The 72,089-nt window shown below is 43.0% G+C and overlaps 1 protein-coding gene and 1 long non-coding RNA gene across 2 annotated transcripts; both read right to left on the minus strand.

Moving 5' to 3' along the window:
* Positions 1-9,355: 9,355 nt before the first annotated feature.
* On the minus strand, positions 9,356-11,178 carry LOC124523658 (uncharacterized). Its single transcript, XR_006965067.1, has 3 exons — positions 11,071-11,178; positions 9,992-10,094; positions 9,356-9,497 (listed from the first exon to the last, which is right to left on the minus strand). It is a non-coding gene; the product is annotated as an uncharacterized LOC124523658 (long non-coding RNA).
* A 762-nt stretch (positions 11,179-11,940) lies between these two features.
* Positions 11,941-24,206, minus strand: LOC124523342 (transport and Golgi organization protein 1 homolog). Its single transcript, XM_047095193.1, has 12 exons — positions 24,124-24,206; positions 20,204-20,305; positions 19,458-19,518; positions 19,316-19,351; positions 19,166-19,233; positions 18,947-19,041; positions 17,865-17,941; positions 16,273-16,414; positions 15,305-15,381; positions 13,710-13,851; positions 12,757-12,833; positions 11,941-12,000 (listed from the first exon to the last, which is right to left on the minus strand). Exons 1-12 carry the CDS (start codon positions 24,204-24,206, stop codon positions 11,941-11,943), a joined length of 1,020 nt encoding a protein of 339 aa, XP_046951149.1.
* Between the last annotated feature and the right edge of the window lie 47,883 nt (positions 24,207-72,089).

Raw genomic sequence — 72,089 nt, forward strand, 5'->3', positions numbered from 1 at the left:
GTAGGGTGTCAGAATAGACAAAAGAAAAAAAAGCAAGTAAACAAACAAACACGCAACAAGACCTATCTAGATGCTGCCTACAAAGCCTTATTTGGACCTAAACTCACCTGCAGACTTAAAGGGAGGGAATGAAGAAATATTTCTCATGCCAATAATGTCAAAAGAAAGCCAGTGGCAATACTGATATCAAGGAAAATAAACTCTAAAACCAAGACTGTATTTTTGTACCCTTTGGGTAAATACCTAATAGCGAAATTGGGTAAATACCTAATAGTGAAATAGCGAAACATTCATACCAGCATTACCAACAATAGCCTGACTATGGAGAAAGCCCAAATGTCCATCAACCGATGAAGGTATAACGGAGGTGTGGGGTAGGTGTGTGTGTGTATATATATGTATACACATACATACATATATATGTATATACATACGTAAATATAATGCCTACATACATACAATGGAATATTACTCAGCCATCAAAAAGAATGAAATGTTGCCAATTGCAATGATGTGAATAGAGCCAGAATGTATTGTGCAAAGTGAAATATGTCAATCAGAGAAAGACAAATCTATGATGTTACTCGTGTGGAATTTAAGAAAAAAAACAGAGGACAACATGGGAAGAGGGCAGCAAAAGAGAAGAGTGGTAACAAACCATATGAGTCTCTTAATGATAGAGCAAAAACTGAGGGTTGATGGAGGGAGATGGGTGGGGGATGGGTATTAAGGACGGCACTTGTTGTGATGAGCACTGGGCATTGTATGTAACTGATGAATCACTAAATTCTACTCCCGAAACCAATCATGCACTGTACGTCAACTAAAGCTTAAATTAAAAACAATAAAGCTGTAACAAGAGATGAAGACGGACACTATCTCATAATAAAGGGGAAACCAAACAAGAAGATCCAACGATTGTAAATTTTTATGCACCCAACATACAATCACTGAATATATAAAACAATTAACAACAAATGTAAAGAAACTCATTTATAATAATTTAAGGATAGGAGAGGTCTTTAACACATCACTCACATCAACAGACAGAACCTCTGAGCAGAAAATCAACAAGGAAACAATGGCTTTGAATGACACACTGGACCAGATGGGTTTAACAAATATATTCAGAACACTCCATACTAAAATGGCAGAATACACATTTTTTTCAAGTGCACATGGGACATTCTCCAGAATCGATCACATTCTAGGTCACAAATCAGGCCTCAACAGGTACCCAAAGACAGAGATCAGACCAAGCATCTTTTCTACCACAAAACTAGGAAACTTGAAGTCATCCACAAAAAAAAAAAAAAAAAAAAAAAAAAAAACAGAAAAGAAAGAAAGAAAGAATGAATGAATAAAGGCCAAAACAACATGCTACTAAACGAATGGGTCACCCAGGAAATCAATGAGAAAATACACTGAAACAAATGAAAATGAAAATAAAGATGCACTGGTAAAAACCTTTGGAATGAGGCAAAAGCAGTCTAAGATGGAAGTATATATAGCAATACAAGCCTACCTGACAGAGCAAGAAAAATCTCAAACAATCGAAACTTAACACCCAAGGGAATGAGAAAAAGGACAATGCAAGCTTGAAGACGGCAGAAAGAAGGAAATAATAAAGATTAAGGCAGGAATAAGTGATAATAGAAACTAGAAAAACACTAGACCAAATCAGTGAAACCAGGGGCTGGTTCTTTAAAAACAGTAATCAACCTGAAAACCTCCTAGGCAGACTTTTCACAAAGAAGAGAGAAAGGACTCAAATAAATAAAATCACAAATAAGAGAGGAGAAATAACAGTCCACCACACAGAAATACAGTTAGAAGATAATATTAGGGAAAACGATAGGCAACAAATTGGACACTCTGAGAAATATGGATAAATTCCTTGAAACACATAAACTACCAAAACTGAAACAGGAAGATACATAAAATCTGACCAGGAAGAAACTGAATCAGTAATAAAAAAAATATCTCCCCCAACACAAGAAGAGTTCAGGGCCAGCTGGCTTCACTGATGAAGTCTACCAAACATTTAAAGAAGAGGGGATATCTATTCTTCTCGAATTATTACAAAAAATAAAAAAGGAAAACTTACCAATTCATGTCATCAGGCCATTATTACCCTGATACCAAAACCAGATAAAGACTCCCCTAAAGCAGAAAACTGCAGGGGACCCTGGGTGACTCCGTCGGTTGACTGTCCAACTCTTAACTTCGGATTAGGTCATTATCTTGCAGTTCCTGGGTTCGAGTCCCACATTGGACCCTGCGCTGACAGTGTGGAGCATGCTCAGGATTCTCTCTCTCTCCCATCCCTCTGCCCTCCCTCACTTTTATGTACTCTAAGTAAATGAATAAACATTTAAAAATATATTTACAATTTGTTTTAAATAAAACTGCAGACCAATAGCCTGATGAGTATGTATGCAGAAATTCTCATGAAAATACATTCAAACTAAAGTCAGCAATACATTAATAGAATCATTGACCATAATCAAGTGGGATATACTCCTGGACTGCAAGGGTGGCTCCACATTCACAGATCAATCAACATGATGCCCCACAGTAATAGAAGAAAGGATAAGAACAATTTGATGCTTTCCACAGATGCAGGAAAAGCAGTTGACAAAATGTCACATCCATTCATGACAAAAACCCTCAGCAAAGTAGATTGAGACTCAACCTACCTGCACATAGTAAAGCCCACCTGTGAAAAACCCACAGCTAATCTCATCCTCAATGCGGAAAAACTGAAAGCTTTTCCTCGAAGGTCAGGAACAAGGCAGGGATGACCCCTCACACCACTGTTACTCCACATAGTATTGGAAATCCTAGCCACAGCAATCAGGCAACAAAAAGAAATAAGAGGCACCAAATCGGCAAGGAAGAAGTGGAACGCTCGCTATTTGTAACTGACATGATGCTCTCTATAAAAAACAAGAAAGACCCCCATAAAAATTGCTGGAAGTGATACATGAGTTTCACAAGTCACAATATACAGAAATCAATGTACAGAAATCTATTGCGTTTCTAGAGATGAATCATGGATTAACAGAAAGAGAAAGTAAAGAATCAATCCCGTTGACAGGTGCACCAAGTACCACAACATACCAGGAATAAACCCAAGCAAAGAGGTGAAAGACCTATACTCTAAAGGCTATGAAACACTGATGAAAGAAATGGAAGAGGACACAAAGAAATGAGAATATATTTCATGTTCATGGATGAGAAGAACAAATACTGTTAAAATGTCTACACTCCTCAAAACAATCTACACATGTAATGCAATCCCTATCACCCTAACAAAACATTTGTCACAGAACTAGAACAAGTAATCCCCAAATTTGTATGGAACGACGAAAGACCCCAGACAGCCAAAACAAACTTGAAGAAAAGCAAAGCTGGAGACCTCACAATTCCAGACTTGAGGTTATATTACAAACCTGTGTGATGGGAACACTGTACTGGCAAAAAAAAAAAAAAAAAAGAAAAAAGAAAGAAAGATAGAAAGAAAGAAAAAGAAAAAGAACAAGACGCATAAATCAATAGAATGGAAACCCAGAGATGAATTCACATCTATATGGTCAATTAATCCTCAACAAAGCAGGAAAGAATATCCAATGAAAAAAGAGAATCTTGGGACACAGGGGTGGCTCAGTCATAGAAGCATCTAATTGTGGATTCAGCTCAGGTCATGATCTCAGCGTTCACCAGTTTGAAACCCGTGTCAGGCTCTGCACTGACAGTGTAGAGCCTTGCATGGGATTCTCTCTCTCCACTTCTCTCTGCCCCTCTTCTGCATGCTCTCTGTCTCTCTCTCAAAAATAAATACATTCACTTAAAAAAAGTCTCAAAATATGTTTTTAGAAAAACTAGACAGCATCTTGCAAAACAAAACAAAACAACAACAGACCACTTTCTTACAACATGCACAAATATAAATCCAACATGGATAAAGACTTACGTGTGAAACCCGAAACCATAAAAATCCCAGAGGATAACACAGGCAGTATCTTCTTTGACGATGGCTGTACACACGCCTTTGTTGATATATCTCCTGAGGTAAGGGAAACACAAGCAAAAAGAATGGGACTTCATAAAAATTAAAAGCTTCTGTCACCAAGGAAATAATCAGCAAAACTAAAACACAACCTACAGCATGATCATATTTGCAAACGACATCTGATGAAGGGTTAGTGTCCAAAATATATAGAGTTATACACACCCAAAAATTAAGAAATCCAACTGAAAATGGGCAGAGGGCACGAATAGGTATTTTCCCAAAGAAGACATACAGATAGCCAAGACACACATGAAAAGATGCTCAACAATACTGATCTTCAGAGAAATACAATTCAAAAGTACAATGAGGTAACTCATCACATCTGTCAGAATGACTAAAATCAATGAATGACGAAACCACATGTGTTGCCAAGGATGTGGGGAAAGAGGAAACCTCTTGCACTGTTGGTAGGAATGCAAACTGGTGCAGCCACTCTGGAAAACATCATGGAGATTCCTCAAAAGATTGAAAACAGAACTACCTTACAATCCAGCAATTTCACTATGTGATATTTACACAGAGAATACAAAAATAATACTTCAAAGGGACACAGCAGCATTTGCTACAACAGCCAAATTACGGGAACTGCCCAAGTTTCCATCAACTGACAAATAAATTGAGATGTAGTATATGGAATGGAATATTATTTAGCTGTAAAACATGAAATCTTGTCATTTGCCATTAGGTGGATGGAGCCAGAGAATGTTATCCTGGGTGAAATAAGCCTGTCAGACAAAGACAAATACCATAGGATTTCACTAACACATGTTAATGAAACAAAACAAAGGGGGCGGGGGTTGGGGGGATTGGGGGAAGGAGACTGTGACAAACAAACAGACTCTTAACTAGGCAACAAACTGAGGGTTTCCACAGTGGGATGGCGGGGGGGGGGGGGGGATGGATGAAACAGGTGATGGGGATTAAGACGTGCACCTGGGATGAGCACCCAGTGACTTGTGGAAGTGTTGCTCTATATTTACACCTGAAACTAATATTACACTCTACTTTACCACCTGGAATTTAAACTAAAATATAACCTAAGGTTAATGACACCTACCTACCAGATTTTCTGTAGTTTTCAATCATTTCACTAGGTTGGAAAAATAACCATGAAAATTTGTAAAAGCATGTAAGATGTGGGGGACAGTTTGTGCCCTTACCTCGGTCTTTGGTTCCAGCAGGACTCGCAAAGTGGGTCCCAGCTCATTCTTCTAGAAGGTCCTGAGACGAATATTTCATGTATTCACATCCTAACTGAATGCAGCTCCCGGTCTTCTGAATTTCTGTCAGGATTTCTCCCTGGAAACCAGCCTGAATCTGGAGCAAACTATCCATGGCATCCATGATGTGATGTCGTGAGACCCCTCGATCCACGGGTCTTTTAATAAAATACGTCTTGTTCAAATACTGTCCGGGAAAGTGAGGAATGAAACACGGGAACAGCCCACAAAATGCAAGGGCCTGTGCTGCTGACCGACTGGCCAGTGCCCAGGGAAGCCACCCAGGGCCCTCTCCTCAACACTCACTGCAACAAGGCAGCTTCTCTCTGGCGACTCAGGAGACACCAAGTTGCTGCAAGGCTCCCAAGGTCTCCCCTGGGGAGGGCGGCAGAACCTGCTGGAAACGCAGCTCTGGTCTCTGTCCTCAGGCAGTGGCAGAGGCCCTGAGAGCTCTGGGAGCAACAGAAGCCCTTCCTGCTCTGAGGTGCCCTGGGTCAGAAAAGCCGATGGGGCGCCCTCTGCCGGCCATCACCGTGCATGGAGAGGAGAACAAGAGGTAATTGTGTTTACCTCCAAAATACTTAGGTTAGATAAAGAATTGACACCTTTGAGAGATACCAGCTTCCAGCTCTGGAATGAGTAAGTCCTAGGGCTACAAGGTACAGCCAATGGAATAGAGTCAATCCTCTAATAATAATGTTGCATGCTTTCACATGATAGCTACACTTGTGGTTAAGTACAACATAATTTATAGACATATGGAATGACTACACTTTATGCCTAAAACTAATACAACAAATGTGTGAACAATATTTCAATAAATAATCGCCATCCTTTACACTATTTCTAATTTCTCCTTCTTTGCCATTAAAAAATCATTCCTGGGGCGCCTGGGTGGCTTAGTCAGTTAAGCGTCCAACCTCGACTCAGGTCATGATCTTGCAGTCCATGAGTTTGAGCCCCATGTCAGGCTCTGCCTGACAGCTCAGAGCCTGGAGCCTGCCTCAGATTTGGCGTCTCCCTCTCTCTCCGCCCTCCCCAGCTGGGGCTCTCTCAAAAAAAGAATAAAATAAACATTAAACATTTTTAAAAAATCATTCCTAATTTAGACTCTGTGAAATTCCATTTATCCCACATTCTCTAACATCACCATCTGGATGTTGAGAGCTTCTCTGAAAAGTCACTAATAATATCTTTGATGGACACATGTGACAAGGTCGCATGCAACTTACAGGGAGCTACACATCTGTTATGACTTTACCGTAAGCACCTTGGCTAATATTTCCAAATGATGAAAATGAGCTGGGTCCCAGCTCCTTCTTCTAGAAGGTCCTGAGAGTCAACATTTGGCGGCTTCACTTCCCAACTGAATGCGCCTCCTGTTCCCCTAATTTGTGTCAGGATTTCTCCCCCGAAACTAGCCTGACCAGGAACAAACCAACCCCAGCCTCTCTGACGTGGCCTCACGGGACCCCATGAAACCACGGATCCTCCAGGGAAATACCGGCAGGGGAAATGAGGAACAAACCAAGGAACAGCCCAGAAAAAGCGAGGGATTGTGCCGCCAACCGACCACCCGCGATTCCGGGGAAGCCGCCCAGGCCCTGCCTGCCCCGCCTCGGGACGCAGCCACACCACCTAGGAGACGCCAAGGGGCTGCGAACCCTCCAGGGTCTCCCCCAGGCCCCGGGGCGGAACCTGCTGGAAACGCAGCTCTGGCTCTTTGCCCACACTCAGAGGCACTGGGTCCTCTGAAGCAAGGAAGCCTTTCCAGCTCGGGGGGGCCCGGAATCAGAAAAGCCTAGTGGGCGCCTTCTCAGGCCAGCACTGCCCACGCAGAGGCCCGGCCCCTCCCTGGGCGTGGTGCGTGCGCGCCCTCTGCCGGCCGCCGTGGGAATTCCTGCAATGCTCAAGGCCATGGCTGCTCAGCTGGAAGTACTGAGAGTGCAGCTGGTCCAGTGAAGCCTGTTCTCCTGATCCGGAAGGGTCTTAGCGAAGGGCTTGCTTGGGACACAAAGAAACATTTTCCTTCTCCTTTTTACTGAGTGCAGAATGAAACCGAATTTATTGACGTAGTGATATCATGTGTAATGCTTTAAGCAGCATTCGCAGAAATACAGACTGCAAATTGACACCTGCTGACCTACAGGTCATGGTGTTTAGCACCAAAATACTTGGGTAAATAAAAAAGTTGACACCTCTGAGAAAGAGATACAGGATTCCAGCTATGGAGTGAGTAAGCCATTGGGATCCAAGGTACAGCCCATAGAATAGCGTCAATCCTGTAAGAAAGCGTTGCATTCTTTCCCAATATAGCTACCCTTGTATAGGTACCTGGAGAGCGTAATGTATACACACGGAATCACCATGATATATGCCTGAAACTAATACAACATGGTGAGTCTCCCATATTTCAATTAAAAATGACAATATTTTTAATTTCTCCTTCACCATTAAAAATTATTTCTAATTGAGAACATATGAAATTCCATTTATACCACATTCTCTATTGTCACCATCTTGATGTTGAGAGCTTATTTTTCAAGTTGTCAATAATGTCTTTGAGGACACAAATGGGACAAGGTCAGAATGCGCATCTAGAGGGAGCTACACATCTGGTATAAATTTCCTGCCTCTGTATGGGTCATTTCAATGAAAAGTGCTTTATGGATAAAGATGGATGAAATCATTTCCATCAGACTCATAGGTAGATAATTGTGCCTTCAAATAATAATTGCCATCTCTTCATATCAGAGGAAGGCTGGGTGAAGATATAGGTTTCTCTTTTGATGTAAGAGAAGGCTGGGGTGTTTTAAACTGCTCACCTACCATCCAGAATCCAGAGATTAGCAGCCCTCGGCCTTCTGCTCTGTGCAGCCCTGTCCAGGAAACGGCACCACATCTCCTGTGTGCCCCTCTCCCCTGTCATGTTTTAGCTCAGGCCCTGATCACAGTGGATGACAATCCTGTTTAGAGAAGCTGCTCATGCTGACCTTTACTGGAGCACGGCTGTTCCCAGCCACTGCAGGGAAGCATGTGGACAGCCAGATTTTGAGCCCTTGGTGGCCCAGCCATGACCCCAATGTTGCTGGAAGGCTGGTTGCCTCCATAACCTGGGAGGAAGGAGGGCCAAGCAGGAGTCAGGGGCTCTGGGGCAGAACGCATGGGCTTTGAGGACCTGGAAAGAGTCACATGCTTACACCCAACTCCTCCTTGGTGGTGCGGAAGGAATGGGTATCATGTCATTGACATCTGCCCTGCCCGGCCCTCAAAAAGGAAACAGTGGGGGGTGGGGCATCTTGGTGGCTCAGTCACTTAAGTGTCCCACTTTGGCTCAGGTCATGATCTCAGGATTTGTGAGTTTGAGCCCCACGTCGGGCTCTGTGCTGACAGCTCAGAGCCTGGAGCCTGCTTTGGATTCTGTGTCTCCCTCTCTCTCTGCCCCTCTCTCAATTGTGCTCTGTCTCTCTCTCACTCAAAAATAAACATTGCATCAAAATAAAAGATAAAAACAGAAAACACTGAGAGGAATATGGGCCATTATAAGACTCATACCCACAACTGCTACCTTGAGTCTACCTCAGCTCCCACCTGGATTGGTGCTACCGTGAGGTAGCTGGTACGTGGGGAAATCCACATCATGTGGATTAATGCAGGGTGTCCACACTGTTCTACCCAAGACACTGCTGACCCCTCATCCATGTCTTGCAATCACGAATCAGCCATGTCCTGGGGGCTGATAGCTGCCCTGCTGATCGCCACACACCACGGTGAGTAGGAAGTGCCACGTGCTTGCGAGGATCTATTGACGAATGAACACAACTGTCACCAGATCTGGAGGAAGGTTGTGGCCACCACCCCAGAAGGAACCAGCGGGACATGTGCAGTCAATACAATTCAAACAGTCACTTATCTTCTGCCCCTATTACTGTAGATTCTACCTGTTTGTGACTGTGTATACAGGGGTCACACTGTGTACATCAACACAGAATGACCGTAGGTCCTCCTGGAAGCAGATAATGACAGAGATACAGAACTGTGATGGGTTTATTAGGGGAAACGAGGAAAAACAAAATAGAGGGGACAGGAATGGTCAGGGAAAGAATTCAGTCAAATACGCATATCAGGCAACTTTTCTAAATATATCACATCACCACAGCCAGTGGTCACAATTCAGGGTCCTCTTCAAATTTCACATTCTCCTGTAAGGCAAAGAGATTTTGGGTTATTGCAATGGGATCTTGTGTTCTCCTCTATGTATTTTGTCTTCAACAATATATCTGTGGCCTTGGATGAACACTTAATTGTGTGGCTGCATCTGTGTGTCTAACTCTAACGGATTATGACTGTCTTCAAATCTTAGATATAGATCCCTGAATGTACACACTATCACAGTTACCTTTTTCTTTTTCATAAAGTAGGACCTGAATTTTAAAAGAAAAATCACAGGGGTCTTTGCCCTATTTTTTGAAACAGGGATTGCCAACCTCTCAGCCTCAGGCATTACACTCTTAGTTTCATGAAATTGAAAGAACATCTGTTGATGACCTTCTGTGTGGAGATACATTCATTTCCACCCTGAGAAGGGTGAGTGTCCACTCATCCCATACATTTTACAAGTTCCTTAAGTGCTTCTCACCTCTTCATCGTAGTGACCTCAGAAATCAACATTGTCCCTGTTTCTCAGATTACAAACCTGAGGCTCTGAGATGACCGCCGAGAGCTGGTGTTAGAGCTGACACAGCAGGAACACAGGCAAAACCTCAGGAGATTGCGAGGGAACTTTCGGAGACGCAAACCTGCAGGCAGGGTGGTGACAGCAGACGCAGGGGTGTGGTGACCAGAGTTCAGCAGGGGCGGCTCCTCCTCACCCCTGAGTTCCCCACCAAGAGTCTGACTCAGGCTGAAGGCCAAGGAAGCGGCACAGCTGATCTACAACCTGCCTTCACATTTAGTCTCACTGAGACACACAAACTTAGGCAGACAAGCGTTTCCTAAGACTAAGTTTAATTTCCCAAGTCTCCCAGAACATTCTTCATACATGTCCAGACCCTTCAGAAGACCAAGGGAAACAACAAACTTTATTTAGATTATCAACTAGGTGCACTGTGGTAACGCTGACATTTCAGAGATGATGACTGCATTCTACATTGTGGTTGAACCCGTGCAGCAGTTCTTTGCAGACTTCACACTGTCCTCATGCTCCCTTCCCAGATTGTGGGCCCTGCCAGAAATGGCCTCCAAGTCCATCCTACTGACCCCAACGCCCTCCCCTCTGCACCTCCTCAAACTCTGCTTACTGTGCTCAACTTCCCTTCTATTCCTGCGTGATTCAAGTTTCCCCCATTTTTGCACGGGATCCTTCAATGGTACTTCCACTATGGTGACCACAAGGTCTGTGTCATATAATGCATGTGCCCCCTTTCAGACGGGACACCTGAGGCACCTACACTTAGGGGTGCATCTCATCCTTCACGGAGCTCAAAACATTGTGTCTGTCAGACAGGCACGAGTGCTCCTGATACGTCTGCCTTTGTGTAAAAATCCTCTTTCTTTTTGACAAGAGACACCTACAGCTGACCTCATTACAGGGAAATGACACAGCCCATTATAAACTATGTCCTGAGAAACTTGAGATATGTGACACTGTCCTCAGGCAGGTTTGCAGTTGAATTGCCAAGCCCTCACAAGCATCCCTACATCATTCCCACCAAGTCTTTCACCAAGAAGACGAATACGCTTTATCAGTCACTCATCCAGTTCAGGTCATCTTACCAAATTTAGTACGTGGAGGAGCTGGTGGAGGAGGCGGAGGTGGCCCATAGCCCGTGACTGGTGGTGAAGGGTGGTCCATGGGGGACAGCCTGCAAGGCGATCCTGGGGAAGGACCAGGCCCTCTTGCATTCATAATGGCCTGCCGAACAGAAATGAAAGCTATGTTCATAGGACAGAGCAAAGCACCAACACCAGCAAAAAGTGGCAACCCAAAGAAGCAGTGCTCATCTCCTGCCAGCTTCCCCACCACCAGGTTCCAAGAGGGCAGCATCAGCGCCAAAATCTCTACCCATACTTTGGGTTCCACTTATAGCTTTGGGGGTGGGGAACGGATGCTATGGGGACAAACCAGTGTTCCCACATGTGTGCAAATGTAGAACAGCAAGCTCTTGTCCGAGAGGATTTACGGAATGAGTACCAAATTAATAAAACAGCATATTCCTGATAGGAAGGCATTTAAGTCCAGAATCGCCTTCCACCCCGTATCCGCCTCCACCACAGAGGCTGCTTATCTGTATGTGAAGAACTACAGATTGAGAAGGAATGACAATCCCAGGCTCCACACATGGAATCCTAGCCCTCGTGGCTCAAAGCTCTGCCTCTAAGCCCCCGCCTGTGCCCGATCTGCTTCTCTCCCGACAATGAGGTCTTCTCCTCTCTGCAAGTGCTATCCATGGGCACAGAGACATGTTGGGGGATGGGGATCCTGAGGTCATGCAGAGAACCTCGAAAAGCATGTTCTTAGAGAAACATGTTACCTACACATGTTAGGTAGGCTTAGCTAATTTATTTTCTTTCAGGGGTACTTCTCAGTTAAATACAGTACAACTCGCAGGGTACTTTTGTTCTCTGAAAAGATAAGCTGAAATTCTAAATAACAGAATTAACACGAATACACTTTCGTTTCTGCTGTACATCTCCATGTTTCACCTGTAACAGTGACACAGGACACAAGAGAACGTGCTCATGTGAACACAAAGGACACAGTGGAGAATCACAATGCAGGTAATTACGGATTGTCTCTCTTCACCACCCATGTAGCAATGCGTGTTTTCTAGGACAAATATGTCACCTCTCGTAGTTCAGAATATGTATACCCAGGGCACACCTGAAGAGATTCCAGACAGCACATTTACAAAAAAAAAAAAAAAAAAAAAAAAAAAAAGGCTGAATGTTGACGGGTATTAAATTTACTTTGTCTCAGACCACTCTAAATGACACATACAAAAATATAAGTTGGAGTGAAGGCAGTTTGCATTTTCAAAACATAAGGATAACTGCCGATTTTCTGAACACATTAATCCCCTAGAAAGAAACAGAACAGGAAGAAACAGCAAGAGCAATGATTCCACACTGAGGAGGTCCAGAAAAAATAAGTCATGCCAAAAGACTTCCAGGTAGAGTGTGGTCTCTTCCGCCCTGGGTTATTTCCAGGTACTTACCAGAAAAGCCCTTGGGTGCTCAGCCCTAGGCACGATTGGTTCTAAACCCTCCACAAGGAGTTGAGAGGCAGAAAATAGAGAACCCCACAGACACTTCGGTTTAGGTTGTGCATTTGGAAAATGAGAAAAACAAGCAGACATATCATACAATACACAAAACAGACACAAAGCCAGGAGAGAGCACCGAACAGAAAAAGGAGGGTTTTGCCAAAGAGTTACAACTGAAAATATCCACAGCATTTACCTTGTCCTCCGTGATCCTTTTGGTAGAGTCAGTGTTGTTGTTACTCACAGGAGCAACATGTGGATCTGAAAAAGGCCCTAAAAGAGATGGAGGTTTATTCTGCTTTGAGTAGACTGTGTAGAGATTAAAAAACAAACAAACAAAAACACAAAAACAAACCAAGAAAAACCCCAATAAACAAAAACCACTCTCCTCATTCCTCAAGCAACTTAAACTCTTTGGCCCAGTCAGATCCCAAATCACATGCACAGGGTATCCCACATGCTTCAGGTGATCCCAAGGTAAAGGGAGAGCCATTCTTTAAACTCTGATGAAGACCCATAAAAGCCCTGGTTCAGGTGTTTTCATAACTCCTCAAACAACTGTGGATGACTGGGGGCTCAACTGGATGGATATACGTTAGGCTGCGCCTCATGCCTCCCACCGCCCAGCACATGGACTGTGTATGGCACACATCGGCTGAAGCGCTATGCCTGCTTTCCTGCATACAGCCCCATTCCATCTCCACAAGAGACACGTGTACCAACACAAAGTGGGGGAAATGACCCAAGGATGATAAGTCAATCATGAGAAACTCAAGGAATGTGGTGATGATGGCAGGCATTTTCCTTGCGTTGCAATGGTCTGCGGTACCACCTCTGCACCTTGTACAAGACTCAACAACGGGGCGCCTGGGTGGCTCAGTCGGTTAAGCATCCGACTCCGGCTCAGGTCATGATCTCACAGTGCGTGACTTCCAGCCCCACGTCGGGCTCTGTGTTGACAGCTCAGAGCCTGGAACCTGCTTCAGATTCTGTGTCTCCCTCTCTCTGACCCTCCCCCATTCATGCTCTGTCTCTGTCTGTCTCAAAAATAAATACACATTAATAATTTTCTTTAAAAAACACTCAACAACAACAACAATTAGATGAAGGTTCTTAGCAAGCCAACTCATACTGCCCAGATCATCTTACCAAGTGGTGCAGGTGGAGGGGTTCGGGATGGTCCCGAACCTGGCACAGGAGGTGGATGTGCCCAGATCAAAGGGTGGCCTCTATAGTGGGGTGGGCAGAATCTTCCAGTTGATGGAGGAGGTCGCCACGGATCCACACTGCCCTGCAGAACAGAAGTGACAGCTATGTGCAGATGCCACACAAGAGAACCAATCCCCAAAGCAGCTGAAACCCATAGAAGTACGGGTCAGCACCTGCCCCCTTCTCTGCCACCAGGATCCAAGAGAGTAGCATCAGTACCTGAAAACTCTGTCCCTGCCACTGGGTACCACCTACAGCTTAGGCAACTAACCGCAGGCGGTTAAACTACTGTCACCACATGTCCCTGCCCAGGTCTGAGAATTTGGAACCAAATGATCCCATCTTACAGGATTAAATAAGTAATTCCAAACTAATGAAGCAGCATATTCCAGACAGGCGGACATCCATGTGCAGGATCACTTTGCATCCCTCCACTACAGTGACGGCAAAAGCTCTGTTTTTGGCTTATTCCGAACACAGAAAAATGGACTGCAAATACACAGCTCATTCTCTGCACGTGAAATCACAGCTACTCTTGGGGACAAGTTCTGCCTGCCGGCCCCACACTTGGCCCCCTCTGCTTCCCTCGCTGAGAAAGAGGTCTTCCTACTTTCTGCAAGTGCTGTCAAAGGCCAAGAAACCACTCGGGAGTTGGGGATGCCTGGAGTCTTGTAGGGGACCTTAGGAAATGTTTGCTGTGAGGAACATATTACACATCAATGAGTACTAGGCCCCCAAGTGTTTACCTGAATTCATAAGGAATTCTGGTTTGTGTACACTACAAACACAGAGTGATACATCCTATAGGAAAAAAAGAGGCAGACATTCAGGAAACAGAATTAATGCAAATGTGTTTTGACTTTGGTATACATTTCCAGGGATGTGACATGAGCGATGCTATCAGCTCTAACACTGACTGGAGACACAAGAGAACCTGCTCATATGAATAAAACTGAAGGACCTTGTGTTCAGAATACTTTTACCTAAGATACTGCTTGAAAGGATTCCAAACAGTTCATTTACCCATGAAGACGTGAAGGTGGTGAGTTATGACAACGACTTGGTCTAAAACCATCATAAATTGTACAAGGCACACAATATAAAGATGGAGGGAAGTCTTTTCACGTTTACAATTAACAGACAGTCTTCACACATGAATAGTGTGACCAGAAAGAGGAAAATAACAACAACACTGATCCCACAGAGAGGTAGTGTGTTAGGAGTCAACAAGCTTAGAGACTTTGCTATAGAGTGCAGTGTATCTTCCTGTTGTTGTTATTTTAAACACAAGGCAAAAGCCATAAGGTGGTCAACTTCTAAGTTCCCTCGGCTACTAAACTGACCAGAAAAAAGATGACAGGCTGAAAAGACAGAAGCCTGTAGACTCTTGGGTTAAGGCTGTGCATTTGGAAAATGAGAAAAACAAGCAGACATATCATACAACACACAAAGCAGACACAAAGCCAGGAAAGCGCTGAACAGAAAAAGGAGGGTTTTGCCGAAGAGTTACAACTGAAAATGTCCACAGCATTTACCTTGTCCTTCGTGGTCCCTTTGGTAGAGTCATTGTTGTTGTTACTCACAGAAGCAACATGTGGATCTGCAAAAGGCCCTAAAAGAGATGGAGGTTTATTCTGCTTTGAGTAGATTGTGTAGAGATTAAAAAACAAAACAAAAGAAAACAAAACAAAACAAAAACACAAAAACAAACCAAGAAAAACCCCAAAAAACAAAAACCACTCTCCTCATTCCTCAAGCTACTTAAACTCTTTGGCCCAGTCAGATCCCAAATCACATGCACAGGGTATCCCACATGCTTCAGGTGATCCCAAGGTAAAGGGAGAGCCATTCTTTAAACTCTGATGAAGACCCATAAAAGCCCTGGTTCAGGTGTTTTCATAACTCCTCAAACAACTGTGGATGACTGGGGGCTCAACTGGATGGATATACGTTAGGCTGCGCCTCATGCCTCCCACCGCCCAGCACATGGACTGTATGGCACACATCGGCTGAAGCGCTATGCCTGCTTTCCTGCATACAGCCCCATTCCATCTCCACAAGAGACACGTGTACCAACACAAAGTGGGGGAAATGACCCAAGGATGATAAGTCAATCATGAGAAACTCAAGGAATGTGGTGATGATGGCAGGCATTTTCCTTGCGTTGCAATGGTCTGCGGTACCACCTCTGCACCTTGTACAAGACTCAACAACGGGGCGCCTGGGTGGCTCAGTCGGTTAAGCATCCGACTCCGGCTCAGGTCATGATCTCACAGTGCGTGACTTCCAGCCCCACGTCGGGCTCTGTGTTGACAGCTCAGAGCCTGGAACCTGCTTCAGATTCTGTGTCTCCCTCTCTCTGACCCTCCCCCATTCATGCTCTGTCTCTGTCTGTCTCAAAAATAAATACACATTAATAATTTTCTTTAAAAAACACTCAACAACAACAACAATTAGATGAAGGTTCTTAGCAAGCCAACTCATACTGCCCAGATCATCTTACCAAGTGGTGCAGGTGGAGGGGTTCGGGATGGTCCCGAACCTGGCACAGGAGGTGGATGTGCCCAGATCAAAGGGTGGCCTCTATAGTGGGGTGGGCAGAATCTTCCAGTTGATGGAGGAGGTCGCCACGGATCCACACTGCCCTGCAGAACAGAAGTGACAGCTATGTGCAGATGCCACACAAGAGAACCAATCCCCAAAGCAGCTGAAACCCATAGAAGTACGGGTCAGCACCTGCCCCCTTCTCTGCCACCAGGATCCAAGAGAGTAGCATCAGTACCTGAAAACTCTGTCCCTGCCACTGGGTACCACCTACAGCTTAGGCAACTAACCGCAGGCGGTTAAACTACTGTCACCACATGTCCCTGCCCAGGTCTGAGAATTTGGAACCAAATGATCCCATCTTACAGGATTAAATAAGTAATTCCAAACTAATGAAGCAGCATATTCCAGACAGGCGGACATCCATGTGCAGGATCACTTTGCATCCCTCCACTACAGTGACGATAGAAGCTCTGTTTTTGGCTTATTCCGAACACAGAAAAATGGACTGCAAATACACAGCTCATTCTCTGCACGTGAAATCACAGCTACTCTTGGGGACAAGTTCTGCCTGCCGGCCCCACACTTGGCCCCCTCTGCTTCCCTCGCTGAGAAAGAGGTCTTCCTACTTTCTGCAAGTGCTGTCAAAGGCCAAGAAACCACTCGGGAGTTGGGGATGCCTGGAGTCTTGTAGGGGACCTTAGGAAATGTTTGCTGTGAGGAACATATTACACATCAATGAGTACTAGGCCCCCAAGTGTTTACCCGAATTCATAAGGAATTCTGGTTTTGTGTACACTACAAGACACAGAGTGATACATCCTATGGGAAAAAAGAGGCAGACATTCAGGAAACAGAATTAATGCAAATGTGTTTTGACTTTGGTATACATTTCCAGGGATGTGACATGAGCGATGCTATCAGCTCTAACACTGACTGGAGACACAAGAGAACCTGCTCATATGAATAAAACTGAAGGACCTTGTGTTCAGAATACTTTTACCTAAGATACTGCTTGAAAGGATTCCAAACAGTTCATTTACCCATGAAGACGTGAAGGTGGTGAGTTATGACAATGACTTGGTCTAAAACCATCATAAATTGTACAAGGCACACAATACAAAGTTGGAGGGAAGTCTTTTCACATTTAGAACTAACAGACAGTCTTCACCATGAATAGTGTGACCAGAAAGAGGAAAATAGCAACAACACTGATCCCACAGAGAGGTAGTGTGTTAGGAGTCAACAAGCTTAGAGACTTTGCTGTAGAGTGCAGTGTATCTTCCTGTTGCTGTTATTTTGAACACAAGGCAAAAGCCATAAGGCGGTCAACTTCTAAGTTCCTTTGGCTACTAAGCTGACCAGAAAAAAGATGACAGGCTGAAAAGACAGAAGCCTGTAGACTCTTGGGTTAAGGCTGTGCATTTGGAAAATATAAACAGGCAGACATATCACACAACACACAAAACAGGGATAAGGCCGCAGAGCATGCTGTTCCGCAAATGAGGGTTTCCTGACAGACTTACAACTGAAAATGGCCCCAGCATTTACCTTGTCCTTCTCGGCATTGTTGGTAGACTGCTTGTAGTGGTGACTCATGGGAGTGACATCAGCTTCGGCTAAAAGCTCTGAAAGGGATAGAGGTTTACTCTGATTTTAGTAGACTGTGCAGAATTCACACAAACACCACATTTTGTGACGTGTTAAACTCTTGCCCACACTCAGGACCAGGAGGAGAGGCAGAGTAACCCACAAGCCTCAGTTGACCCCAGTGATAAGGTGGAGACCATCCCATCATATCTTAATGAAGAAACCATAGGGTCCTGGCTCATGTTCTTCATAATTAGTCAAATAACTTTCAAGAGGGCAGGTCAAAGAGAAATCAGGAAATCGTCACCAAAACAGCCATTTCTCAATACACATGAGGGGTAATAACTCAGCATCTCATTTCAGATAAAAATTAAAATGAGAGCGTCAGTTGGTGGATAACATCAAAAAACCCTCCACAGAGGAGCATGGGTGTGTTTCTTCTGACGCCAGGCAAATTGTTCAGTCTTTCAGCTTATCTATAAGCTGCCTTCCACATGGGAGCCGGTATTATGTAACTATTTCTGAATGGAACTGAACTTGACTGATATTATATTAATGAGTAAAGGAAAACTATGGGTGTTTAGCAGTGAAGTCGCAGAGTTGCACTGATAACATCAGAGGACAAAGCTATTTGGAGCTTGGATTCAGGAATGTAGGTCTACAGTTCACAACAATAAAAATAAAGGAACATTAAAAATAGTCAATAAATGACCTTCTCCTCAAATAAACTAAAGTCTTCACATTGAGTCCGGGTGGGAAGAAGGATGAGGCCCCTGTCCTCTCATCCTTTCCAAGCTCTCCAGACAGGGGGATGCTAGAGGAGGTGGGAGGGTCACAGCCAGAGGAGGGGCATGAGCTCCACCAGTCCCAGGGACAAGTGCCTCACTGCTTGTAGTACCAGAGGAGAACACCCTTCTGTCACCCCTTCAGACCACCTGCTGTCCTTAGTGTTTGCTGTTCTGTCCAGGACACACGATGATCACCCACAGGAAAAGGCTTTGCCGCAGAAATTAGGCTGCTGCACATCACCACATGCCTTTTACCTCTCCTCGCAGGGTTCTGCATCTCTCGACTTCCAGGCATTGGTCTCCACCTCCTGTATCCCTCAAGCAGCCTCTTTCCTTCCATCACACCCAGTCTTCGATACAGAAAAAGAATGGACTTCTATCATAGTTGCAACGCCACGTCCTCTGACTAGACACTAAACAGCACAGCTGTCATCCCTCAAAACACCCATAAAAACTCATGTCACGCTCCCACACCTGTGTTTCAAGCGGGCGACCTCTCGGCTCTGCTCTGCCATTTTCCTCTCCTGGATCCGAGTCTTGATCTAGGGGAGAAAAACATATCCACCTTCAGTCGTGCCAGACTGAGAACCAACGAGAGAGAGGGGGAAAAAAGAAAACACTTACCCAGTTGTCCTGAGCATCACGCTCATAAACTGCGACCTGAAAAAGCAACAATGAAAAGTCCGTGTTTAGGAATTCCAAGGGCCACTACACTCAACCACATGAGGTACTAAGGGTTCAATATGTCAGGCAGAACTCACGTTACCTGGTGTGTGAAGGTGAGTTCTGCCTTCTGCAGCTGTTCTCGTGTTTGTTCAATTTGCTGTCTGTGAGATACAATTGTTTTCGTCAAATAAGGCCTAATATTAGGTAGGATTATAAATAATCTGCTCATGTTCCCGTCATCCTCATATCTTTCCCCAATACAATTTATCCTTTCACATGAAACACTTTTCACACAATTATAAATGTACAGAACCAAAGCTATTGTTCCATCCTCTCCTTACTCATTATTCCATGCCCGTAGGGTGCAGAGGTCATAGAATTCTTTTCCATTTGCAATCTTGCCCTAATTCATCATGTGACAAGTGACTTTCATCATAAAGCCAACATAAAGTTCTATTCTCCTTTAACTTGTGTACTCACCAGGTTTCCTAGGGTTGCAAAGACCAGGACCATCAGATGGTACTACCTTGTTGATGGATATGATTTCATCCTATGACACACTGCTTTCCTATAGATTGTGACAACTGACACCACCCCTCAGGAACGTTGGCATGGATGAAGTTTCTACAGGGGCAGGTCAATGCTGGAGACCCAGAAATGTTTAGTAGCTTAATTGTTTTGTTCTTTCTAATACTTATTTTTCCTATCTGTTAATTCTGTACGGATATGTCCTCTGAATTTGTGTTTGTATTACTATATTCATGGAGTCTACCCATTGTACAAAGGTTAGAACTAAGAAACGAACAGGGGTTTCATGAGCCGCTGCTAATTAGTATCTGAACTCACTTGCACTTGTGTATGTCCCTTGTAACTATTTTCAGATTTTCCTCTGCAGTTGCCATCTGATTCTTCATTGCCACTAGTTCACAGTCTGTCATATCCAGATTCCTAAGATGGGAAAGATATATACATAGTCCAGTAGCCAAGGTCCAGAAATTCTGCCTTTTTCCTTCTCGGCTCTCTTAAAGCCTAGATTCAAATATCCCTATCCCCTCCCCCAACGATGCACAGACTGACAACACAGTCAGAGAAATGAAGACCCCATTTAATGTTAAAGAAAATTCAACCTCCGTCTGCTGCCACGTCGCCTACAATCAGAGCCGCCTTTCTAGTTCTCTGCTTCTACTCCTTCATCGTCAAGTCATCAAATAACATTGCACCTTGTGCCTTCCCAGAGTTGGTCTTTTGTTTGAGATGGAGAAGGCCTGTTTCAGGTCAGTGTGAAAACCTGTGCCTGACCAACTGTACCCATTAGGATGAGGCAGGGGATCATCATTGCCTTACACCTCCATGGGGCAGTGCACTGAATCTCAGTCCAGAAGTTGTACCCTGACACAGACACTGAGTATGAAAGACAGCCTTCCAGGATATGGCTTCACCAGCATTGCAAATCACTCCCATACACCACTAAGGTTCAGGAGTGCAACCCCTGCCCACTCTTTCAAAGATCCTGGTGGAGGGAAAGGCCAATCTTAGAGTGGCAATATATGTTGAAATATAACATGGTGTGAACTGTCCCACAGTCAGGCTGTTATCTTCAGGAAACAGATTTCAGATGGAAAGCCATCAACTTCATGGAGTCAGTCTACTTTAACAAGACTCAGTTCATTGACAGTGAAGGCAGCAGAGGGAAATGCTTAGAAAGGCTGGTTTGCTGTGTTGCCCTCAGACTATTTTGTCCATGGTGTTGCTTTAAAGGGTTTCAACTTGGCACCGGATGTACTCAAGAATCACATGCGAAATTGAAAGACTGTTAGTAATGGACACAAAAGCACTAGACAGAGAAAAGTACATGCATTTCCCTCTGGTCTCACAGGTAGTCCTTCAGCAAATGCTTTCTGGGGTGGCTGTAATGTAGAGGCTCTGTTGTAAGGGGGTGAAGATAGAAAGGTGGTCAGGGTGCTCTACCTGCTCCCACAAAGAGCTTACAAATTAACAAAAACAACATGCCAGTGAGACAGAGCAGGCTCCACCCCGGGTGTGGAAAGGACTAACAGAAGCTGAGTCTCCAGGGAAGACAAGGAAGCATTTCCTTTTCAATGTGAATGAGGGGCTCTAAAGGCCCTCCTCCTGAGAACAAAAGGAAATACTGGACCAAAGAAAAAACATGCACCTGGTGCACCAAATTTCTAATGAACCCATGAAGACACACTTCATACGAGTCTCACTTGCAGACTGGATGAAGAGATGCAGTACTGATGCCATCCCAACCCACAGTCTAGAAAGAAACTCCCATGGTTTCTGCAGCAAGATAAGTCAATGTTTTCCCTAAATATTTTTGACCCAAGTCTGGTGCTGAACAAAGATCACCTAATTCCCGGCTGATAAGACAATGGGATGGGATTGAAACCTATAGGCCAATGTAAATGGATCCAGAGGGGATCCTGTTATCAGTGTGCTTCATGCCAGTATCTTCCCTCTTCTACCCCAAGTACATGACACAAGAATGTGTGACAAGCACTAAGGACAGAAAGGAAAATGCAGGTTATAGGAAGCAAGGTAGGAAGGGCAGGCACAATTCTCCTGAATGCATTTGGCAAAAATACTCTGGATCCAATTCTAGAAGAAATATATTTATCTATAGCGGCCACCACATTCATTCATACAACAGTACTCGGGACCATTATCACATGAACGTCTTACTTTGCTGTAGCCATTTTTCTTTCTTCATAGAATTTATCAAGGACGTCTCCTCTCTCCTTCAGCCTTTTGGCTGTTTCTTCCCTGATTGCTTTAATAGAACTCAAAGCATTAGAAACGTCTTCCACGGCCTTTTTCCATGCTGTAAAAAAAATGGTTATTTTGTGCAAGTGCATATGACCTGAGACTTGGTTTTGGGGTGACAGGAAAAGGGCAACTAGTGTGAAGGCAAGAAGGCATTCTTTCCCTTCCCAATGCAAAGTCATTGCCACCATATGGGGATTTCTCCCCAACAGACAACATACCTTCCAGTGCACATTTATGGGACCTCCAGGCTCTCAGTTCCTCCAATTGACCGTTTGCATCTTCTGACTTTAGGACAGATATGAGAAAATACATTCAAGAAATAATGATCGCACAACAATGTGAGTGCAACAGGACTGTGCATGGCAACAAAGAAAGGTCCTGGGGCATAAATACAACAAGGAGAAGGCAAAGAACATGGAAAATAGTTCCAGTCAAAGGGCTCACAAATGGCTTTCTTAGGAGAATATTCCTCTATGCACACTGAACATTGTTGAGCATTAAGAGAAGAAGGCAGTATACAATTTGCTATTGCCCTTCATCTCTCAACTATCTTGGGGGATTTTCTCCATATCTTGGAGGGCAGGTCTGAATGATGTGGTAATGACCTAGTTGTGAAGATAAAAGATACTTCCTAGTCCTTGAAATAGCAAACTCCTCATGGTGGTCCTAGTGAAATGCCAGCTGTGCAGATGGAGGTTTGTCTCCCAGAGGCCCACTCTCTACTATGGTAAACAGCAAGCGAATATGCTATGCTCACCTCACCCAATGCACAAAAAGCCTCCAAAGTCAAATTACAGTAAAAGCAGCCAACTCTTAGCACTTCCTGATTCTTGACATTCCTCTCTCTCTCTCTTTCTGATTGCAAGGTAACATGTGCACTTTGAAGGGTGTCATTTAAAATGTTATTGAAGTGCTCAACTTTTGTGATGTCCTCCTTCAACAGAACATGTTGAATGAGTCATAACAATTCCTTAATTTTACTTGTGTTTTTAGAACGCAATCCAGGCAAAGAAAGGATTCTTACTTTCAACTTAAGAGCTTCAGCAGAGTGAATGTTACTTTCTCTCTTAGCTTCTTGAAGATGTATCTTTAATTCATTGATGTATATACAAAACATATGAAAAAGGAATCAGAATTCAAAAATAGCATCGTGGTAGATAAGCCTTGTCTGATGTGTGACTCCTTTCACAAATAAAAAGGTAGTTTTTTATTACATTTGTGAAGCTTGTCTTGAATTGGAAGTATTTATAGAACCCATGAAATAGGTCAGTAGGATGAACTACAAGAGGTAAAACTAATCAAAATGAAGTCACAAGAAATATTTGAAAGGGCAATGCTACCTTCTGTTCCCACATGGATATTGCTTCAGCCAGCTCTGGGTTTTCTTTCTCCAACGTGTTGATCTTTGCAGTTTTTTGCTGTAAATTAACTAAAAGGGGATAAAACAATTTTTAAGGTTGTTACCAAACCAGTGACATCGAATAATCCCACTGTATTAGCAACACAGACACATGATCTGACACATGGGTGTAACTAACTTTTTAGCTTTCTCATTGCGCCTGAAGAAAGCAAGTTTCAGCAGCATTTTAAACCCAAGAAACCTCATTTCACTGACATTCCTATACGTGTAAGCTCTAGAACACCGACTCCTCTAACAGACACAAAGTGCAAACTCCTCTTACATTGGCCCAATGTGAGAGCTCTCATGCCCTGAGGTCACTCTTCTCATCACCACCACCGCTGCATTTACAGTGATGAACACCAACCAGTCTTTGAGGGTTTGTTAAGTGTCAGGTAGCCACCTTGCCTCTCAACAGACAGCACCACAGAATCACCACAGTCCATGGGGTCCGTGCAGAATAGACTGTCCCCCATTTGCATCAAGTTCACTTTTCCCCTGGCATGAATGGCTCCCTCCACCTCAGACTCAAAACCTTGGTTTAACCCTCTCCTGTGACACACACCCTGCCTGGCAATACCTGGCTTCTTCTCTAAGCTTAGGCTTCTTGACAGACTCAAAGAGGGTTTTCTCATCTTCACATTTCACCAAAAGCCAGGTCATGGCAAAGTACTCACTCCACACCTCAGGCTCATATCATCACTTCTGTCCTAATCATTTCTATGCAAAATTACACTCATTCTGTTCTCCTTCCTCCTGTGATGTTTTCCTCCCCTGGTCTCTTGTCTTAAGAGAGGCAAATCCCTCCACATTGTCACTTAGCCTCTAACAGGGAAGAGAAAGATTTTCAAGAGTTAACAAGTCAATTAGACATCAGAAGTCACCATATTTATCCCTAGTTAAAAAATTAAAACCCACACCAAACACGAGTAATGAAAAAAAATTACAAAGACTACTCAAACCTAAAATCTTACCTGGATATACAGGAGGCTCTGTCTGAGAGAGGAAGAAACAAAATTAAGTTTGAGGTCAAAACATAGTAATAGTAAAAACTTATTCTTCCTGATAAAATACTGAAATGTCATCCAATGAAATTACAATGATCATTTTGTTCAGCATAATGAATTCATAACATTAATATAATAAAAAAGTAGAATTTCATATTTAGTTCATGATTCTTTATAAACCATTTCTGATAAAAGCATAAAGATTCAGAGCTTATTTTGACCAAAAGATAGATTTACATTATATTAAATAAACATCAACATATTCAATTCTGTCAGTGCATAATGCAGACACTTTTAAAAATACATAAATAAAATATTTGTCTGATTTTTTTTCTCTTGTAGTCAAACCCAATATCCACACTGAAGTCCAGAGCCCAGGATCATTTGAAATGCCAAGAAAAGAAAAAAAGAAAGAGAGAGAGAGAGAAAGGGAGAGAGGAAGAAAGAGACAGACAGAGAGAGAGATAGAGAGAGAGAGAGATGGAGGGGGACGGTAGGGGGGCGAGAAGGAAAGGGAAGGGATGGGAAGGAGGAAGGAAGCGGCAAGGAAAGAAAAGGAAAACCTTTGTATGAAGACACGCTTCTTTCATTCTCTAGAAAGCTTTCTGAAATGTTACACAGGGTTGGCTGCTTTCCGAATCAATAAACAATTACAACATGTCAGGTGCTATGATTTTCCTAGATCACTAAAAACAGAGGGTCTTCCAAAAACACATCATCAAATGAGAAAGAGAGTGGAACATGGCTAGGGAAAAAGCACAGGCACCAAAAGAAATGATGGCTAACATTTCAAAAACAAAGCAAAAAGGGCTCCCGTTGAGAAGGTATAAGAAAAGCAAGAGGAACTTAATTCCTGTAAAGGCACTGGTCTAAGGCAAGGGTTAACAGTTTCCATACTGGAGACTTCTGGAAAAGTGAACCAAAGAGAGAACAGGTATTAGGGAGTAATGGTTGTCTGGGCAAAAGTAGAAATAACAATTTAAAGCCTGACTGCACTAGGATTTCTATTTTCTAGGAGCACTAAAAGCACGTCAACCATGGAAAAAGACATCCTGTGATTGTCTTGTGTCCACTGAAAAGTAACAACCATAAGATAATGACTGTGGGACTGAAGGATGCTTCCCCACTCCCAGCCCCTCGCCCTTTGGAAAAGTGCCTTTTATAAGCCTGGCACACCACCCTTTTGGGGAGCGATATTCCTCTTTCTCGGTGGCTCCGCTGTATACAACCTATCTCTAATAAACGCCACCTGCTTTGTTTCCCTTTCGATCAGTGTTCATTACTAAGACACTGAGACTGGAGAACCTGGTCTGGGTGGTCCAGTAACACCCAGACCCAAGTCATCCCCTGATGAATTACAGCTCAATAAAATCTAGGCAAGACTCTACTTTAACAAAAGGTAAAGACACATTTTCTTGATCTGTAGGACGTATATCCCTATTTGAAAGTTTTGAATGATGATGTGATGCTGAAGTGAGCCCCAACATCTTGCCAGGATATTGGAATATCATCATGGTATCAAAAAGTGAGTCACAAAAATGTTGTTATAGGAAAGTGTATCTACGGAGGACAAACAGGAAACCATGGATAGTCCTTTAATGTCACATGTTTCCTTTCCTAAGCAGGGGAAATGGAAAGAGAGATGGCCTTACAAATACATAATATGCATATTTTCTTTTTGAAGGGAAAGATTTCTAAATTGAAAGGCAAAGAGGAAAAACAGCCACTCATAAATAAACTCATGCTGTTCTGTTCTTGCTTAGAAGGCCTGCCCTCCAGAGAAACTATTTCTCCAAAGCCTAATGGGGTTTTTCTGAAGACAAGCAATACAGATGAAGGGAAATACTCAACTACAATGCTCCTCCTCCTTCCTGTCTCATAGGGGAGTAAACTCAGCCTAAAACCTAGGTAAAGACAAAACTTTACACTAAAAGCCTTCACCTCAGTTTTTTTAAACACGGACGTGACCCCAAGCTTCCCAAAAAACTTAACAAGGTACCCTAAAAGGAAAAACCACATATTTTGAACACAGAATGCAAGCATTAGAATCACACTTCCTATGGCAGAGATGGTGGGATAATCAGGCTGGGAATGTAAAACCGCTCTGATTAATAGGATAATGACTCTAATGGAAGAAGTAGTCAGTATGCAAGAAGAGGTGGTGAATGTGAGCACAGAAGCGATAACTCTAGGATCCAAAAGGACTTCTAGAAATCCAAAACATCATAACAGAAATAAGGAATGGCTTCGTTGGATTTATTAACACACACAACACAGCTGAGGAAAGACTCAACAAGCAGAAGGAAATGTCAAGTAGAAACACCCAAACCAGAAACGCACACAAAAAAATTAAAAATACAACAGAGAAAATCCAAGACCAGTGTGACAATGACAAAAGGTGTAACATACACAAAATGGGAATACCTACTTATACGTTTGAAGTGAAAATGACTGAGAATTTTCCAAAATTAATGATAGTCATAAACCAAAGATTCAGGAAACTCAAAGAATTTCAAGCAGGATAAATACCCCCCTCCAAAAACACCAAACCAAACCAAAACCAAACCAAAACAAAACAAAACAAAACAAAACAAAAAACAAAACAAAACAAAAAACACAAGACTATCCCTAGACATATACTATTCAATCAAGAGAAAATTGAAAACAAAGAATTTTGGAAGAAGCTAAGGGGGTAGTGTTGGGGGCTGGAGTTGCAGGGAGATGGAAGAAATAACACCTTACCCAAGAGGAACCAGGACAAAAAATACTCAGAATTCAGAAACCACGCAATCAAGAAGAATGAAATGTTCATATTGTTAAAAGAAAAGAACCCATCCACCTAGAATTCTGTGAACAATTAAATTGTCCTTCAAAACATGTACAAAGTAAGGGAAATTATTGGAGATACTGAGGTCAATAATAAAGGCTTAATTCTCCAAGAAAACATAATCCTTAATGTACATGCATTAACAACAGAGTGCCAAAATACATGAGGCAAAAACTGATACAACTGATAGGAGAAGTAGACATATACATTATTACAGCTGAAAGAATTCAACACCCTCTATCAGTCATTGATAGATTGAGCATAAAGATATTCAAATATAAGAACACAGTTGGACCGAACTGCATCACCAATCACCTAGATCCATGACCATCTGTAGAACACTTTCTACAATAGAAAAATACACATTCCTCTCAAGCTCATATAGAACATTCACTGACACAGACCATATTCAGGGTCATAAAATACACCTTAACTTGAAGTCAACAAAATCATAGAAAATACGTTCTCAGAACACATATGTAAGCTAGACATCAATAATAGAAAGACAACTGAAAAACTACAAAATATATGAGAGATATTCTAACAGAAGATAGAGAATAGAGATAGACTAGAGAAATTCTAAAAGAAGAGGGTCAAAGAGACATTCCACAGAATTTTAAAAATATGTCCATCTAAATGATAATGAATGTTGGAATTACTACAATTTGTGGGATGCAATGAATGCCGTGCTTAAAGGGAAATTTGAAGTACTGAGTGCATACAAATGGTCTAGTAACAAATTTGTGCTTACCAAAAAACTTCTGCTTACTTATGCTTAAAAGCCTATCTGTAAGTTATTGTAGTATACTCACAGCAAGGACAACTCTCCAGAGGTAAATAAGACATGCACAAATTGCAACGGTGGCAGTAATAACGGCAAGCTTCCACAGAGTTCCGAAGACACGAGAGCCAAGAGGGAAATGGTCAGCCAAAATAGGGACAAGCTGAAATAATATTTGAGATGATGAGGAATAGCAAAGACATTTATAATATCTGTCACAAAGAATCATTTTTATAAACCTTCAACCAGCCTCCAGGAGGTTATAAGCACACCTCTCAAATGCCTCCTCCTGAAGGGGAGGGAGGACAGAAGGCTTACAAAGGAGCAGGGGCAAACCTGTAGGAGTGATGATTGTGTTTACGATCTTACTGTGGTGATGGCTTCATTGTTCCTTACCCTTTTAGTAGACAAGAAGTAAATGACTTCTGTTGTACATTCATGAAGTACCTGGATAAAATCCTTTGGAACATTTCCAAAAATACACCAAAATTTACGGAAGGATGGGAGAAAGTAACAATAAAAATGTACTAGAGATTCAAATGAGACTGTTATAGAGACAGATGTTTACAGATATGGATATAACTGAGAGATGTGCAGCTGCTCTTATAATAATATGGGATTATTCCAGCAAAAATAAATTCTACATTATTGTTTAGTTTCTAAAAACACTGAGGTTTTCTTTTTTCTAATGTTGATTTATTTTTGAAAGTAGAGAGAGCGGGGGAGGAACGAGAGAGAGGGAGACAGAGAATCCAAAGCAGGCTCCACGCTGTTAGCACACAGCCTGATGCTGGGCTCAAACTCACAAACCTGAGCCAAAATCAAGAGTCAGATGCTTAACTGACTGAACCACCCAGGCTCCCCATAAGGTTTTACGTTCAAGGTTTACTTTGAATCTGAATCACAGCCCAAATTGTCAGATTTCTGAATTAAAGAAAGATTTGCATAATCAGGTGATCTTGTCTATTTTGATGAAATCTATGAGGTTTTAAGTTACTTGAACACACATCTCCAAATAGCCAATACAATAAATTCAAGTTCCTATTTCATAGTGTTGCACCTAAACCAATCAATAACAACTATGGAAATTACTTTCTAAATAACACAAAAGTCCTGGGTATGGTCACCAAAACAACAGAACACATATCATTTTACTATAACTAGACTTACCAGTCCTTTAGGAGAAAATACACTCACAATGCAATTCATATTAACTCACATACCAAACTTTAATTTTGTGCCAATAAACCTCTCTAGAAAGTAGCCTCCAAAATGTGTACCATTTGTATCTTCAGCTCTCAGAACTGAGGTCACTAAATTGCGTCCTGGTGGGAAATGTACACTGTCTTTGAGTGGCCACTGTCTGCAAGAGACCAGGGGCCGTCAGCACAGTGATCATGGGGATCAAAAGACAGAGGCCATCTTGACATGAATGGTAAACATCCTAAGTCCTGGGCACTCTTGATACCTCTGCCAGCTATCTGTATGCTAATATGATTAGTTACCGTTAACTAGATTAGATCCAAGGGAGCCAGTAACACTTGGTTCCCACAGACAATGGTCATGACCAGGTGGAGGTAGGAAATGCAAGACAAGTTAGTTTGTGCAAGAATTCAGAAATGAGGGAGGGAGAGAGAGCTGAACTGATCTATGAGATGCAGCCTAGGTAGAAGGGGGAAATTGCAATAAACAGAACCAAGAAATTTCCTCCTTCGTAGACTCAAAAGAGACAGAATAGATTCTGTTGTGCCTGCGGGTATTCATGTGAGAGGATTCTGCCTCAATTTAGGTTGTTCCTGACTTGGGACGTTGCAGATCCCTCTCTAAGAATCTGGTGCATGCCAATCTCAAGAAATCTACTTTTCTCTATGGGTGTCCCCTGTGTCTCTGTCTCAGGCTCTTGGGAGTACAGGTTTTGCTTTTTAATGATAGAATGAAACATTCACACTGGCAACCAGGTATTTCTTTATAGTTGGACAATCCTAAGGACATTCAAGACCCTTTTTGCTTTGGGTAAATCAACACTCTGCACATAGTTGGCTAAAGAAAGGACAAGAATGCATTCACTTCCTGATCACATCACTCCTAGTGATTTTCTTATTATAAATGTCCCAGCAGGCTGAGGCCACTTCATGTACGCTGAGCTTGTCATCTACCTGGTTGGACACAGAGTCCTTGGGGGCAGCCTCTAAGACCAGAGGGAGAGGGCTGATGCACAAGTTCCCAAAAGCGAACAAACCAGGAAGCACAGAGCACAAACGACATTTCACTTTCCAACACCAACACTTCGGACACCACGGTTCCCAGGGCTACCAAACTTCACAAATGTGAACAACGTGCTGATAGGAAAACTAACTACGTGTAAGAGGGACTCTAAACTTACAAAGCTTGAAGAAGAATCTTGACAGGCCTTCCAGGAGCCATCTAATAGTATAAAATACTATTAATACTATTAAATGGCTCTTATTCAATAGAGTTTCTGACATTTTTAAAAATGATTTTAAGGAAGTATAATTCAAACATCATACGAGCCCCTTATTTAAGACAAAGATCTCAGTGGCTTTTAGTATCTTCCCATGTCCTTCTTTCTTGACATTATGAAGCTCAGGTTTCCATCCTGTCAACACTACTCTTTTTGGACCAAGTGGCCCAGACAGGATCCACAACTTCATGTGGACAGGTGTGGCTAGAACCCCTACATGCTGGTCGAGAAACCTTGCCCTGAGTTAATGGGTTTTCCAAAAGAACTGAGTTCTCATCGAGGACTCCATGAAAAAGCTGTTTTTTTAACCACAGTCTGAAAAAGATAAATAAATACAAAAGGAAGAAGTCACTGATGTCGGATGTGTACTCACATTTGTGTTGCGGTAACCGGGATACCCGAGTAAGAGGATACAGAAAAATAGCTTCTGAACCGTCATATTCTGGTCCTTTCAGGGGGCGCCTGGGCACCAGAGAGGAGGTGCAGATGGGGGTGAGGAGGTGATGGGGGTGGGAGGGGAAGGGACGGGGTGGGAAAGGGGGTGAGGTGGGGGGGCGGGGTTTAAATAGGGATGGGAGTGGGGAGGGGGGTGTGGCAGGAGAAGAAGGGGGTCAGGGAGAGTACCCGGATCAGATCAAGTACAAGAAGGGAGGGAGGAGGGTTCAGACAAGTTAGTAGCTCAGCAGGTCAGTAAATCACTAGATGAGCAGGCCACAAGTAGCCAGTTAAGTAGACTGTCAGTAGCAGGTGGAGCAGACGAAGATCTCTCTTCATCCAAGTCTTCACCTGTTTGAGCATTGCCATAGCAATTCAGACGCTTTATGCTCTCTCTCCACCAATCAGCTGCCTTCGACCCTGATAGCTCACAAAGGACACCCCGCGTGACCATGGCTTTTCAAAAGCCCCTTCCATTATGTACATATCTGGGGGCATGTGTGTCCCTATGGGAGTGTCTATGTATGTCTGGGTTTTGTACGAGTATATATTAGTTATGTGTGTGAATTTGCTGCCCCTTGGGTCTTACCGTGTGTGGTGTGTGTGGTGTGTGTGTGTATGTATATGTGTGTGTGTGTGTGTGTGTGTGTGTGGGTGGGTGTGGGTGTGTGTGTGTGTTCTCCTCGGGGTGTCACTGGCCGTGTCTGCAGTGTGGGTCTGTGTGTGAATCTGTCCATAAGCCCCATACCTGTGTTCCCAGGTAAGGCTGGGTGTGATTCTGTGCTTGTGGTGTCTGTTTATTTCTTAGTGAGTATGGGTGTCTGTGAACCTCAGAAATGAGCTGCCACAAAGGGGACTCCCCAGGGGCGCCTGGGTGGCGCAGTCGGTTAAGCGTCCAACTTCAGCCAGGTCACGATCTCGCGGTCCGTGAGTTCGAGCCCCGCGTCGGGCTCTGGGCTGATGGCTCTGAGCCTGGAGCCTGTTTCCGATTCTGTGTCTCCCTCTCTCTCTGCCCCTCCCCCGTTCATGCTCTGTCTCTCTCTGTCCCAAAAATAAAATAAACGTTGAAAAAAAAATTCAAAGGGGACTCCCCAAAGGTGACCCCCAGCGATGGGTGAATATGAGACAATCTATCTCTTCATTAGATTCTGTTGGGAAAACTGTATATCTACATGCAAAAGAATGAAAGTGAACCCTTCCCTTACATGATACACAAAAATCTACTTACAACGGCTTAAAGACTTAAATGTAACACCTGAAACCATCATACTTCTAGGAAAAATCAAAGAGGAAAGCTCCTTGACTATGCTCTAGGCAATGAGATTTTGGGATTGGCACCAAAAGCATACGAAGTAAAAGTAAAAATAAACAATTGGGCCCACATCAAACTAAAAAGCACAGGGAAGGAAAGGGAAGGAAACCATCAACAAAATGGAAAAGCAACCTACAGAATCGGAGAATACATTTGCAGACCATCTCCAAGAAAGAGTTAATATACAAAACAAATAAGGAGTTCACATGAATAGTCAACCTTAAAAATAAAACTACCAGTTATGTTACCAGGAAAAGAAAATGGCTTATTTAGGAATAGCAGAGAACTGTCCCTTGGGAGAAGGAAGCTATAGCAAGTCTGGAGAACAAAGGAGAGGAACACTTTTGTAGAGGAAAGGAAGAAATTGGGAGGGCTATGATATAGTAAAAGTCCATTGGAGTAAACTGGGAGATCCAAGTATAGTGGCTTTTCATTGCTTAAGTTGTGACCGTCATCAGCTGGGCCATCATGAGGGAAGAAGAAAGACCTTTCTTCCTCTTGCTGAGGTAGTATAGCAGTAGCTGAAGTAGTGTCAGCTTACAAGATATGTCTCCTTCCAGTGGGTCTGCAGGAAATGACACGTGGTAGAGTTTCCCCTTCTGGCCCCCTGACTCCATTTTCTTTAAGGTTTTATTTTCTTTCCAGTTCATTAGCATACAGTGTTGCATTCGTTTCAGGTATACAATAGAGTAATTCAACACTTCCATTTTAAATAAAGTTTCCTCTTACAATTTTCCCAAAGTCAACAGCAAAGAAACCATATAACAGGGTGAAGAAGTGGGCAAGGACCCAAATAGACTTTTTCCAAAGAAGACATACAAAAGGCTAACCGGTATAAGAAAAGATGCTCAACATCGCTAATTGTCAGGGAAATGCAAACCAAAACCACAATGAGCTATTACCTCACACCTGTTTGTTCGGATGGCTATTCTCCAAAAGTCAAAAGATAACAACTGTGGGCAAGGATGTGGAGGAAAAGTGAACCCTTAAGCACTATTTCCAGGAATGTAAATTGGTACAGCCATTGTGGAAAACAGTTTGGAGGTTCTCAGAAAGTTAAAAATAGAAATACCATATGATCCAGCAATCCCACTTCTGGGTGTAGATCACTATCTCAATGAGACATCTGTACTCCCATGTTCATTGCAATATTATTCAGTAGCCAAGATATGGAAACAACTTTAAGTGCCCATCAAAATAAAGAAAAATGGCCCCTACATTCAGTGGAATATTATCTGGCCAGAAGAAAGAAGGAAGTTCTACCATTTCTGACAACGTGGGTGAACCCAGAGGACATGATTCTAAGTGAAATTAGTCAGACGCAAACAGACAGATATTGTATAATCTCATGCACACGTGAACTCTTCGTCTAAACAAAAGTTGAACTTGTAGAGACAGAGAGTTGAAGGGTAGTTACCAGAGGCTGGAGGATGGGCAAAAGGGGGAGATACTGATCAAAACGTACAAACTTTCCATTGTAAGATGCACAAGTTCTAGCGACCTAACGTACAGTACGGTGACTACAGTTAACAATACCGTATCGTATACTTGAAATTGACTAAGACAGCAGGTCTCAAGCATTCTAACCACACCACAAAAACAAAGTAGCTATGGGTGGTGGTGGATATGTTAACTAGTTTCATTGTGGTTATCACTTGACAGTGTATGCATATATCAACCTATCACATTGTAAGTCTCAAATATATAAAATTTTTATTCATTAAAATAATAAATAAGTAAGTAAATAAAGACCAAAATAAAGAGATAAATGAACAAAATTCCAATGTGTGAAAATGACTTTGGATAATGCCTGAAACATAGTAACAGCCACCAGAGATACAAGAGGACCTGGGAAATAGATACATACGTGGTACTTCAGTATACCTGGAGCAAAAAGGTGAGGAGAGAATACAGGCTTCTTTTAAGAGATGAAGCTGGAGAAGTAACCAAAGCCTGTTTCTGCAGGACCTTGCAAACCAGTAAAGAACTTTGTGCTTTTTCCGGAAAGTACTGAGAAGCCATTGAAGAATTTCAATCATTCCCTGACTGATTGCTGAGCTTTCATTGTTAAAAGATCATTCTGATTGGAGATGGAGAATGGGTTGACGTGAAATGGAAGTGGGTGGCAGGAAAAGTAAACAGGCCAATTTTAAGGCTGCGCATGAGATGATGGTGGCCTGGCCTATGTTAGTTGCGCAAGACTGGAAGTAGTGGGAAGATGAGGCAATTGTTTCAAGACATACAAGTGAGAGGTCTTGATGATTAGCTATTGGGGTTGGGAGAGAGGGAGAGGTCTAATGGGTCAGTCGCTACAGTGGGATCGAGAAGGGCAACAGACAACTTGCATTGAGCTACGACAGGATGACCTTGGTGGGAATGATACAACTGGGAGGTGAAGGCCAGAACCCAGATGACCATATGTTGAGGAGAGGCTGGGAAGTGAAGAGTGGAGTCAAGATTATTGACTTGTCAACAGTACTGCTTGTTGCCACCTAACATCCATTCCCACCTTCTCCCATATTGAGAGAATTCCTGATATTTAGTTGGGTACGTGGCTTTGTAGACTAAGCCTTTACATTACCAGGAAGTGTTAAGTTACGGTCAACAGAATGCAAATGGAAGTGAGGTGTGCTATGGGCAATGGCGTTAAAAGAAAGGATATGCTCTCCCCTCCCCATTTTCCTTGCCTGCTGGCTGCAAGCAGATGTGCTGTGCTGAGTCATCTTTGACCTTGGCAGTAAGGAACCACAGAGCAACCATACAGAATCCTGGGTATCTGACACGATAGGGTAACCATTGTGGGTTTGAACATATACCTAGACTGTTACATGAAAGAGAAATACATATTTTGTTGAAGCCACGGTTACTTATAGCCCCTGTTAGAGCAACCCGCTCTATATCCAAACTATTACAGAATTTGATACAAGAAGGGAGTGGCTGATGGTTTAGAACCCAACATAAGTGGCCTAGGTTTGGTGGGCAGGCAGTAGGTGGGAAGGCACAGGTATTGCAGGCTGCAAGTTGTGACAAAACACTAAGCTGTTGTCTATGATCATTCTCATGGAGGATCACATGCCATCAGAACCTGAAACTCAAGAAGAAGTTAATAGAAATATTTGGAATGTGGTGTCTGTGGGATGCATTTTGCCACTTTCACCAGGAACCTGCCACAAACAGATCTCAGGCTAGGGTCAGCCAGTCTGCCAGCACTGATTCAAGGGTATACAGCTCTTCTAAGGAAGCTCTTTCTGCCTGTAGATGACAATCCAATTTGGCGGCAACGAGAGTGACCAATGCCTCCAAAGCCTGAGAGAGGCAAAAACTTCTGCACCCCAAACTGAAGGAATTACACGTGGCTTTCAATAGGTAGCCTAAGCAGGACAGGACACCCAAGCCTTTCTCAGCCACCTCCCCAATATGGCTGACTCAAGGTAAATTGGCTAAGTGCAAAATAGCTGTCATTGATTTAGTAGGGAGACTTGGTAAAGCCCAGAACAAGCTACACAGAAGACCAGAGTTTTCAGGCCCCAAAACTATGCCTGAACAAAATATTTCAGTATGATTATTTACATATGGAATTTGACAGACATAAAAGTAGACCAGAAGCCTAAATGTTTGAGGGAATTTTCTTGCAAAAGAAACCATAGCCTAGGAAAATGGGGAGGAGAGAGCATATCCTTTCTTGTAACGCCATTGTCAATAAGGCATAGACTAGTTTGACCTCTAATACAATCCTCATGATCCCCTTTCTGCGCAGCAGGAAGTGGGCTGCAAAAGCCATCCTGCTTTTGTGCTCTTGTGACTGATGAGCAATCCCTTTCATCAGTGCAAGACTTTGTGATAAAATCTTACTCGACTTCTGTGTCTGTTATCTTAAAGTCTACCACACCTGGCACTATAGTCTGTGGCCTATTTCTCTTGACATACTATTAAAAGTCAAGATATATTCATTGTTTCATTTTGCCTCACGGCCCCCAAGCCCCACCTTCCACAGGCAAAGGAGATTGTCTTTTAGGCCTAGGAGCCAATGAAAGTGATCCAGTACTTGGTTTGTTCCAAGTCTGGGAAAGTTCCTCCGGCCCCAGAGCTGGCATCGAAATTGCAAAAGGTAAGCAGTTCTCAGAGGAGACAGGGACAACAGCTCCCCCATCCTCCCAATATCTCAAGTCCCTTAATAGAGTCTGTTGTTGAAGTTGGTAGATATTTGTGTTCATTTTCTTTCTCTCCAGCAGTCTGACTCTTGTTTGTATTCATAAAGAAATTGTTGACCTTATGGATTCATTCGCAGCACTGTGACCTCAAAGATGATCTCTCTGAGACACGTACCGACACACTGCCTTTTCTCCAACTTGCCTAGGTGGTTCCCCGAAACAAATGTGGAGCTGGTTTCAAATCTTCTCTGTGACCTGGTGTGCCTGATGAGGACCAAGGAGAAAAACTACTACTTGGACCTTCAAATTTTCTGACTCCAAGACCCAAGGCAAAACAATTCTCCACACTTTAATTTGATAAAGGATGTGCTAAACCAAAGGTCCCAACTTGAAAAGGTAAAACCAAAAAAGTTTTTCAACTTTGAAATGTTGGCAAAGACCCCCTGGTAAGGTGTCTGTTTCATAACCAAAGATCATGAGATTCAAACCCCATCCATGCCTGGCCCTAGAAAGTACAAATTCACAGGAGAGGTGTTCTAGCAAGTGACTAAAAACACAGGCTTGGCAGCCAAACAGGTTTGTGTTTAAATCCTGGCCTTGTCACTAAAACCAAATGTCCTTGAGGACACTGCTTAGCTAAAACCTTAGTTTTGTTATCAGTCAAATGGAGATGTTAATGGTACCTGTTTCTTAGTGTTGTTGCAGAGATTAGATGAGATAATCAATGACCCCAAAGGAGAAGAAGACAAATGGAGCTCTGGAAGAATGATTAATCTCTCCCAGAAAGTGGCTAGCATCCTCTCAGATACATGGGCCCTCAGCCATGGGGACCAACTGATGATATTCCTGCCCCCAGCACCAGAAACCTACTGGAGCTGCCTGGCCTGGGTGCGACTGGGTAAGACATGGGAGAGGGGCCCCTGGGACAGAGGCTCCTATGGGATTCCAGTCTCAGTCATTCACAGAATGGAGAGATGGTAAAAGGATGTCCATCTGATGCCTGAATTCTTCCCATTGTGTGGGGGTCTATAAACAGGCCTAAGGTTTCATCTCAGTTCCACGAACTGCCACTTTTGTAATATCATCCCTCTCTGAGCCTCAGTTTCCTTATTTGTGAAATGGGCACAGTAATAGAGTCAGACTTATGTGTTATTGTGAAAATGAAACACAAATTATCCATAGAGAGTGCTTAACTACCTTGTAGGCCATTTATCACCTCAAGGAAATCTTAGCCTCTGAGAGGCTCCAAAATATAAATATGTTTTGGAATTAGGAGGTTCCTAGGACACTCAAAGGACACGTTCCCTGGAGATTTCCCATGAAGTGTTTGCCATTATAAGTTCCCACAAATGGCTCAGCCTATTGCTTTTGCCTAATAATAGGCTTGTAGTTAAAAAACAAAAAACCCTGAAGAGCATTCAAAGAGCAGGTATCCTTGAGAATGCCAGGTGTGGGAGGCACAAAGAAGACAAGACAGGAGTGAGCCACACCACGGCTCAACAGAAGCCCTTGAGTACTTCAGGAAGTAAGTCCTATTTTTTGAAGGCCCTATGCTTGGAGGCTCATCTTTGCCATGTAGTTCCCAAGAGTTGGGGTGCCTGAGGTAGCTCACAAACCCCTCAGTCCTCTGGGACAACTTCTGTATTATGAGATCCTCCTGACTGTGGGTCACCACACCTGGAGTGGGGTTTCTTGTGAGACTGTGTCTCTGCCTCTCCTGTTTCCATATATTTTGTCCTTTTATCCTTATTTTACAGACACTGTTAAGCTATCTTTCCGATCCTTTTCAGAGGGAATTGTTCCATAAGTAGCTGTTGAATTCTTGTGTTCATGGGAGGAGGTGAGTTCAGGATCCTCCCCTGCTGCCATCTTGACCCCAGCTCCACAGTCCATACTCTAAACCACATGTGAAATAATACATTTTTAAAACCACTCTGTGGGCAAATAGCAATGATACGTTTCTTCTTCACGTGTATTCTGAAATGTTATCAAAAGTCCATAGAATGAAAATCACTGAGCAAGAAGATGGAGCTAAGGATGACTGAGACAAAGTTCTACCCTCAGAGGGGCTGAAACACTCCTAGGGGAGATTAGATCGATGAAGGAGCAATTTAATGCAATCAGGAAGGTCCTCGGTAAATTGACAAGGAGTTCAGAAGGAAAAGAAACTCCCTTCAGCTAGAAAATCAGGAAAGGATGCTGCAAGGAGGTAGCGCAGTATGCATATTCCCACTGCAAAGAAGCCACTCTGGGGGACTATACCTTTGTTTTCATTGTATTCCTTCTGCTTAAAAATAGTTTAGGACGATACTTTGGAAAGGGTCACCAAGGAAAGCAGCGTCATTACTCTAAACTTTCCTTTTTTATTCAGAAGTATACTTCCCAGAATGAGATTTCAATATCCCACTTTGAATCATGGATAGAACAACTACACAAAAGATCAACCAGGAAATAGGAGAGTTGAACAACACTACAAAACAACTATGTGGATTCAAAGTGAATAAAAGTTGTTTTTTTTTTTTTTTTTTAATTTTAGAGTGAAGGGAGAAGACTTTCATTTAAGCCCAAGTTAAAATAGCCACCCAGGATACAAAATCTTCACAAAGAAGAGACTTCCCTGAGGAAGGAACAGTCAGTGCAGGACTACATATGTTTTTTCACATGAAGTGTCATAAATCATCATGGCCAATGACATTCCAGAAAGTTACAGACTTTATCTCATGTCTTAGTATCCGCAAGGCTGTATGACTTTAATCTTATGGAAACCAGGGACATGTTTTTCTTGTTCTTTATGTTTGAAATGCTCCTTTTTGGTTATTTTTATTTTTATTTTTTGAAGCTTTCAATTTTTTATTTTTTTTAAAAAATATTAGAGAAGGAGGAGCCAAACCATAAGAGACTCTTAAAAACTGAGAAAACTGAGGGTTGATGGGGGGTCGGAGGGAGGGAAAGTGGGTGGTGGGCATTGAGGAGGGCACCTGTTGGGATGAGCACTGGGTGTTGTATGGAAACCAAGTTGACAATAAATTTCATATTTAAAACATACTAAAAAATGAAAAAAATGTAAAAAAAAAAAGGTGAAATTGACAACACTTAAAAGCCGTCATTCTGACCATTTTAAAATGGACAATCCGTGGCTTTTATTATAGTCCTGATGTTGCACAACTATTACCACTAAGTCTAAAATATTATTATCATTCTGAGAAGAAAGCCCATATCCCAATTCCTCCCACGCCAATTCCCTGGCAACCACTAATCTACTTATGTCTCTTGGTTCTGCCTGTTCTGGAGGTTTCATATAAATGGAATTATATAAGACATGGACTTTTGCTTCTTTCACTTAGTACAATGTTCTTGAAGTTCATCTACACATGTGACAGTACTGCATGCCTTTTGATGACTAGACAATATCCCCTTGTACGGTTTTACCACCTTTGATGTATCTGGTCACCAGTTGATGAACAACTGGGTTGTTTCCACATTTCAGGAATTGTGAAGAGTGCTCCTATGAACATTTATGTAGAAGTTTTTGTGGGAATATATGTCTTCATTTCTCTTGGGTTTATACCTTGGAATGAAATTGCTGTGCCATATGGCAACTCCATTTTTAACTTATTAAGAAATTGCCAAACCGTTTTCCAGAGTAGCTGTACCATTTCACATTTCCACAAGCAGTGTTTGAAAGTTCTGATTTCTCTACACCTTTGCCAACGTTGATTTTTTTCCTTCCAAGATTTTATTTAAAATTCGTTTAATGTTTATTTATTTTGATAGAGAGAGAGAGAGAGAGAGAGGGAGACAGAGCATGAGCGGGGGAGGGGCAGAGAGAGGGGCAGAGAGAGGGAGACACAGAATCCCAAGCAGGCTCCAGGCTCTGAGCTGTCAACACAGAGCCTGACGCGGGGCTCGAACTCACAGACTGCGAGTTCGTGACCTGAGCCAAAGTCGGACGCTCAACCGACTGAGCCACCCAGGCGCCCCTCCTTCCAAGATTTTATTTAAATCCAACGTGGTTAACATGTAGTGTAGTACTGGTTGCAGGAGTAGAATTTAGTGAGTCATCACTTACACATAACAGCCAGCGGTCATCACAAGTGGGCTCCTTAATGCCCATCAGCCATTTAGCCCATCCCCCTAACCACTTCCCATCCACCAATACTCAGTTTGTTCTCTATAGTTAGAAGTCTCTCAGGGTTTGCCTCCCTCGCTGTTTTTATCTTATTTTTCCTTCCCTTCCCTTACGTTCATCTGTTTTGTTTCTTATATTCCACATGTGAGTGAAATCATATGTTTGTCTTTCTCTGACTGACTTATTTTACTTATTTCACTTATGAACTAGTTCATAAACTACTTCCATCCATGTCTTTGCAAATGGCAAGATTTCATTCTTTCTGTAGTCTGAGTAATATTCCATTATATACATATACACTGATTCTTCATTATCCATGCATTGTTCAATGGCCATTTGGGCTCCTTTCATACTTTGGCTGTTGAGGCAATGCTGCTATAAACATCAGGGTGCATGTATCCTTTTGAGTTGGTATTTTTGTATTCTTTGGGTGAATACCTGGTACTGCAATTGCTGAATTGTAGGGCAGTTCTATTTTTAACTTTTTAAAAATGTTCATTTGAGAATGAGTGTGTGTATGTGATTGGGGGCAGGGGCAGAGAGAGGCGGGGGGAGACAGAGAATCCCAAGCAGGATCAATGCTGTCAGCGTGGAACCTGAGGCAGGGCTCAATCTCATGAACCATGAGATAAAGACCTTAGCTGAAATCAAGAGTTGAATGCTTAACTGATGAGCCACCCAGGTGCTGCTGGTTTAACTATTTGAGGACCCTCCATACTGTTTTCAAGAATGGCTGCAGCAGTTTGCATTTCCACCAACAATGCAAGAGGGTTCTTCTTTCTCTACACCTTTGCCAACACTCGTTGTTTCTTGTGCTCTGGCAACCATCAGTTTTGAACAGGGACTTTTTATTATTGTCCATAAGATATTTCCATCTGAGACACAAAAGACAAAGGTGGGAGGTGTGGCCAAGGCCCACACTGGTACACCAGATGCTTTTCCAAAACCAATAGGCCTGTAATAGGGTATGTAAGCTTTAGTACAAGACAGACATTGTCATCATCAGTTGTTCCCAGAAATATTCTAATTCTCCAAGCTTGTGAAATCAAGGGAAGCCTCTGCTTGACATAATCATAGAGCAGCCTGCGGCAGACAGATGTACCCTGCATGTGTCAGTCACATAATAGTCCCCAAATATGTGATAAATGGATGGAAGAAACACTATCGAAAAGCCAGAAGAAAAGAGGAAGGAATGTTTGTGTCCAGTGCAAATCCAGGAATCCACAGCAGTGGCTATTTTCACACAAGAGGCACCAACATAGAGGAAGTTTCCACAACCCCCTTGCATCACACAGTTTCAAAATCAGGCTGTCTTTCAAATAGCAATTATTCTGACACCTACCCATGTAAATTATTGACCGCTTGAGAGGAAAAGGTAATGGCAACAATGCTCAGAGGGCTCAGAGTCCATTTCCACCAAAGCTGCTATTTGGGTGCTGGCCCAATGCAGAGGTGATAGCCTAGAAGGCTAGTATTGAAAGAGATCTCATGTGCCTGCCAGGATGGTTACGGTAATGGTATCTACTTTAAAGACATGATTGAAGCCTTCTCGTTTGCCATTTTCAGGAATCACCTTTATGCCTGGAACCCTTCAGCTGACTGTCAAGGACACTTTCTATCAATCATACACATCTAAGTCCCAGTGCATGGTAGTCAATGAAGCTATGGTCCCACTTGTGGACCTTGTTGTGTCCAACTATGCCCCCTTGAAGACCAATCTCTTGGTATCAGATAAGAGCTATGATGGGTGGTTAAATTTCAAGGAGTTGATTCACTGAATGGGCACTAAAAACAAGATGCTGAAATAAAGAAAATGTCTATTTTGGAAGATGAGATGATGTGTGAGACGTGTTAATGTAACTTGGGTGGTGTAAAAGGAGAGACAGGGAAGCTGGACAGCAATTTCTAATCCTGCGTCCAGAGTACTCCCCTACACAAGATTTATGAACTGTCTTGTTAGTTCTCAGTCTGAGTGGAAGGTCACATCTCCTGATTCATACCTAAGTATTCCTTCTGGGAGACAACCAAGAAATAGCTGATAAAAATATGAAGGATCAGGAAGCATATTGAAAACAAGGAACACTCATCCTCACCAGTAAGTGGGAGAAATACTTATTAGAACAATGGGATGACGCCACATCCACCCTCAGGTAAGCCAAAAATTGAGTTTGAACGCTATAAATGTGGTCTCTAGATGTAGACCCTGAGCTTGTCTCATCCTGGAAATGCAGTTAGATCAGCACCAAATCATTCCGAACAGCTAGCAAAGAGATTTGAACATTAAGACAGTAATCTGCATCACTTGAGCCACAGAACATGGCAGGTATGTGGTGTGGATAGGTGAACTGCTGGAGAGAAAAGCCGGGGAGGGGAGGGAGCTGTTTGTGGAGAGAGAGGACAGAGAAAAGGAAAGGGGGATAGTGCAGCCCACGGGGATAGTGCAAGAAAAGCACTCCCCCGAACGTAGCTGGAGAGAAAGAGAGAGAAAGTGAAAACACCTGCAGGAGACTGGACAAGAAATCTGTGAAACCACACGAAAAAATTTGGAAAGACCATGGATACCTGGAGATTAAAGAACATCCTACTATAGAATGAACGGGTTAACCAAGAAAATAAAGAGGAAATATAAAAGTACATGGAAACCAATGAAAATGAAAACATGACAGCCCCAAACCTCTGGAATGCAAGAAAGGCAGTCATAAGAGCAAGTATATAGCAATCCAGGCCTTCTTAAAGAAGGAAGAACGGTCTCAAATACACAATGTAACCTTACACCTAAAGGAGCTGGAAAAAGAAGAGCAAATAAAGCCCAAAACCAGCTGAAGAAGGGAAATAATAAATATTAGGGCAGAAATCAATGATACTGAAATTTTCAAAAAAGTAGAACCGATCAACTAATCCAGAAGAGGGTCCTTTGAAACAATTAACAAAATAGATACACCCCTAGCCAGACTGATCAAAAAGAAAATGGAAAGGACCCAAATAAATAGAATCATGAATGAAAGAGGAGATATCACAACAAACACCACATAAATACAAACAATAACAGGAGAATACTATGAGCAATTATATGCCAACAAACTGGGCAATCTGGAAGAAATGGAAAAATTCCTAGAAACATAAAACTACCAAAACTGAAACAGGAAGAAAGAGAAAACCTGAACAGACCCATCACCAGGAAAGAAATTGAATCTGTAATCAAAAATCTCCCAACAAAGAGTCCAGGGCCAGATGGCTTTCCAGAGGAATTCTACCAAACATTTAAAGAAGAGTTACCACCTATTCCTTTGAAGGTGTTCCAAAAAATAGAAGTGGAAGGAAAACTTTCAAACGAATTCTACAAGGCCAGCATTACCTTGATTCCAAAACTGGACAAAGACCCCACTTAAAAGGAGAACTACAAATCAGTTTCCCTGATGAACATGGTTGCAACCGTTCTCAACAAGATACTAGCCAACCAGATCCAAAAACACATTAAAATAATTATTCCCCACAATCAAGTGGGATTGATCCTGGGATGCAAGACTGGTTCAATATCCACAAATTAATCAATGTGATATCTGACATTAATAAAAGAAAGGATAAGAACCACATGGTGCTCTCAATAGAGGTTCCTGAAAGCATGTGACAAAATATGGCACCCTTTTTAAATAAAAACTTTCAAGAAAGCAGGGATAGAAGGATCATACCTCAAGATCATAAAGGTCACACTGCTAATATCATCTTCAGTGGGGAAAAAAATGAGAGCTTTCTCCCCTAAAGTCATGAACTCCACAAGGATGTCCATTCTCATCACTGTTATTACAGAGGGTTGGAATTCCTAGCCTCAGCAGTCAGACAACGAAAAAAAATTAAAGGCATCCAAATCGGCAAGGAGGAAGTCAAAATTTCACTCTTTGTAGACACCATGGTAATCTACGTGGAAAACCCAAAAGACCCCATCAAAAAACTGTTAGAACTTATACAGGAATTCAGCAAGGTTGAAGGATATAAAATCAACATACAGAAATCAGTTGCATTGCTATACACCAACAATGAAGCAGCAGAAAGCGAAATCAAGGAATTGATCCCACTTAAACTTGCACCAAAAAAGATAAAATACCTAGGGATAAACCTAACCAAAGGGGTGAAAAATGGATACACTGAAAACTACAGAAAACTTAGGGAAGAAACTGAAGAAGACACAAGAAAATGGAAAAACATCCCATGGAGTGGAAGAACAATTTAACAGTTGTTAAAATGTCAATAATACTCAAAGCAATCTACACGTTCAGCGCAATCCTTATCAAAATAACACCAGCATTCTTCACAGAGCTAGAACAAACAATCATAAAATTTGTATGGAACCAGAAAAGACTCTGAATAGCCAAAGAAATCTTGAAAAAGAAAACCAAAGCTAGAGGCATCACAGTTCTGGATTTCTAGGTGCATTACAAAGCTGTAATCATCAAGACACTATGGTACTGGCACAAGAACAGAATAGAGAATGGAACAGATTAGAGAACCCAGAAAGGGACCCACAGACGTATGGCCAACTAATCTTTGACAAAGCAGGAAAGAATATCCAATGGAATGAAGACAGTCTCTTCAGCAAGTGGTGCTGGGAAAACTGGACAGTGGCATGCAGAAGAATGAACCTGCACCACTTTCTTACACCATACACAAAAATCAACTAAAATGCATGAAAGACCTCACGTAAGACAGGAAGCCATCAAAATCCTCAAGGGGAAAGCAGGCAAAAACCTCTTTGATCTTGGCCGCAGCAACTTCTTACTCAACACGTCTCTGGAGGCAAGGGAAACAAAAGCAAAAACGAACTATTGGGACATCGTCAAGGTAAACACTTTTGAACGGCGAGGGAAACAAACAATCAGCAAAACTAAAAGGCAACTGACAGAATGGTAAAAGACACTTACAAAAGACATATCACATAAAAAGGTGAGTATCCAACACCTATAAACACTTATAAAGTGCAACACCTAACAAACAAATAATGCAATGAAGAAATGGGCAAAAGACAGGAATAGACGCTTTTGTAAAGAAGATATCCAGATGGCTAACAGAAAGAAAAAAAGATGCTCAACATTACTCATCATCAGAGAAATACAAATCCAAACCACAAGGAGATACCACCTCACACCTGTCAGAATGGCTAAAATTAACCACTCAGGCAACAAATGATGTTGGTGAGCATGCATAGAAAAGGAACCCTTTTGCACTGCTGGTGGAAATGCAAACTGGTGCACCCACTCTGGAAAACACTATGAAGGATCCTAAAAAAAAAAAAAAAATTAAAAACAGAACCACCGTACGACACAGCAATTGTACTACTAGGTATTTATCCAAAGGCTACAGGACTGCTGATTCAAAGGGTCACCAGCACCTCAATGTTCATGGCAGCATTGCCAACAATAGGCAAAGTATGAAAAGATCCCAAATATCCACCAACTGATGAATGGATAAAGAAGATGTGGTATATATACACAATGGAATATTACTCCGTGATCAGAAAGAATGAAATCTTGACATTTGCAACAAAGTGGTTGGAGCTACAGTGTATTATGCTAAGTCAAAGAAGACAAAGACAAATATCACATGATTTCACTCATATGCAGAATTTATGAAACAAAACAGATGAACAGAAGGGAAGGAAAGAAAAATAATATTAAAACAGAGAGGGAGACAAACTGTAAGAAGCTCTTAAATACAGAGGGAAAAAAGGAGGGTTGCAGGTCGGGTGTTGAGTGGGAAGATGGGCTAAATGAGTGAGGGGAATTAAGGAGGACACTTGTTGGGATGAGCACTGGGTGCTATATGTAAGTGATGAATCACTAAGTTCTATTCCTGAAATTAAAAAAACAAAGATTATGTGTAATGTTTCAAAATTTGAAAAAAAGTCAAATCAACAACTCCATACCTTTTAAAACATTATTTGTAATAAGAAATACATTCTACACTGCACCCTAGTACATAGATACAGAGCAAAGAAAAGTTAACAAATATTTATTCTAGCAAACAATACATTCTGATAGTTTTCATTCTGCTTCGTTTGTTTTCAGTGCCATGGGCAACCTATGGAAATGTCCAGCAACAGGGAAGTCAAGATTGCTAATGTGCTATAATTTAAAAAGAAGATGCAGGTCTTTTATTTGTCACATAAAAATATCACAACAACGTCTTACTAAGAGAAAAAAGCAGGGTATGAATGAATATACATATTGTCCTATTTGCTGAAAAACAGTTTGAAAGGAAACATAGGCCACAGGGATTAACACTTTCTTCTTTTCTTTTGTAAACAGTTGCAGCTTTTCTGATTGTTACAATCAGGACATAAAGCTATACAGCTACTATTGACTGAGCATTCACCGTGCATGCCAGGCCCTGGACTCAAAGATTTACATGTTTTATTATTTCATTTAATCCCCTTCAAACCTCAGATCATGTAACCATCCATCTTACGGAGCAGAAATGGAGGCTCCGAGAGTCCAAGTAATTGCCTGCGGTAGGGGTTAATAAAAGGATGGAGCTGGAACTCAAATTCACGTGTATCTGACAACAGACATCATGCTTCCAAGGTTAGGCTGTGCTGCCTGCCTCATAGAGAGGAGAACAGAGGATGCATCCCAGTTAGGATGGGCTAGATGTTATTGTGGGTAACAAATGGCCCCGAAGTCTTAATGGCTTGTAATAACGGAAGTCTCTTTCTTGCTCAAGCCACATGTCCACCATGGTCCTCCTGGGACCAGGATAAAAGAGCACCCACCATAGGTAACTACCAGGTGCCATAAGAGATGGACAGAGAGGTGGCCACACACAGCTGTTCCCAACTGTTGTGTTCGAGGTGGCACTCTTCGCTCCCACTCACGTTTCACTGGTCGGAGCACGTCACAGGGCTGCATCCAGCTTACCGGGTCACAGGACAATGTGACATTCTTTGTGGAGCCTAGTGAGGCCACCACATGGTACCAACCTGTCTGGGGGACTGGGCAGGGACAAAGGCGAGGCATGGGTCATTGGTAGGAAATGACAACAGGACTCATTCGGGATGGGTTTGCTTCATCCTCAACCAGGTGAAATTTGTCCCAGAGTTGCCCAAAAACATCACTGGCAAGATTAAAGTAGTGAACTTTGGAAAAAGGAGTTTGGTCACATGTAATCAGCAAAACACCCAGAAACCACTCTGTGATCTTGACCAAATCCCTGACTGCCTCAGTTTCCCCACTATGGAGAGGATGAGGACGGAGGGATGGGCGTTGTTTTGTAAGAGCATCAGGAGTGCCCACGGTCCAGCATTTCTGTTCTTTTAAACTAATATCAGTTATTCTCCTTCCTCCAAATCCCTGGGTGAGTGCTCCGAATGTGGCCTGCGTAAGAAAACACTGACATCGGCCTCCAAGGCGACCTCGTGTTGTGCTTTTATCCTGTGAATGAACTGGCCCTAAATGCTGTCCCTCCATAATTCTCCCCAAGTCCCATCAGAGAAGATTCCAGGGCTGGGTTCTCCCTCCTGGTTCCAGGGGCCCTGAGTGACTCCTGATGCCCATTCAACAGCTAGGACACAGAGGTCATGGGGGACACTCCTGTGGCCCCAGGTGCCCGTCCCTGCCTGGCTTGCCCATGCCCTGCTGGAGGGTGATGCCAGGGCAAGAGACAGTGAGGTGGCTGGGGCAGGGGGTAAGGGCCGAGGGCAGCCCCGCGTGGTGATTCCCCTTGCTTGCGAGACCATGGCTCACTGCTCCATCCACCATCCCAGGGATCGGCTGCCCCTGCTGCCTCTGGATGCTGTTGCTGCTGCTTCCCGGCCCCAGCCTGCACCAGCACAGGTGAGTGAGGGATGTGCCCTTTGGGGACTCACGAGGCCTGTAGGACTCCTCCAGCTCTTTCCCGGGGTGCCCAATCCCGCATTCCTTCCATGGGGCCCAGGAGCTCTGTTTCCCCAGGCCTCCCTAGGGGCCCCCCGCTCACTCACCTCTCCCAGGGCCCAGGAAGCCCTTATCCTCACCAGGGTCTAGGAGCCCTCCCCATACTTAATAAGCCCTCCTTCCACCTGGAGCCCTCCCAGCCGCTGGCCTGTGGTCCTGTGAGTTGACCTTTCACTCCATCCATCCTTGGGGACTGAGGTGGCAACACAAGGCGGGGACACTGGAGGACAGGAGAAAAATGGACAGAGGGAGCTGAGCCTCAGGTTGAGGGCAGCCCAGATTGTCTCCTGCTCACCCACCCCAGGACTCATCCTTGAAGGGTCTCCTCTGCAGCCGCTCATTCCTAGGGGTACAGACATACACACTCACAGAAAGAAACAGACACCATAAGCACAGAGACACACGGGCATGGAATCACCCGCAGCCTCATCTGGGTCCTCGGGTATGGGACTCATGGACAGGCTCACACACAGACCCATGCTGCAGACATAGTCAGTGACACCCTGAGGGGAGCACACTCACCCATACAGACACACACACGCAGGGCCACGTGTAACAGCCCCAGAAAGCAAACTCTGCACACGCTAAACACACACACACACACAGAAAACACACACACACAGGTATGATCAAGAACACCCAAAGGGGCCTCAGAATCACATGCACAACCAATACACACACAGACATGAAACACAGATACACACAACACTCCCACCACAGGGACACGTGTCCCTGGAAGATAAAGATGATACAGTCACAGACACAGAGGTCTGCACAGCGGATACATGCTCATTCAGAGACAGACACAGATACACATACATACAAAAAAAACCCAAGTGGAAAACATGAAAACAACCAAATAACAAGAAACTCATGTCCACAGTCAATAGACTCACAGAAACAGAACTCACACGAACAGGTGCATAACGTAAATTTAGACACACACACGCACACACACGCACACTCCACATAACTCTGGCACTCCACTGGAGGCCAGCACAGGCAGACAGAATACACAGACCCTGGCATGACCTATCCCATCTAAGTTGTCATGGAAGGGGGTGTTTTCCTGGTTCCAACCCGGTGCTGGGCACCCCGTGTCAGTGGCTTATGGAAGGTTGTGTCCAGGCTTGGATTTCAGGGAGTGGCCAGGGTAGTGTGGCCATGCGGACAGGAGCACAGAGTAGGGACAGGGTACACTTAGCGTGGGGGTGTTGTATGGGGCCAGGTCAAGTGAGGGAGACAGGTGGGCCTCCCCAGGACCCTTCCACCTGTTTCTGTACCACCTGGGGTGCGGTGGTACCCGCATAGACCCCTAAAAACTCCTATACATCCTCAGTACCTCTGACGCCTTCTCCTACCCTTGCTGTCAAGGAGCAAAGAGTACCCTCTTGGACTTAACCCCTCCCACTTCAGAGTTCCAGCCACAGCCCCAGGTAAAAATTGACAATGGGGAACAAACTGATGGACATTTTAGTGGCCCCGGGTGAAATATACATGCTATTTAAACTACATTTGTTGGCTTAATGAAAATGGACGTGTCTTTGGAGTTGTCAGCATCAAATATAAAACTTTTATTCTACCAAGGTGTGCAGAAAGTCAAATAAGCTTGTGTTATTTCTGTGGCAATTTGTTAGCAAAAAGAGGACTTAAAATGATGCTAAATTTTGTCCGTCTCAAAGTTTTCTTGGATAATTGTTAAGATAGCTTTCAAAGTCTTTAACTTGAAAGTTTTGGTTAAATGATAAATAGAACTGAATCCATTGGCCATCTAGGCCTTTTCCAAAAAGGACTGAGTGCTGTAGCACTGATTACTGAATGTAGATTTGTACTTTTGGCTTCTTATTACAGAGAAGCTGAGGATATTTGGGTCTGTTGGAAATATGCTTTGTGCTTTATTAAAAGATTGTACTATGGAAAAACATGTTTTTTAATTATAAAATGCAGTTTTATGAATTTTAGATCTAGAAGAATTCTGGTATAAGAGTTCACAATTGGTTCCTACTTAGTTTTCACTGGAGACTAAGGTTTCTAAGAGTTAAAAGTCTTCTGCTAAACGTAAATAAGACTGGGGGAAATAAGGAAAGTAACTCTGCATGTAAAAAAAAACGAAGAGATGTGTAAGGAAGATGTGATGAATGGGAATACGTTTTTGTTGAGGTAAAAGAAAGTAATTTTCTCCTAAAATGAGACTGGTTGTTTGGAAAGAAACGGCTTGGGACAAAATCTGAGTGTGAAAGAAAGTTGTAGAAAGTTTGTGAAGGGTAGTCTCTGGACAATAATTTTATATGTCATCAGCACAGACTAACATTGAAATGAATGGACTTTCTTCATTTCGTATTTGAGAGAGACAGTATGTGCACACATGGGGGAGGGGCAGAGAGAGAGAATCTCAAGCAGGCTCCACGCTTAGCGCATAGCCTGACTCGGGGTTTGATCCCATGACCTGAGCCAAAATCAAGAGTGGGATGCTCAAGCAACTGCGCTCCGCAGGCACCCCCAAATGAACGGATTCTGGAGGTACACTGTTAGAAGATTACACTTCTGCTTTCTCTCTGCTAAAAAAAGACGTTTTCTTGGATTGTTAGTTTGCACTTGGTAAGAAAACATAAATCTTGTTTTCTCTTTTGTTTTGCTTGCCCAGAAAACCAAAGGTTCTCTGTTTTGCCTTTAGCAGGTCTTTGGTTTGTTAAGAAAGTTAAAACTTCACAATGTTAAAGGAACTAAGTTTTACTAACAAGTATAGTACCCTAACTATTGGCCTTTGGAATCTCTTGTCACCTTGGTTAAATAAATAAGTTTAAGTTTTATAATGATCCATAATCCTATTTAGGCATGAACATTAAAACTTTCCCAAGATTTAAATAGATTTAAAATGAAAGATTTTAAATTTAAAAAGATTTTAAAAGATTAAAATGAAGTCTTTTTTGACCAACTAGGCTTGTTTATTTGGTATGTTAAGATACTTGGAATGCACAAACAAATAATGACAAACTTAAGCTTGTATTGCTTGGGTCACTGCTATAACGGTTCATATAGGGACAAAGATAGATAGAGACAGATATAGATATGAAATTCCTGAAGTTTTAATATCCCTTGATATTCTGATTATCGAAGTGTTCTATGTCACAGAAATAACTGAATTTTCTTGTCAGCTGTATTATGGTCTTTTGTCATTTGCAAAATGTGTTTCATCTTCAAGCAAATTCATGCAAAGGACTTCTTTTTCAACAAATGCAGGTTTTTGATAGCTTTGAAATCATAAAACTGGGGTACCTGAGTGACTCAGTCAGTTAAGCATCAGACTCTTGATTTTGGCTCAGGTCACCATCTCATGGTTTATGAGACTGAGCCCCTTGTCGGGCTCTACACTGACAGTGTGGAGCCTGCTTGGGATTCTCCTTCTCCCTCTCCCTTCCCCACTCATGCTGCCTCTGTCTCTCTCAAACAAATAAATAAACAAAAAAATCATAAAGCTGCAATGGGTAAGAATTTCCAGAACTAACGAAAGCTACATTCAAACTGAGCAAGAATTAGTAACATGGAACTAAATGAACTGAAGAAAATGATTATAATTTTCGTGACTCTTGTTGGAAATGTTACTTGTTCTCTCATGTTTGCTCTGCCAGATTAAGGAAACTCTCTTAACATGAGTCTCTATGACTTACAGAAACATGGTAAAACATTCATTTGTGAACAATGATGCATCTAACTTTCCTCTCTACCTCAACCTTCTGAAATTCAAAAGTTCTTTCTTACAAGGTAATTACAGTTGTTTTCCTAAGTTCACTAAGAATCTGTTCTCCTTGTAACAGGACACTATTGAAAGTATTGGTTATTTTACCAAAGCTTTGACTGGAATGTCATATTTCAGAGGGACATACATCGACTCAGATATGACCATACAGCTTTAAGGAACTGGGGTTGCCTTTATGAAACATAAAGCCAGGGGACGCCTGCATGGCACAGTCAGTTAAGCGTCTGACTTCAGCTCAGGTCGTGACCTCATAGTTCGTGAGTTTGAGCCCCGTATCAGACTCTGCACTGATAGCACAAAGCCTGCTAAGATCCTTTGTCACCCTCTCTCTGACCCTCCCCCACTCATCCCCCTCTCTCTTTCTCTCTCCAAAATAAACACACATTTAAAGAAATGAAAAGTAAGCCAGGAAAGCCCTTTGGAACTGTTGGCCTGATACCTTGCTTACAGGTTTCCCAGCAGCCTTACCAGGAGAGTCAGGAATATCACTTCCCGGAAGGTACAGGGACCTCAGGATATTTGGGGGACCTTGAGAAGAGGAATTCACCCACACCTACAGGTATTGCAGGCATGTGTGATGGCAAGTATTTGGCTTGGCTTCTGGCCTGGCTCGGACAAGTTTTCTCCCACTTGCCCGTGATTCCTCATAATTAGGATATTGTTGAAGTTAGACATCAAACAAAGAGGGCTTCTTGATGGTTTGATCCCTTAGCCATATATGCCCCAGGGGCCACCTCTATTGATATAAAATTACAAATAGAGGCTTTAGCCAAGCATAAACTAGTCATCTTTAAACAGACGCAGCTCAGTTTAAAAAGTGGCCCTCCAAAACCGAATGGCCCTTGATAGCTTAACTGCAGCCCAAGGAGGCACCTATGCTTCATTAAAGCAGAGTGCTATGTATGCACTCCAGGTTACCCAGAAATATTACTCCAGAATTATGGCAGGGTTACCAACTGACATGTGTACTCAAATTAAGGCTATACAAAAATACTTCCCTCTCTTTAAAAGACTGGTTAAGCCCTGCTTCTCGGGACGACTGTGGTCAACTATAAAGGGTCTCTTTGTTGGACTTCTCATTCTTTTAGCCATACTAATGCTCATATGTTGCCTTTTCCAAAGTTTCTCTGCTTGGTGCCAAGACTCCATCACTACAATAACTTCAGGTTGACAAATGGTCCTTACCACCACACACATACTTCTTTGGGATCCACATTGGACTCAGCTGCCTCCACTTTTCCTAAATCCCCTATACATTCCTGACTAATCAATGTTGACCCATGACGTAGGGACATCTCTACATCTCTATTCAGCAAGAAGAAGTTACAGAAGATGAGGCCTTCCCCCTGCCTTCAACAACCTTAAAGATTTAAGGTTCAGAATTGTTCAGGGGGCGGCAGGGGGCGAGGTGCCTGGGTCTCTCAGTCAGTTAAGACTCTGACACTTGATTTCAGCTCAGGTCATGATCTCATGGCTCGTGAGTTCAACCCCACATCGGGCTCAGCAATATGAGAGTGGATGCTGCTTGGGATTCTCTCTCTCCCTCCCTCTCTGCCCCTCCCCTGCTCACTCTATATTTCTCTCAAAGTAAAGAAACTTAAAAAATTATTCATGGGGGAAATGAGGAGGAGCACAAAGGCAAGAGGATCATAGTCAAGATTAAATTCTCTCACAATCTGCAGCCCACTGAAAAATCTCTGAGACATGCGGAGTGAGACCCTGCTCAAGGCACTAATGGCACTAAATATTGATGATTTACTAGAGACTGAAAGCAACCCTGTCTACACAACAGCCAGACCTCCAGGATCCCATGAGTCTTCTATAACATGCACAAATCCCTTTAGAGATAGGATACCTCTAGCCTCTCCACCCCCAAACTTAAAAGTATACAGTTAATTGCTCCTCACTTTCCCAGTGCAGCTCTTCCTTCCAACCTGTCCTGTCCCCATGCTGAAATGAAAACACCTCTTCGCACCATAAAATGTAACAAGAATTCATTCTTGACCATTGGGCTTGATGATCATGCATCCCCTGTAGTTGGTGATGTTAGTGTGCACAGGTGCTCAGTACATGGCTTTCTCTTGTCCTCACCACAGTTATGGACACAGGCATGTACATGGAAGGACACCATTTTACTGAAGCAAACCGGTCTAGGTCACACAGCTGGTAAGCAGCACAGCTGGATCTCAAACACTAGGCTCCTGGTCCTGCCCCTACGGGCCACAAAGGGCTCCCCCTGGGAAGCTGACACTGGCTTTGGGGACACTACCTCACCTCCATGAATCATCTCACCTTTTCAAGGCCCCCAATCTCTGTTCACTGCTCCTCTTTCCCTGCTCCCTGCTCCAGTTATAACCGGGGTGACCCTGGCCACCTGCTAGGCCCTCCCCGCCCAGAACACCTGGGGCCTTCAACCATCTAGGTGTTGTCCCAGGGCTCCCAGGAGAGAAGCTAATGAACTATTTCTCTTAAAATGCTCTCCTCCCTGTGCTGATTCATAGGGGCACATGTATAGCAGCACTTTCAATAATAATTTCAACAAATTATGGAAAGAGCCTAAATGTCCATCAACTGATGAATAAAGAAGATGTGGTATATATATATACAATGGAATACTAGTTGGCAATGGCAAAGAATAAAATCCTGCCATTTGTAACAATGTGGATGGAACTGGAGTGTATTATGCCAAGTGAAATAAGTCAGTCAGAAAAAGACAGATATCAAACGTTTTCACTCATATGTGGAACTTGAGAAACTTAATGGAGGACCATGGGGGGAGGGAAGGGGAAAATGTAGTTTCGAATAGAAGGGAAGGCAAAGTATAAGAGACTCTTGAATGCAGAGAACTGAGGGTTGATGCGGGGCTGGGGGGAAATGAGTGATGGGCATTGAGGAGGGCACCTGTTGGGATGAGCACTGGGTGTTGTATGTAAACGATGAATCACGGAATCTCCCCCAAAACAAAGAGCACACTATATACACTGTATGTTCGCTAACTTGACAATAATTTCAAAAACAAAAGTCAACTATGCATATCAGCAGCCAGACAGTTGCCAGATGTTTCAAGAATACCCACGAGGGAGGATGTTTACATTCATGCCAGTATGGCTTGTCTTTTGTGTGTTCGATACCCATGATCATTGTGCTGACAATCCCTGCTCTCTTTTAGACAGTGGCCACTCAAAGACATGTACATTTCCCACCAGCACGCATTTTAGTGACCTCACTTCTGAGAGCTGAAGAAACAAATGTTACACATTTTGGAGGCTACTTTCTAGAGTGGTTCATTTGCACAAAATTAAAGCTTCGTATGTGAATTCGTGTGAATTGCATTGTGGGTGTATTTGCTCCTACGGTGCTGATTAGTCTAGTTTTTGTAAAATGATATGTGTTCTTTTGGGGACCATATCCAGGACTTTAGCATTCTTTTAGAAATAATTTTCATAGTTCTTATTGATTGATTTAGGTGCAATACTGTGAAATAGGAATGTGAATTCCTTTCTTTGGCTACTTGGAGCTGTGTATTCAAGGAACTTAAAATCTCCTAGATGTCATCAGCATAGAGAAGATCACCTGATTAGGCAAATCTTTATTTACTTCAGAAATCTGAAAGTGAACTAGAAGTATATTTTGGGGGGAATAACAATCCCATGTTTATAATAGTCACTACTCCTCTAAGTCCCTATCTGTAAACATCTATCCATATAACATTATCAGTTGTATCTCTAGTACATTTTTTATGGTTACTTTCTCCCATTCTTCCATAAATTTTGGGCATATTTTTGGAGATATTCCAAAGGAGTTTCTTTAGATACTTTACGAATGTACAACAGCAGTCATTGACTTCTTATGTTTAATATTATTGATTTTTCTATTTTAACCTGGTTTATAAATTCTTAAGTTATGTTAACTACTTGAAAAATATTAGAATGTGCCTGCCTGCCTACCTTCCTACCTTCCTTCCTTCCTTCCTCCTTCCTTTTTTCTTTATTTCAGGATTTAAAAATAATCCCAGTTCTAAACTTCAATGTGGAACCTGGGTTTAAAAAGAAACAGTCAGGGAAATGACGATTTAGTGCATTTTTAAAAAAATGTCTGCATTATCAATTTTCAAAATTGCATAGGTTCAATGTTCATTTAGGAAAAGGTAAATCGATTTGGGGGTCAAAAATAAGCTATACACATTGTGCGTTTTAACGGAAATGTTTGTGAAGTATCATGACTTAAATAGGAAATTCTAATTTTTTCCTATTTTTTAATCCTGTGAATTCATTACGCAAAATTAAATGATTATTGTAATTTCATTGGAGTATTATTTTAGTATTTATCATGAACACTGGGTTTTTTACTAACAATATGTTTTGACAGCAAACTTAATTTTGTTTCTTCCTCTCTTAGAACCTCGAGAATATCAAGGTAAGAATTTAAGCTTTAGTTTTCTTTGTAATATTTTCTCAGTACTGCTGTTTGATGTGGGTTTTTTTCATGTTTGTTTCTTTTTGAGGAAGAGAGACAAAGTGCGAGTGGGGGAGGGGCACAAAGAGGGAGACACAGACTCCAAGGTGGGCTCCAGGCTCCCAGCTGTCACCACAGAGCCCGATGTGAGGGTAGAACCCACAAAACATGGGATCATGGCCTGACCCAGAGCTGGACACTCAACCAACTGAGCCACCCAGGCACTCCTTGATGTGCATTTTAATTCAACTAGGGATACATATGGTGATTTCTGATGTCTAATTGGCATGTTAACTCTTGAAAATCTTTCTCTTCCCTGTTTGGGGCCGAAGTGACAATGTGGAGGGGAGTTGCCATCCCTTAAGATAAGAGATCAGGAGGAGGAACACATCACCAAAGTAGAGGGAATGAAAGGAGTGTAATTTTACATAGAAACGGTTAGGAAACACGTGATGATATGAGCCTGAGGTGTGGAGTGAGCACTTTGCCATGAGCCGGCTCTTGCTGAAATGTGAAGATAAGAAAACCCTTTTTGAGTCTATCAAGAAGCCTAAGCTTAGAGAAGAAGCCAGATATTGCCAGGCAGGGTGTGTGTCACAAGAGAGGTTGAAACCAAGGTTTTGAGTCTGAGGTGCAGGGAGCCGTCCATGCCAGGGGAGAATGAGAAGTGAATGTGACACAAATGGGGGAAATGCACTCTGCATGGGCTCCATAGACTGTGGTGATGCTGTGGTGCTGTCTGTTGAGAGCCAGGGTGGCTGCCCGACACTTAACGAGCCCTCAAAGGCTGGTGTTCATCCCTTTGAATGCAGTGGTGGTGGTGGGGAGAAGAGTGATCTCAGGGCATGAGAGCTCTCCCAGTGGGCCGGCCAATAGAAGTTTGCACTCTGTGGTCAGATGAGAGAATTAATCCCTGTTAGAGGAGTCTGTTCTAGAGCTTACGTGTGCTATCCACCTGTAATTGGGTGCTTCCTGTGTGTTGAATAATATTCCTTTAAGGTTGGAGGGTAATACTCGCATGTCGGGATGAAAAAAGTTTGTCTTCTTGGAATTGCCATTAATCCAGATCCTTCAGCCACTAAGTGTAAAGCTGAGATGGTACCCATATGTTTGATTCCAAAGACCTTGTCCTCCAGGGCCCCTGGCCTAGGGTTCATGAAAGGCAATCTGTGAGCAGGAGGAAGTCATCCAAGACCTTTGAGTACACAGTCAGCAGCAGTTTGAGCTTTCTTTGTGTGGAATTCCAAATAGCACCTGGGGGTGTGAGTGGCTCAAATCCAGACTAAATGATGTTTTTTTGTTTTTGTTTGTTCCTTTATTTGCTGGGACCTCTCTGTATACCTTAATACTTGGAGGAGAGAAACGCAAGTTGATAGGATTTGATTTTTTCTGTTTCATCTCTGGTGGTGACTATTTAAAGGGACTGAATTTTCCAAGAAGGGTGCTTCCAGATGAGAGAGAAATTAGCAGAAGATATTTTATTGCATTTCTCCATTTTGGACAATATTTTAAATAGGGATCGCATTGAAATAGGCTTTCTTCGGTTTAAAATGCTGCTGAAACTTGATTTCTTCAGACACACGGGAAAGCTAAAATGTTAGTTACACCCACCTGTCAGATCATGTGTCTGTGCCGCTAAAACACTGGGATTATTCGATAAAAGTGGTTTGGGAACAACCTCAGAAATTGTTTTTATCTCCTTTTAGTTAGTTTACAGCAAACAACCACGAAGATCAATAATTTTAAGAAAGAAAACAAAGAACTTGCTGAAGATATATCCACTTGGGAACAGAAGGCAGCAGTGCCCTTTCAAATATTTTGTGTGATTTCATTTTGGTTACTTCCACTCTGGTAGAGCATCCTACTGACCTATTTCATGTGTTCTATAAACAGTCCCAATTCAAGACAAGCTTCACAAATGTAAAGAGCTACCTCTCTATTTGTGAAAGGAGTCACACATTACAAGACAGGTTTATCTAGCATTATGCTTTTTTTTTTTTTGAATTCTGATTCCTTTTTCATGTTTTATAAAACAATGAATTAAAGAAACGTCTTCAGGAAACTAAGAGAGAACGGAAGTTTCTCTCTGATGAAGCTCTTAAATGGAAGGTAAGAATCCCTGCTTTGCCTAGATTGCATTCTAAAAACACAAGTAAAATAATGAATTATTATTACTCATTCAACATGGTTTGTTAAAGGAGAACATCAAGAAAGTTGAGCACTTTAATGAAAATTTAAAAGACACCCTTCAAAGTGCACATGCTGCCTTGCTATCTCAGAGAGAGAGAGGAATGTGAAGAATCAGGAAGTGCTAAGACTTGGCTGCTGAGTTTTACTGTCATTGGGCTTTGGAAAATTTTTTTTTCATTGGCATTGAGTGAGGTAAGCACAGCATATTAGCTTCCATTTACCACAGTAGAGAGCGGGCCTCTGGGAGTCCAACCTCCTGCCCAGGGACCTGGAATTTCACTACGACCACCATGATGACTTTTGCCATTTCCAGGACTAGGATTTATCTTTTATGTTCACAACTAATTATCACATCATTCAGCTGCCCTCCAAGATATATAGAAAATTCCCAAAGACAGTTGAGAGATAATGGGGAAAATCTAAAGTGTATAGTCCCTTCCTTTTTTAAAGAAGTTATTTTTAAATTATTCTTTATTATTATTATTTTATTACTATTATTTTAGTGAGAGAGGGCATGCAAGTGGGGGAGAGAGGCAGAGGGAAAGAGAGAGAATCTTAAGAAGGATCCACACTCAGTGTGGAGCCCAACACAGGGCTAGACCCCATGATCCTGGAATCATGACCTGACACGAAATCAAGAGTCTGACACTCAACTGACTGAACCACTCAGGTGCCTCATAGTCTCTTCCTCTTGTAATGTTGAACATTGAATTTTCAACATGAATGGGGAAAACGTGTGTGTTTGTGTGTGTGTACGCACACACACACATATACAGATGTATATAAATACATATATATTCCAACAAGAAAACCATTTATAAGCTATCTGACATGAACTATTTCCACCATCTTTATCGTCTCCTAGTCATATTTATGCCTCAAGGTCTTTGTTTATTGCAATGCACAATCCTGTTGTGTTAGGTGCAAATTTTTGTGCGATCATTACTTATGGAAAGTGTTTTTCTCTTATCTGTCTTACTTAAAAACGCAAGATGAAAATGGTGAATTCGAGCATGTAGAGTTGAGAGTCTTGAGGTCCAATAACTGTCAACTGGAAAGTATGCTGTCTGTTGCGGAGAAATCCCCATATTGGTGACAATGACTTTGCCTTGGAAAGGGAAAGAGTGCCTTCCTGCCTTCACGGTTCTTGCCCTTTTCCTATCTCACCAAAAACAAGTCTCAGGTCATGTGCACACTTAGAAAGCAAATCTATGTTTGCACAGAAAATAAAAAGGCCCTGGAAGACAAGTGTAATGCATTGAGGTCTGTGAAAGCAACCAAAGAAGCAAAAGTCAAACAGCTGAAGGACAAAGCAGGCATCCTTGAAGAATTCTGTGAAGGAAGAAAAGTGGCTATAGAAGAGTAAAGTGTTCATGTGAGAACTATCACAAGTACTGTTGTATGGATGAATGTGACGGCCAGTAGAGATAATTAAAATTCTTTTCGAATTTTTTGCCAAATGCACTCAGAATTGTGCCTGTCCTTCTTACCTTGCTTTCTGTCACCCGCATCTTCCTTTCTGTCCTAAGTGCTTGTCACACATTGTGTCATGTATCTGGGGTGGAAGAGGGAAGGTATCAGCATTAATAACATTGATGTCTGGATCTGCTTGGGATCCATTTACATTGGCCCATGGGTTTCAGTCCCATCATGTTGTCTTGTCATCCAGGAATTAGGTCATTTTTGTTCAGGACCCCACATGGGTCAAGAATGTGTAGGGAAAAAATCAATGATCTTGCTGCACAAACCACAGAAATTTATTTCCGGAAAGTGGGTAGGGGCGCCAGTAGTACTGGATCCCTGCATCAGTTCTGCTAGTGAGATTGTTCACAGCAGGCCAATCCCTAAGGAAGCTGAGTTATTTCCTGTCCCCCGATTTTTGAAGTGTAACTCCTCTGAGTCTTGACCAAAGCCCGCAGCTTCACTAGGGCTCATCTTTGCTGGCCGCCTCTGAACTAAACACGTTTCCTTCTAAGTCTGTGCCCATAAAGTTGTTCAGCTATTTTGCAGTTCAGTTGTCTGTCCCCAAGTTCATTGATGAGTCCTGGGGAGATTGGTTCCCACTGCCAGGCTGGCTTTGTCCTGGGCTTCCTTCTTCTCCATCTTGGTCACATGTGTCTTCATGGGGTCATTAGAAATTTGGTGCATTCGCTCACATGTTTCCTCCTTTGTACAGTATTTCCTTTTGTTCTCAGGAGGAGATCAGGGCCTTTAGAGTCCCTCATTCACATTGAAAAGGAAATACTTCCTTCTCTTCCCTGGAGACTCAGCTTCTGTTAGTCCTTCCCACACCTGGGGTGGAGCCTGCTCTGTCTCACTGGCATCTTGTTTTTATCATTTCTAAGCTCTTTTGGGGAGCACGGACAGCACCCTGGCCACCGTTCTATTTTCAGTCCCTTACAACAGAACCACTACATTCCAGCCACTCCAGAAAGCATTTGTTGAAGGACTGCCTGAGATGCCGGAAGGAAATGCATGCGCCTTTCTCTGTCTAGAGGTTTTGTGTCAGTTTCTAGGAGTCTTTCAATTTTGCATGTGACTCTTGAATACATCCAGTACCAAGTTGAAACCCTTTAAAGCAACACCATGAACAAAACAGTCTGAGGGCAACACAGCAAACCAGCCTTTCTAAGCATTTCCCTTTGCTGCCTTCACTGTCAATGAACTGAGTCTTGTTCAAGTAGATTGGCTCCATGAAGTTGATAGTTTTCCATCTGAAATCTGTTTCCTGGAGATAAACCCAGACTGTGTGACAGTTCATATCAGGTTCTACCTCAGGTGATGTTGCTGCTCTAAGATTGGCCTTTTCCTCCACCAGGATATGTGAAGGTGGACGCAGGGGTTGTACTCCTGACTCTAGCGATGTCTGGGAGTGAGCTGCAACGTTGGGGAAGCCGCATCCTGGAAGGTCGTCTTTCAGGGTGATTGTCTTTGTCAGGGTACAACTTCTGGACTGAGAATCAGGACTCCCCACGGAGGTGTGAGACTAGTGATGATCCCTTGCTTCATCCTAATGGGTATGGGTGGTCAGACAAGGTTTTTGACACTGAACTGAAATGAGCCTTCACCATCTCAAACCAAAGTCCAGCTCTGGGAAGGCACAAAGTGCAATGTTATTTGATGACTTTATGATGAAGGAGAGGAAACAGGTCTGAGAGCAGAGACATGGCAGCAGACAGAGGTTGAATTTTCTTTAACTTAAATGGGGTGTTCAGTTCATTTCTCTGACTGTGTTGTCAGTCTGTGCATTTATGGGAGAGGTGGGGGAAAGGTATTTGTATCTAGGCCTTCAAGAGTGCTGGCAGGTAAAAAGGCAGAATTTGTGGACCTTGGCTCCTGGACCGTGTATATGTGTTTCCCATCTTAGGAAGCTGAAAATGACACAGTGTGAACTGGCGGCAAAGAAGAATCAGCTGGCAGCTGCAGGGGAAATGTGAAAATAGCCATGAAAGAAATAAACAAGTACATGTGAGTTCAGCTACTAATTACCAGCAGCTCATGAAACCTCTCTTCATTTCTTTTGTTTTTAACCTTATTACAAGGTTAAAAGTCTATGTTTAGACTCAACATAGTAATATAAACAAAAATGCAGAGGTCATATGCATAGAGTATTAACAGATAAAAAAGGTAAGATTTAGAAAGAACAAAACAATTAACTTCCTCAACATTTCCAGATTTCAAGCAATGGCCAGACTGTGTGGAAACTTCATCCATGCCAACGTTCCTGGGGGGGTGGTGTCAAGTATCATAATCTGTAGGAAAGCAGTGTGTCTTAGAATGAATCACACCATCAACACGGTAGTGCCATTTCATGGCCCTGGTCTTTGCAACCCTAGGAAACATGGTGAAGATCTAAGTGAAAGGACGAAAGAGCTTTATGAGGAAAGACACTTGTCACATGATGAATTAGGGCACAATTGAAAGTGGGAAGGAATTATGTGAACTCTGAACCCTACGGTCATGGAATGAGTTAGGAAAGGATGGAACAATAGTTTTGATCCTATTGTACATTTACAATCATGTGAAAAGTGTTTCATGTGTAAAATTGTATTAGGGGACAGATAGGAGGATGATGAGAACATGGGCAGATTGAAAATCATACCCAATATTGGGCCTTATCTGACAAAAGCAATTGTAACTCACAGGCAACAAAATGAACAAAGACAAGAACAGCTGCAGCAGGCAGAACTCACCTTCAGACACCAGGTAACGTGAGTTCTGCCTGACATATGGAACCCTTAGTACCTCATGTGGGTGAATGTAGTGGTCCTTGGAATTCCTAAATATGGACTTTTCATTGTTGCTTTTTCGGGTCGCAGTTCATGAGAAGAATGCTCAGGACAACTGGGTAAGTGTTTCCTTTTCTCCTCCTCTCCCTCTTTGGTGCACAGTCTGGCACGACTGAAGGTGGATGTGTTTTTCTCCCCCAGATCAAGCCTCAGATCTGGGAGAGGGAAATGGCAGAGCAGAGCCAGGAGGTCGCCCGCTTGAAACACAGGTGTGGGAGCATGACATGAGTTTTTATGGGTGTTTTGAGGGATGACAGCTGTGCCGTTTAGTGTCTAGTAAGAGGACGTGGCATTGCAACTCTTATAGAAGTCCATTCTTTTTCTGTATCCAAGACTGGATGGGATGGAAGGAAAGAGGCTGCTTGAGGGATACAGGAGGCGGAGACCAATGCCTGGAAGTCCAGAGACACAGAACCCTCCGAGGAGAGGTAAGGAGCACGTGGTGATGTGCAGCAGCCTAATTTCTGCGGCAAAGCCTTTTCCTGTGGGTGATCATCGTGTGTCCTGGACAGAACCACAAGTACTACCTAAGGATAGCAGGTGGTCTGAAGGGGAGACAGGAGGGCGTTCTCCTCTGGTGCCCCAGGCAGCGGAGCACCTGTCCCTGTGACTGGTGGAGCTCAGGCCCCTCCCCTGACTCGGACCCTCCCACCGCCTCCAGCATCCCCTAGCTAAAGAGAGGATCCTGGAGGGGATGACGGGACATGGGCCTTAGCTTTCTTCCCACCTTGACACAATGTGAAGACTTTAGTTTAGTTTTATTTCAGGAGTTCATTTCGTTACTATTTTTAATGTTGTCATTTTTAGTTTATTTTTTTCTTGAACCATAGCCCTACGTTCGTAATTCAGGCTCCCTATAGCTTCGTCCTCTGATGTTATCAGGCAAGTCTGCGGCTTCACTGCTAAATACCCATCGTTTTCCTTTTCTCGTTTGTATATGAGTGTAAGTACATTTCTAATCAGATATAGTTATATAGTAACTTCCCATGCACAAGGCAGTTTATAGATAAGCGAAAAGACTGAACAATCCACCTGGAGCCTGAAGAAACATACCCAGGTTGAGCATTCCCTGATGATATACCCCAATCAGTATGCTCCATTTACCCTTTTTTTAAGCTCATTTATTTTGAGAGAGAGAGAGAGAGAAAGAGAGAGAGAGAGAGAGTGCGCGCGCGCGCGTGCGCACGTCTGGGAGGACCAGAGAGAGAGGTGGGGAGAGAGAATCCCAACACCGTCAGGGTGGAGCCGGATGCAGGGCTCGAACTCACAAGCTGTGAGATCATGACCTGAGCCAAAATCAAGAGTCAGATGATTAACTGACTGAGCCACCCAGGCATCCTCATTTTTATTCTTAATCTGTAATGAAATGGTGATTTCCCATAATGTATACCGAGAAACCTCTGTTTAAGTGATGACTTCAAGGTTGCTAGTTGAGTCTGACCTGTCCACAGTTATTTGATTAATTACGAAAAACATGACCTAGGGCACGGTGAGGTCTTTATCAAGGTGATGGGATTGTCCCCCTTATCCTTGGGGGTCACCTGAGGCATGTGGGATACCCTCTGCCTCTGGCCAAGGACCTGTGTGTAGGGAACAGTTTAAGATATTGGAGGAATGAGGTGAGGGTTTCTTTTAATTCCACACAGTCCACTGAAGTAGAATAAACCTTTATCCCTTCCGGAGTCCTTAGCAGATCCAGAAACTGGTGCAACCTCTGTGAGTTACAGCAGCTCTGACTGTACGAAGAATGCAGACAAGGACAAGGTAAATCCTGGGACCATTCTCAGTTGTAACACTTTCGGGAAACCCTCATCTCTGTGGACAGCACGCTCTCCTGGCCTAGTCTCGTTTTGTGTGTTGTGTGATATGCCTGCTTGTTATTTGTTTTCCAAGTGCACACTCTTAACCTAGGAGCCTACAAGCTTCTCTACTCTCAGCCTGTCATCTTTTTGTGGTAAGTTTAGAAGCCCAAAGGGCTTAGAGGCTGAGTACCTTAAGACCTTACCATGTGTTTCTGGAAATAACAAGAGGAGGATGACCCCACATTCCAAACAGACGTCTCCTGGCCTGGGTCACCCCTTCCAGACCTCAACTCTGTGGGAACAGTGTGGCTGCTGTGTCTTCCTTTCTTGATTCTGGCTAGGAGATTCACCTGCTAGAAAGTCTACCATATTGTTTAAAATTGAAAAATGCGAAACCCCATCATTACTCCAACTTTTTATTTTGAGCCCTGTGTAATTAAAAAATTTTTTTAATGTTTATTTATTTCTGAGACAGAGAGAGACAGAGCATGAGTGGAAAAGGGGCAGAGAGAGAGGGAGACACAGAATCAGAAGCAGTCTCCAGGCTCTAACCTATTAGCACAGAGCCCGACGCGGGGCTTGAACTCACAAACCGTGAGATCATGACCTGAGCTGAAGTCAGTCACTCAACCGACTGAGCCACCCAGGTGTCCCTGTGCCCTGTGCAATTTAGAGTGGTCTTAGACAAAGTCATTATCATCACTCATCACCTTCCCGTCTTTGTTGGTAAATGAGTTGTCTGGAATCCTTCCAGCTATACCTTAGGTAAAAATAATCTGAACATTGTGTCCTTCGATTGTGTTCATATGAGCAGTTTCTGGTTGTGTCCCCAGTCACTGTTAGAGCTGATACAGTCTCATGACACATCCCAGGAGTTTTATACCAGAAATCAAAACACACTTGAATTAATTCTGTCATGTGAATTTTTACCTCTTGTTTTCTGTAGGACTTAATTACGCTGTGTCCTGTAGTATGCTTAAAATCAGAATTCCCTATGAATTAAGATGAACACATCTGAGCTTTGGAGACATTCACCACAAGTCCCTTGTTCCTCAAAGAAGACTCCTATTCCCCTGCAAGATCCCAGGCATCCTCCACTCCCCAGAGGTCTCAGAGGCCTTTGACAACACTTCAAGAGGGAAGACTCTTTTCAGGGAGAGGAGCAGAGGAGACAAAGAGAGGGTCTGGCTGCAGAACTTTTCCCCAGGAGTGGCTGTGATTCCACGAGCAGAATATGAGCCATTTATTCCCACTCAATTTGTTGTGTTCCTAACATACCAAAAACAGAGCATCAGGAGTCACTGCAGAGGAGGCATGCAGGGTGAACTGGGACATAGATGCCTGCCTGTCTGGAGAATGCTGCTTCATCACTATGTAATTACTTCTGTTAACCCTCTAGGACAGGACCCTTGCCATTTTACTTCCGCAGACATGGGCAGTGATGTGGGGTGACAGCAGTTCCACCTCTTGCATCCACCACCCCAAGCTGTAGGTGGTATCCAGTGGCAGGGACAGAGGTTTCAGGTACTGATGCTACTCTCTTGGATCCTGGTGGCAGAGAAGGTGGCAGGTGCTGACACGTTCTTCTCTGGGTTACAGCTGCTTTTGGTATTGGTTCTCTTGTCTGGCATAGGCACGTAGCTGTCACTTCTGTTCTGCAGGACAGTGTGCATCCATGGGGACCTCTTCCATTAACTGGAAGATTGTGCAGACAAGAACCCTAGATGCACCCCCATGGGCTCTTCAGCACATCCACCTCCTGAACCTTGGTGGCCCTGGGGCCACCCTGAACCCCTCCACCAGCAACACTTGGTAAGATGTTCTGAGTGGTATGAGTTGACTTGTAAAGCACACTCATCTTTGTTGGTGTTAGGTCTTTGGCCAAGGTGCAGAGGTGGTACCACGGACCATTATGATGCAAGGGGAATGTGTCTGCCGCCATTACCACATTCCTCGTGTTTGATGATTGACATATCATCTTTCTGTCATTACCTCCACTCTGTGTTGGTACAGGTGTCTCTCGTGGAGAAGGAATGGGGCTGTATGCAGAAAAGCAGACATAGCGGTTCAGCAGAAATGCCCTGTCCGCGTGCTGGGCTCTGTGAGGCATGAGGCACAGCCTAATGTATATCCATCTACTCGAGCCCCAGCCATCCATCATTGTTTGATGAGTGATGAAAACATCTGAATCAAGGCTTTTACAGGTCTTCGTCAGGGTTTACAGGATGGGTCTTCCACTTCTTGGGGATCACCTGAGGGATGAGGTACACCCTCTGCATGTGATTTGTGATCTGACTGGAGCAAAGAGTTTAAGTTGTGTGAGGAATGTGAGGAGGGTTGTTTTGTTTTGTTTTGTTTTTAATCCCCCAACAGTCTACTCAAATCAGAATAAATGTCCATCCCATCCAGGGCCTTTAGCAGATCCAGGAGCTGGTGTCACCCCCGTGAGTGATACCAACACTGACTCTACCAAAAGTGCCGAGAAGTACAAGGGAAATGCTCTGGCCATTTTCAGTTCTAAGTCTCTCCTGACACCCACATCTTTCTGTACAGCACACTCTCCTGCCAATGTCTCTGGTTTCTGTGTCGTATGATCTGTCTGCTTGTTTTGTTTTTTTTTTATGTTCCAAATGCACAACCTTTACCGAATAGTCCACGGGCTTCTCTACTGGCCACCTGGCATCTCTTTGTGTAAGTTTACAAGTTAAGTGTGCTTAGGGGTGAGGACCTTAGGGCTTTTCCAGTGTGTTCCTGGAAATAAGCCAAGGTGGATGATCCCACACTCCACTCGGAAGTCTCCTGGCTTGCCTCATTCTTTCTGGATCTCCTCAGTGTGGCATCACTGCTCTTGCTGTTTCTTCCTCTCCTGTTTCTGTCAAGGGTTTTAATGTGTTCAGAAAATCTGTGGATATCTCTACAATCTGAAAATGCAAACTGCCTTCACTGCAACTTATATTTTGTATGTGTCATATAGAGTGGTCTTAGCGTAACTTTCATATCCATCAGCATTCAATCTTTTTGTGGTAAACATGCTGTCCAGAATCCCTTCAAGTGTGCCCTGGGTATGAACATTCTGAACTATAAGAGGTGACATACTTGTTGTAGAAAACACGCACTGAAAGTTAAGTTGTGAAGAGAAAAAAATCCAAAATGACCTGTGTGGCAAGTCCCCACCATGGTCTTCACTTGGGTTCACATGAGCAGGTTCTGTTGTGTCCTGTGTCACAGGTACGGGTAAAACACGGAAATTTACACCAGAAATCAAAGTGCATTTGTGTTAATTTTGTTAATTAGAATTTTAGCATATATTTTTAGAGGACAAAAGTACCCTGCAAATTTTACTCTACTTAAGCTGAGAAGTACCTCTGAATTAAAATAAATTAGCTGAGCCCAATTAACATGTATAGGCGAAGTGTTTCTCTAAGAGCATGCTTTTTTCCAGGTTCTCTGCAGGACCTCAGGATCCCTATCGCTCCATGTGTCTCTGTGCCACTGGATAGCACTTCCAGAGAGGAGGAGACCCTACTGTCAGGAGAGCAGCAGATCGGGCACAGGCGGGGGCTTAGAGGCAGAGCTTTGAGCCACAAGGGCTATGATTCCATGGGTGGAAACTGGGACTGTCATTCCTTCTCATTCTATAGTTCTTCACATACACAATAAGCAGCCTTTGTGGCGGAGGGGTATAAAGGGTGGGGGGTGACTGTGGCCTTAGATGTCTTCCTATGGGGAGTATGCTATTTTATTAATTTAGTATTCACTCCATAAATCCTCTAGGAAAAGAGCCCTTGCTCTTTTCACAGTGGTCACAAAGAGGGGACAAAGGAGCTGGGACAGAGGAGCTGGGTGGTGCCATTTCCCTCCTCTGCCCCCCAGCATAAACACAGAGCCACCTGCTGGAAACAAGGCAATTCCCACACTGACTGCCTAACGTGCTTACACCAAGCCCCACCTTCCTGTGCTCTGGCGAGACTGGCCTTCTAGGTCAAGCTTGCCTCGGTCCCAGTGGAGCTGAAGACCAGCAGAAGCCCCTGACCATACCACCTCTCTTGACCAGACTGTTGTGCAGGGCTTCACTTCTAGTGGCAGTCGTTTCAAGCCTCATTTAACAAGCAGATCAGAGCAGACCTAGATAAAACTCACCACATTCTGGCCAAGGACCATACATTGCCCATACAACTGGCCTGAAGGATAGTGCAGCCAGAACACAAAACAGTGCATGCCACACACACCACAGACACTCCCTGATGTGCCTGGCCCTGGACACTAGATGACAGCCTCTTCATAAAGCCATTTATCTCACAGGCAGGTAACATAAGGAGCTTTTGGAACACAGAGAAGGCAAATACTCAGCCAAAATGCCAAGACAAGAGGAATGCATCCCAAATGAAGGAACAAGATAAGGTTATGGCCAGAGAAATGGAAGGAACACTTCCAAACTCATTCTATGAGGCCAGCATGGCCTTGAGTCCAAACTGCACAAAGACCCCACTAAAAAGGAAAACTACAGACCAATTTCCCTGATGAACCTGGATGCAAAAATTCGCAACAAAAATTAGCACACCGGATCCAACAATACATAAAAAGAATTAATCCCCACAATGAGGTGGGATTTATTCCTGGGATGCACAACTGATTCAATGTCTGCTAATCAACTGATGGGCTACATCACATTGATAAAAGAAAGGATAAGAACCACATGATCTTCTCAACAGGTGCAGAAAAAGCATTTGACTAAATACAGAATCCTCTCTTGATGGGAAAAGAAAACCCTCGTGAAAGGAGGGATAGAAGGATCGTGCCTCAACATCATAATGTCCAGATACGCAAGTCCCACAACCAATATCACCTTCAATGGGGAAAAACTGAGAGCTTTTCTCCTAAGGTTAGGAACACGACAGGGATGTCCACTCTGGCCACTGTTACTCGACATACTGTTGGAAGTCCTAGCCTCAGCAATCAGACAACAAAAATAAATAAAGGTGTCCAAACTGGCAAGGAGGAGTCAAACTTTCCCTCCTCGCAGACATGATATTCTCCGTGGAAAATCCAAAAGACTGCACCAAAAAATTGCTAGGACTCGTACAGGAATGCAGGAAAGCCTCAGGATATAAAATCAATATACAGAGTTTGATTGCATTTCTATACGCCAATAATGAAGCAGCAGAAAGAGAAATCAAGGAATTGATCTCATGTACAATTGCACTGAAAACCATAAAATACCTAGGGATCAGCCTAACCAAAGAGGTAAAAGACCAGTACACTGAAAAGAATAGAGGGGTGCCTGGGTGGCTCAGTCGGTTAAGCACCGACTTCAGCTCAGGTCATGATTCCCCAGTTTGTGGGTTCAAGCCCCACATAGGGCTCTGTGCTGGCAGCTTGGAGCCTGGAACCTGTTTCAGATTTTGTGTCTCCCTCTTCTCTCTGCCCCTTCCCTGCTCATGCGCACTCTCTCTCTCTCCCTCTTGCTCTCTCTCTCAAAAATAAATAAACGTTAACAAAATTAAAAGAAAAAAACAACAGAACGTCTATGAAAGAAATTGAAGACAGAAAAAGAAAATGGAAAGAAATGGAAAAACATTCCATGATCATGGATTGGAAGAACAAATATTGATAAAATGTCAATACTACCCAAAGCGATCTACACATTCAATGCAATCCCAATCAAAATTGCACGAGCATTCTTCTCGAAGCTAGAACAAGCAATCCTAAAATTTGTATGGAACCACAAAACTTTTTTGGCTATGGAATAGCCAAAGTAATCTTGAAGAAGAAGACCAAAGCGAGAGACATCCCAATTCTGGACTTTATCGTGTATTACAAAGCTATAATCATCAAGACAGTATGATACGGGCACACAAACAGACACAGAGATCAATGGAACAGAATAGGGAACCCAGAAGTGGACCCTCAAACATATGGCCGACTCATCTTTGACAAAGCAGGGAAGAATATCCAATGGACAAAAAGAGTCTCTTCAGCAAATGGTACTGGGAAAACTGGACAGTGAGAAGAATGAACCTGGACCATGTTCTGAAACCATACACACACAACCTCAAAATGGATGAAAGATCTAAATGTAAGACAGGAAACCATCCAAATCCTAGACGAGAAAACAGGCAACCTACCTCTTTGATCCTGGCCACAGCAACTTCTTGCTTGTCGTGTCTCCAGAAGCAAGGGAAACAAAAACAAAAATGAACTATTGGGACCTCAAGATAAAAAGCTTCTGCACAGCAGAGGACACAATCAGCAAAACTAAAAGGCAGCTGAATGGAATGGGAGGAGATATTTACAAGTGACATATCACATAAGGGGTTAATATCCAAAATCTATAAAGAATTATCAAACTCAACACCCAAAAACCAAATAATCCAATGAAGACATGGGCAAAAGACATGAAGAGACACTTTAACAAAGAAGACATCCAGATTGGTCACACATGAAAAGTTGCTCAACCTCACTCGTCATCACTGAAATACAAATCAAAACCACAAGGAGATATCCCCTCACACCTACCAGAATGGCTAAAATTAACACCTCAGGAAACGACACGTGCTGGCAAGGATGCAGAGAAAGGGAACCGTTTTTGCAATGCTGGTGGGAATGCAAACTGGTGTAGCTACTCTGGACAATAGTATGGAGATTTATCACAAAAACTAAAAACAGAACTCCACAATGACCCAGCAATTGCACTACTAGGTATTTATCCAAAGGATACACAAACGCTGACTCGGAGTGGCACGTGCACTCCAATGTTTACAGAAGCATTATCAAAATTAGCTAAATTATGCAAAGAGCCCAAATGACCATTGACTGATGAATGGATGAAGAAGATGTGGTATATTGATATAATGGAATATTTCTCGGCGATCAAAAAGAATGAAAACTGCTATTCACAACAACATGGATGGAACCGGACTCTATTATGCTAAGCAAAATATGTCAGAGAAAGACACACATCATATGATTTCTCTCATCTGTAGAATTTAAGAAATAAAACTGATAAA

Source organism: Lynx rufus, unplaced genomic scaffold, assembly GCF_022079265.1.
Source record: "Lynx rufus isolate CCGP_SWC_20201006 ecotype Redwood Valley unplaced genomic scaffold, mLynRuf1.p SCAF_4, whole genome shotgun sequence".
NCBI classification, from domain to species: domain Eukaryota; kingdom Metazoa; phylum Chordata; class Mammalia; order Carnivora; family Felidae; genus Lynx; species Lynx rufus.

Bases quoted from the DNA above. Each gene is read 5' to 3' on its own strand.
- LOC124523342 (XM_047095193.1), bottom strand. From the start codon at position 24,206: ATGACCTGGCTTTTGGTGAAATGTGAAGATGAGAAAACCCTCTTTGAG. The intron at 19,234-19,315 runs GTAAGTGTTTTC...TTTCTCCCCTAG, and splicing joins GTGATGCTCAGGACAACTGG to ATCAAGACTCGGATCCAGGA. The intron at 17,942-18,946 runs GTAAAAGGCATG...TATCCCTTTCAG, and splicing joins GCAGAACCCTGCGAGGAGAG to AGCTTTTAGCCGAAGCTGAT.